We start from the raw sequence: 65989 nt of genomic DNA, 5'->3' as shown, positions 1-65989 counted from the left end.
AGGAGCGGACTCCTTTGAAATCCAACAACAGCCTCTCAAATATTCAAAATATACAATTCAAAAGATTAGAAAACACACAACAAAAACCATTACAACCTACATGTGCGTTACAGGGTTCTGTATAATAATACAAATTCAGGAATAACGTGTTCATTTCCTTTCTGTCAGGATGAGGTGATCAAGACGTTTGCGGATGTGCGGAGGAATATATTGGGCACTAAGGTCGGTCTGTCTGAAATTACAGGGTCCGCGTCACCACGAAGAGGGAGATTTTTATCTACTCCTTCAAAAAAAAAGAACAAGAAAGAAAAGAACGAAAGACAAAACAGGGCCAGGAAAGACAGAATAAGAAGGACAGAGATATGTGAAATTTTAAAGAAATATAACTGTACGTTGAGCTCAGCTCATGTTGCTAAAGCCTTTATGCAGAATATGTGTGAATTGTGTTGTTATTATTATTACCATTACAATTAATACGAATAATAATACAAATAAAAATAATAATAATAATCAAATAAAATGCTGCTGAAAAAAAGATGACGAAGACATGCCTGTAGCACCGAGTCCAACATTGCATGGAGATGGCCGACGTGGCAGCAACGGCTTCATCATCTAATGATAATGATTATGATTATTATTATAATAATCCAATAAACAACAGCTTAAAATATATGGGTAACCATGGTTATATCTCGCATATCGGACAATAGTCCACGAGAAATAACTTCCATCACTTGAATTATGAATGATGCAAATTGACAGTGTGTACCTTCATTCCACAGGCGTGTCTGTGTGCGTGTTGTTGTTGTTGTTGTTGTTGTTGATGATGTTGTTGTTGGCGTCGATGTCCTTTGTGAAACATCAAGGCGATGATGACCTGTAGCCAAATTTGTTCGACAGAGAGCAGCGGGACTGTTGGCGTTGCCCTCTGCCGGTCAGAGGAGGAACAGCGGAAGCGGTTGTTTTAGAAAAGATCCGGAGGAGGATTCAACGCACGGTCTCACTTTTGCAAGGACACAACTATCAACGACACATGAAAAGCACATGGAAAACGCACCATGGAAGTGAAAATACTCGTATTTTTCGTTAGATCATATTTGTTTGACTAAAATGAGTCCATATATACCTGCCACTCATGAAGTCATCCAGCCCCGGCTTAGCCTTTTTTTCTTCTCCCTTCTTCTATTTCCAGCACCTCTATCAGCATGGGGTCAATTACCTCCGCCTCACACTAATATCGGATTATCTCCCCACTAAGCAGTATTATGAGCTGAACCCTATCGATACGATAAAATCAATACATTTTTTTTTTCAAAAACACACATAGGCTACACAAAGCCTGTCCACCTCCAACACAACTCCCCCTCCCCCTCCCCCTCCGTTCATTCTGCAGTTATTGGCCGGGTCACGTGTGTGAATGAGGACATCAAACATTCATTCAATAAATCAATCCGCCAACTTTTGGCCCGCGGTGGTTTTAATGAGCCTCCCCGCGTGACGAGCCCTCCCTCGCCTCGTGTGTAGGGCCGGAAAAGGGCTGCAGCAGGTGTGCAGCTCCAACAACAGAGCTGCCCAAAGTTTCTTAAAGTGAAGTAAGCAGAACTGTTGCATCCATCGGTCAGGTAAGAGACATTAGCCCTTAGCAGCATTGCACACACACACACACACACACACACACACACACACACATAAACACACACACACACACACACACACACACACACACACTGGATCAGTGTCAGCTGGGATTTCGATTAGACTCTTCAACTGCTCACAGTCACTGCAGTGACTCTGAGTGTTGAGAAAGAAGTGATGGGGCTGAAGATGCGGAAGAAGAGCAATTGGATTTTTTTTTTTATTAAGCAAAAAACAAGCAGACATTATGACCCTGCACATGAATGTTTGAGCCTTGGTAAAGTTACAAACTGAGAAAAAGAAATATACAATTAACTAATTCGTTTTTTTATATAATTGCGTCTATCATGTTTCATTATGTATTCATGTTGAGTAGTAAACGATTAAAGCAGAAAAAGTATTTTTTAAGTCAATTAATAACTGGATTTAATAATGACTTCGTTAAATTTAAATTTCATCCAATCAAACGTCTCGATCGATCTAAAATTCTGATGTGACGTATCACATGTTTTCCTATTTTAATTACATTAACGTCGCGCCGTTGAAAGCCTCGCAGGGTCCATTTAATTTGTCGACCCACTACTCCAGCTGTGCCAGGCCTGCGCTTTCAAAACTAGACAAAACAACAACAAAAAACCCGGAGGCTGCAGCATGATCAATCTATCGAATAAAATAATGATAATAATCACATCAAAATAAAATAAGCATCAGGGGTGAAATCAGAACGTATTAACCTGAAAGGACTTTAGAAATGCTACATCAAAATCTTTTTTTTTGTTCTTTCTTTTTCGACAATAGCAGATTCGGTTTGCCCTGAGCTGACAAGTGAGCATTTTTCAGCGACGAACATTTCAAAATAAAATAGTTGAGTTAAAAAAACGCGAAGACAACATTTCGCATCAGAGGAGAAACTCAGGAGGGCAGACACACCATGGCTCCATGGCATTACAGGGCTACATCACTTTGATCTTTTAATGACTGTTTCTTAGCTCACTGTGATGTTTAGGGGGAAAGAAATCTAATGAAAAATAAAAAAAAGAGGGGAAATAATAATAATAATAATAATAATAACAACCAGACACGCTTTCATTTGTGTGCTGCATAGTTGGGCATGTTAAAAACAGATCAGGACTCTTGCAGCAGAAAAACATTTCTGGTCCCTGAGACATTTAACAAATTTGAAAATAATAATAATAATAATAATAATAATAATAATAATAATAATAATAATGATAATAGTGGTGGCTTGATATTCTTCTTTGAGCCCGCACACGCTTCCCTCCCGCGCGGACGTTTCTCTTAAATCACGGCCGATGCAGTGGAGGGGTTCCGGGGGCAGAGCGCGTCACCCGCCGCTGACAGTCGTGGATCAACAGTGCAGCTCACTGTACGTTCGCACGGCGGCTATTTGCGACAACTCAACTGTAATTCAATCCATCTCTGCTGAGTCCACGTGTTTTCTACTATTCTATTCACTTAGCTGCGTCCATAACCTTGGGGAAAAAAAAATATATATATATTGTAATTTGTAAACTAACAGGCAAACTGCACATGCCGTGATAACAAATCACCAATTTGATTAATGCCCAGGGCCCCACATGCATATATATGGCCACCTAAATACCAATATATAATTCCTTTGATTTAAACTTTTTTTGCTTCAAGTCACTAATCAGCTACATCTGAGACTGTAATTTAAAAAATGAACATTATACACACGGTTTAATGTAATGTGAGCTTACTTCAATTGACAGATGCAGGCATACAAGATAAACAGTGGAGATATGTATGTCACACGCCCTTTCCTTCTTCTTCTTCTTACTCACTCACTCGCATTTTTTTCTGTTTTTATTCCGCCTGAGCCACATGGCTCCTCTTACCTCAACACCGAGACAGCCAAAAAATATGATACTGCAGGATAATCCCAACTCCCCGAGGATTGAGCCCAAGTATAATGCAGCACTGTCAACCCATGGCTATAGATTTGTTTATGGTATGATTTATTGGATTCAGTCCCCCCCCCCTTCTTCTTTTTCTCCAACTGACAAATTTATTGAGTTTCTGACAGATGGCCTGACAGGGCCCTGCCCGACAGTGAGCTGACATTCAAGTTTGAAATGTGAGACTGGAAACTGTTTACCTGCATGGCTCAAGTTTGTTAACACATGGGGCTGTAATCTCATTAATCTGAGAAGATCTGATAACACAGCCATATTCCCGAGCAGAGATAGACTACGATACTAATAGAAACACAGATATATGCTGCTACTATACCGATATGATCATGCCTAACAAAAATATGACCGAACAATAATTTAAAGACAATCACAATGCATGTAACTGTTTAAAATGTATACCTCAATCTAAAATCCCTCTCTAAACTAATCATAAAATCATTTAATGCTTTTAAAGGTGAATATTGACGACGCAGTTGCAAAAACGCAGGGAAAAATACCCAAATAATACTAAATACCGCAACCACAGATGTAACACATGACTTTTTGAAGTCCGCCATTAACTCCACTACACTTCATGATAGTAAAAAAAATAAAATCAACCTATGTTGGACTTTTATCAGAACCCCCCCCCCCAAAAAAAGAAGAAACTACAGTAAATCCCATGTAATCAAAAGTAAGCTGGCGAAGTTCAAAAGGCATTTTTTGCTTGAATATTTTCAAATGTCTTGCCTCTTCGGTGGATAAATCACACGCAAATATCATCAGTCTTAATATCAACATTTCTTATTTGTGAAGGACGCGCTCATCCCATGACAGTGATCCATGATGCAGTCAGATTTATTCACCTGGGCCTCCCTGACTCAGATATGTTCTACTTCGCATGTCTATATACTGACGTTACACAAGAACCCACCAGCTGAACTACAACATCACCCCCTGCTGGACACAACCAGGCAGTACAAGCTGCGTTGCTCCACCACGGTGCAAGCTTCTGTCTCCCCTTCAAAAAACACATCTTTAACTGAGGAACACAAACATAAAATAACGTCAAATCAGGTTGATGATAAGTGCTGTGAACACAGTGTATCAATTGAACAGAATTGACATTGATATAGTCTTTCAAATAACAAGATGAAGATATTGTTATTTAAACCTTCATTGAAGTACACAAACTGTATGGTCCTTAACCCCCCCCCCCTACCCCCCCCAAAAATTCTTCATCTTACACTTTAGTTTTATCTGTATCATGCTTTTTACAAAATATCATAGGAATTACTGAACTGCCTTAAATACTTAGTAAAACATAAAACTTAGTGAGCATAGTTAAAATGTCCCTGTAATTGTTTTTGAGACTAAAAACAGATCAATAATAGAAACACCATGTCTTGTATTTCTACTGTTGATGTGTTTTTCCCTGGAAATTCTGAAAATTCTGAAGATGTGTCATCCTTTGTCTTATTCAAAAAAGCATGAAACACTTTCAATATCCATTAATCTTTTCCTACAACCCAATTTTAGCAATTTTAAGACAATGAGATGTCAGAATATGTTACTTCACCAGTGTGATATTATGTATATTACTAAAATATTTTTAAAATATATTCTGTGTTCCTCATTGTGGAATTTGCATGTTGACCTGTATTTTTTTTCCCTTTCAGTTTTGTCTTTTTTTCATTTGTCCTTGTGAAGTGTTTTTTTTGTTATTAGTCAACTGCTCTGTCCTGGTATTGTTCATGTGTTACACTGTTGTTTAAATAAAAGTTAGAAGTAATTGAAAACACAGCATAAAATATTGATCGAGGGAAAAGATGTGCACAAGTTATTTTTTTCTTGGTAAAAACTGTAGACGAAAAAAAAACCTGGATAGCACACACAATCAGTCTGATTTGTAACAAGCAAAAATAACTTCAAATAGTTGGTTCAATGATGTGCAGAATATTTGTTTGCTAAATCAGAAATGACAACTATCTTTGAAGAATTACATACTGAAACAGCAAAAAAAAGTATAAAATACAAAGTATCTTTAGATATACATACAAAAGTAATATTTATTTTTTAATTCATTCTTTTTTTAGGTCAAAATATGCACTGCACAAATTATAATACATGCTATATATATTGTAATATTAAAATATAGTTATTAAATCATTTGTATTTTATATTTCCATTTTAAAGGGCAAATGAGAAAAATAACATGTTTCCTCTTCTTATAACTTGCTAGTGTATTTCATTAAAGCTATTTGATCCACAGTGTTTTGCTGTAAAACACCAAAAACTAAAATGAGCTTCTCTTCTGCTTTGTGTCCCATGATGAAAACAATAATGAACAAAAAAAATTCAAATGCTTTGTAATAACCTAATGATTAATTTTCTTTTGATTGAATTATCTCCGAAACATTTTAAGGAGCTGTTCAAAGTTGGATCACGGATGCTAACAGATGATATATTATGAAACCAAGCAAAAACAAATGCTTTTTCCTCTGTGATGTGGGAATCTCCCTTTCTGTTCTCTGTTTCACTTTGCACACAGGCCATGGCCGAACTAGTCTTCACGTGGGCCTGAGCTCTTCAGACATGAGGAACAATTTACTGCGTTTAAACAAAATTAAACCATGGTCTCCAAATGTCTCCATGCGACACACGCCCACATGTGTATGTGGCTTTGTCGAACTGATAATCGCCTGAAGAATCTTATATCTTTCTCCAACAAGGCCGTTAAAATATCCCGCACAGAGGTGCTGAGTGGAGGAGTTCCAGTGAAATAAAACAACAGTTTGCCCTCTGAGACTCTGGCAAACTTTTTAAAACCTTGGCTTGTGTGCGTATGCGCAACCGATGTTGTATCGTCATGTCACAGTGGGATACATGTTATTTGTTGCCTCATGCCCGTTTTCATCATTAGCTTAAGTGTCACAGCTCAGGCAAGATTTGCAGCAGCTTTCATCAGAACAATCATGTTATTCAGCGGATTTGTCTCTGCAAAAAATAATGTTTCCTCTGACGAAGAAGTCAGAGCTGCGGGAGGCCAGGAGCATGATTTTAGGATGAGTGCCATTAACAACAAACATAGGCCTGCGTGACCCACTCCTCGTGTGGAATGTACGAGTGCTGTCTCTGCTGAATAAATTTCATGGGCTTGCAGACTTTGTGGCTGAAGTACAGAAAGACATTCTAAATAAGTCTACAAAGATACTGGCCGCGATACGCGCCTGGAAGTGAACGGCTTTGTTTTTCAGGGCTAGCACATATCTGGAGAATCAGTTGAACCTGGTATCAGCACTAAACCATGCGTTACATGTACTCCATAAACAACGCTAGAACAATACAAAAATGAATCACTGCAATGGAAAGGACACATGCAGTTAATCTGGCCTCCGAGGCAAGACGAAATAAAAAAAGGAATCCTTGTAATCAAACATCTGCATGTGTGATTTTTTTTCTTTCTTTCTGTGCCTCCATTGAACACACTGGATGTGTTTGGTGTGTGTACTGGACGGGAGTGTGTGCACATGTATGAGTGTGTCATTAATAGGCTGCACTTCAGAGAAAAAAAGAAAAAAAAGAAGAAAAAAAAAGGTAGAAATCCACCAGATGTTTTGCAGCTGGGTGGATCTGGTAGTGAGGATCTAGACAGCATCTGTCACAGGCGAACATTTCTAATCTGTCCTGAACATTAGGCAGAGAGCACTAAAAACCCATCACTGGCCGCATGTGCTGCTCCGTTCACAATGTGCTCGCCACAGGCTCCGCAGCTTGGCCCCCGAGAAAGGTTCAACGCTAAATGAGAACAAAAGAGAGTCAAAAAGTCATATTCACCACAGCAGAGATGCGATTGCAACTACGCTGTATTCCACAATCGGGTCTTCCAGACTGTTTCCCTTTTTTAAGAAGAGCATGGCCGATGGACGCTTCGAGGGGGAAACACGGGCCAACAGGCCAACTGAAGTTTTTTAGGGCAAGAGCGCCCGAGGCTAAAGACCGAGGCTTTGAACTAGAGGTCCAGCAGAGCTTAGTGAGGTCAAGATGTGTCGAACAGCAAGCAGAGCTAACATCACGATGCTCGAGACAAACATGTCTTCAAAGAGCTCCAACCGTGCATTAACTGGAGTGCCAAAGCCAAGTATCCAAATCTACAGTGTGCACTGCCATTTACATTTTAGCTTCACAACAATCAAACAAAGCGAAGACTTCTCAGAAGACTTTCATCTGAAAAACAAGATTGTTTTTGTTCTATCTGTGATCGTTGCTGCTGTGGCTTCCTCAAGATACTTTTTTTTCTGGAAATGTAGCCAATTGAATTCCTACTGTGGCTCCGGTGCTCTGTGTCGTCATGTGTTTAGCTCGTATGTTGACTTTGCCCGGCCATGCTCCGTGCGTCTGTGGGAATCACTCCAAGCTGACCTTGATGGTCTCGAGATATTTCCCCCCCCCCCCTGGGTTCATGTGCCTAGTTGCCAGTTGGTCAACCTCGTGCCCTGTGAACTGACCCTGTCCTCCCTCGGAGAGTTGAAGGAAAAGAAACTCAATCCTCCGGGGAGCGCGCCGGGCTAACAAGAAAACCGCTGGCCCGAATCCCTAAGAAGTGCCGTGTTTTCCCACCGGACCACTTTCAGCTTAATAAACATCTTAACTAGCCAGAGGTCCCACGGGAGCTGCTGGGAAATCCTCTGGGCAGCCAGAGCTCAGGAGCCGGGCCCTTATTGCATCCAGGTGGCTGTTAAAAAATGCTGGCCAGCCATAAATGTCCAATAAAATGCAAGTGGCACCTTCAGGGGTGGACAGGGTCAGTGCACCTGTCTGAGGACAAAGGCTCCACTCGCTCACCAGTGTCCCAACGGTTTGATGTCGCGCTCGTACGTTGCGCTGCCACCATGTCCATTGTGATTGGCTCAACTTGCCCTCTGTGGGCACAGGCCCAGGGGGCCCAAGGATTCAGGCAGCCGCAGCCAAATTGGCCAAAGAGGGACACAAAACAACCACATGACGTGATACATGACGTCAGCTGCAGAGGAGAGCGGACCAACTTCAGAGAGACGACAAAACACGACCCAGAAAGTACCACAAAGAGACGGGATCGGACACGTTTGTCTCTTTCACTCTTGCTCTCATAAAGGAGAAGTTAGGGGTATTTCACGCGTCTGCATCTTCGGGCTCATTTTCTTAAAAATATGTCCGCGGCCATGTCAGTCAAGTGCCAGCTCATTCCAGTCCATTGTCAATTTGTCACGATGTCCTCTTCAGATAAACGGAAAACCTTTCACTCCGTCGCATTAATGCGCAACTAACGGGTAAAATTAAGGGGGGATGGCCACCGCAAATTCTGTCCAATCGCTTCCCGTTGTTTACGACCGCTTCGCACGTACGGGAACAGTGGCAGCAGCCTCCCCTTCATCTGTCCGGCCTGGTCGCTGTCCAGAGGGAGAGTTGATTGTCCCGCGGGTCGTGCGGAGACCTGGATGGTGTATTGGGCCTTTGATCTGACTTGAAAGGAGTTAATTGATTTCTGTGTTACAGGCAGTGTGAGAGGGGGAAGGAAAAAAGAGAGAGAGAGAGAGAGAGAGAGATGCTTGCTGGTCATTTCACAACATGTGAGGGATATCTGAGAGAGAGAGAGAGAGAGAGAGAGGGAGGAAGGGGATGAAGAGAGAGATCACCTCACACCCGACTCCATCCCTTCTCAATTACAATAATTTGACTCACATGGGCTGGCTGTTGTGGCAGAGGCAGAGAGAGAGAGAGAGAGAGAGGGGAGGCGAGCCGCTGTGTGGGGGAGTGGGGGGGTGATCCCTGTTCTGGGAGATCACTCATCTTACCTCTAGCTGAGGTACAGAAAAGACAAATTTGACGTGCGGCTCCCCCCCCGGAGCGCGGCCCAGGGGCTTGTTAAGGTGGCGGTGTGGACGAGACCACACGTCTAACCCCTCGCGTCGAGCCTCCGAGGGGCACCCCAGCTCTCGAAGACGTCAGCGCGGAGCGAAGAGACGAGCGACTGCTGGAGGGGAGCGATAAAAAGTGGCAGAGCAGCGTTTTCACCGCCTGCAATCTGTTTGACAGAAGAACAGCGCTTATTCCTTCATCAATTCCAAATCCATCCCTGTTTCTGTCCCTGTCCCTGCGTGCGCCGCACGTCCCTGATGCCCTCTCACAATCGGAGAGGCTACAGTGTCCATGTTTGTTCTGCTCACGAAAAACAGGAATCCAGTGGACATGCGGTGCGGCGTCACATCTCCTGTCCGTGTGATTTGCTGCATCACCTGCCCCGGGAGGCTGTTCACCGTGGGTGCGGCTCGGGCCTGGACCTGCTTTGACAGGCCTTCACTCCTTCACCTCTGTCTCTGGTCACCCCAGCTCCGGGGGGAAACAGGGCTGTCAGAGGGAGAGTGGCTGGTTAAGGCCGTCTTAACGCAGCACCTCAAACCACCTCATAAATACAGGCTTCCTTTTCTAATTTCCAAGCAGCCCATCCACCTCTGTCTACATGCCTTACACACTGCTCCATGTCATGCGCCGGGGGTGTGAGTTTAAAAATGACCGCGGGACATCTGGTGGACTCGCACAGGGTGGGGCTTTGATGTGCTGCTCTGCAGTTCAGCCCTGCTTCGGCGCAGCCAAATCCTCGGAGCAATGCAGCAGCAGCAGCAGCGGCGGCGAACCGAGGAGCCTAAAGTGGGCCTGGTCAGTTGAGAGATAGCGGGGGAGTTTAAGACATGCCTCGAAACAGATTCACCATATGTGAACGGCTTAGAGGCAACAGCCCCTAGCTACTCCACAACCATTTAAACTAATGCAGATCCCCCCCCCCCAACAAAAAAAAGAGTCGTATCCATTTTAATTTCAAAATGTGCTCTTTGAAAATCATCATTTTCCATATGATAAAGTGCAGCGGAGGGAAAAGTGAAACCATGTGAGGCAGCTTTTTGATGGGCGATGTCGGGCTGGGCTCATGAGGGAACTCTAGTTCTGAGAGCAAAAGTTGCTCGGTGCCCATCTGGAGAACTCTGCTGCGCCGCTTCACTCACCATCGACACAACACTCCCAGCTAATGATCAGGTTCACTCTAAACACTTACATCTGACCCGTGGGGCTAAATGTCAGACTCAACCTGCCGCCCCGTCTCTTGACAACGGCAAAACACCTTGAATGTGGCTCACGTGCGACATAATACTCTGCATGGGCGATGTTTGCAGGCAAAAGGGCCGCACAACTCGTTTGCAAGGACAAAGGATAAGACTGCACATATTTGCAATTGTCAACACTTTCCATTGAAAGACCTAAATCGACAGACTACCCAAAGTAGTCTGGCATCATAATACCTTTCTGCTTCCCATGCTCGTCTGTGCCACTTGGCCACAAAAACACATTTGCTCTGGGTGAAGACGTGAATCTTTAAAAACAGCTCAGGAATAAAAACTTTGAATGGAAAAAAAAAAAGAAAGGGAAAAAAAGGCGAAACTATTTCCAGAAAAGCAGCGGAACTGCAGTTTTGGGCAAATGTTACTCAAACAAGAGTGGTTGGCACGGGTCTGGTTTCAGCCGAGGATTAATACTCATGTGGGGTTCCTTAGTGGGTATTTACAGCAGCAGGAGGTGTGTGTGTGTGTGTGTGTGTGGGATCAGTTCAAAATAAACTATTTTGATCGTAGTGAAGGGTGCATGTGGCTCATCCATGTGTTTTTTTTAAATACCTGTACAATACTTTGAATCCTCCATTGTTGTTGGATTCCATCTGTTCATCGGATTTGTGAATACAAACTTAAAGACCGTAACCGACTTTACCTGCGACAAAACAGTATTGAAAAACCATTGTCTCAGAACCTTGACATGGATAGAGTGATTCACAAAAAGATAGTGATACCATTAAATGTTTCAAGGTTCTTCTTACATACAGGATTCAGAAGAGTTACAAGTGGAGAATGGAAGATTAGCACAGCTCAGTCTGTTGCTCCCGCAAACTGCATATGAATGTGGATACATATGGAATTCTGTATGTATGCACTTAAAGCACAGCAGGGAGGAGGGCTGCTGGAGCCTGTCACACTGTGCTCCAGGGCATCACTGACATGAGTGTCACCTTCATGAAGGAGCATGAAAGCGGTTCCCTCTGCAGAGGATTCCTCAGACTGTCGCTGCGATTTCCGCAGCAGAACAGAGGAGTACACGCGAGCGCCCGTTGAGGGCTGTCATCTGCAGGACGCTTCATGAAACACCTGTGAATACCGCAAGCCGTTAAGGAATTTTGGTCAAGAAAAGGGAAAACAAGAAAAAAGAATACCTGCAATCTTAACAGAACCTATAAATTCCCAAACTTAGCAGGAGGAGCGTAATTAACAGGAGCGATTGTTAATCCATTAAGGAGTTTTTAATACTAATTCCACCTGTAACAATTTGCAAATGGACTCTGACAATTTAATTAGTTGCAAACGAGCAGGAGAAGATTGTGATGTTTCAGAATCCAAGTGTAGATTCTGCTTTTGAAGGAGATTGTCGGTTACAGGGAATTTAAAGTCTTGTGTTATGAATATACCGAGAAGAAATGTTGACTTTCAACACCCGCCCCCCCCCAAAAGTTACTTCCCTTAACGCCACAGACAAGGAATCAGGCATTTCAGAGCGGAAACTTACTGTTGTTCTATTCACAAGGATCTGACTCTGTAGAAGAGTCGCGGCTGACGTGGGTGGGCATCTGGGGTAAAGGGCTCCTGTGTCTCAAAGCTCTGCTCACTCTTGCTGCACGCTGCTCATGATGAACTTTGTGACGGAATGACGCTTCTGCTGGAAAATGAACATCAGACGGGCCTGTTTGTTTGTGCGTGTGTGTGTGTGTGTGTGTGTGTGTGTGATGAGGCTGCTCCTGTTCCCTGTTGTCGTCTCTCGCTGCCACTCAATGTCACCACGGCCCTGTTATTCTGAAGAGCAAAGTGTGAGTCACAGCTAGCTATGATCATTTAATCTGTACAGGGATATTAATGATTTTATTATTATTTTAAAGTGACACTCTTTTGAACAATTATTTTGAGACTATTTGTGTAAAAACCAAACACATACAGTAAAGGCACTTTTTTCACAATTTCTGAAATTTTATGTTCAAATATGTATATTATCAAAATACTGAATCATTTACATTTGCCGTTAAAACAAAAATACTTTTTTTCCACTGTCTAAAATTACATAATATACATAACATATTTGGTACATTTGGTATGTCCCAAATCTTTCAGATTTTCTCAATTTTTTCCTTAGCTTGTTATTAAAAAAAATGAATTGATATCATTTGTCCATGTAATATTCCAGTCCACGTGTCTCTGCCAACTTGAGGGCTGGGGGGAAAGTCACAGCGTGATGCTTCGCTCTGCGCTGAAGTTGTAGCAAAACTGTAGGAAGAGAAAGAAGAGGCAGAAAACACAGATGACTGAGAGCATCTTGTCCAAAACAGAACAAAAATCAAGCATTGATAAGATCAATTTCACACATTTATAGCAGCCGAACCCTGGATTTAGTTATTAGTTTAATGTTATCCACACTATTGGAAGCCACAAGCATACAATTTGCCCTACAGCAGAGTGATTAGAGGGTCAGCCAGACTGAAGATTGAGGTAATCTAAAGAAACACTGCCCCCCTCTGGGGTGTCAAGGACATGACACAACAGGGCTTCAAACCTTCTTGAAGGCGCATTGAAAGACAGAGACGCATAAGAAAAGATTATTGTGTAAACAACTCCCTTCTGTTGAAAAGACAAACTTTTGGAACCCTTTACTGCAGTAGCCGAGAGAGCTCAGCACGATGCAAATTTCGATAACGTATGTAACAGACAAAACACATTTGAAATAGAACGGCACTTAGAAAACAAAGAAGCCCCCCAAAAAACATGGATCTGCTCCTTTGTCCAAATCCTCGGCAATTTTGTGGGTTCTTTCTTGGCCCATGTACCATCCTTCCACAAAGTTTCCTGTCTGGAGTTTTTTTGCAATCCTACTGACAAACAGACAACAAACAGACTAACCAGCCATTCAACCAACCAACCGACAGACGGGCAGGCGTGACAACGTAACTTCTTGGTGACAACACGACGTGCTGCAAATAAATACAACACAACCAAACAGTTATACACTGCTGTTCAAATACACAAAACTAAATCCAGGAACATGCTGCAAGTGGCACAGACATCAGTAGCACATTAAAAGTGTATTTTTCCCACGCTAGGTGGAAGTAGATCCTACCTCTAAGTGGCTTACCAGGATTTCCTTCCCTAACCCTGAGCAATCATCATTCTTCATTCCTAAACTCGGCCCAGTCAGAGGTAAGGCTGGGGCAAGTGTTCTCTCCACCTAGGGTGGGGGAAAAAAATAAAGTGGATTACCCGGCCGGGTTAATCTCATTTTCCATCGCCACATGGTGACTTCAGTAAATTACAAATTGTCCAACGAGCGTGTCCAAAGCGGGGTTCAACACTTTGTGTCTGCTGGAAGAACTCTTGTTGTCTGTGCTACTTGCTGCATGTTTCTGAATGTGGATGTGTTGTGAGTGTTTGTATTTTTTCCCATTTTTATTGTTTAGTGTTTTGTCTATTTGCATGTGTTTTCTTCCCCAGTTGTTTGACCTCTCTAGGCCATCATCCTCACCCCCTGAGAACTTTAGAAATTTGGTGCCAAAAGTCTGTTTGTCCCATTATTCTAACAAAACCAAATAAAGGAAATTGAGGCTATACCATAAGGTACTTACAATTCAGTGCTACCGCTATCAGTTACATTAACTCAAGTCAGCTTTTAGGTCCACCTTGAATCTCTAACCTCAAGTTATCTATCATAAAATGTTGATTTAAATCATCCCCGACTTAAAAAATCTCCCTCGCAAGAAAAACGTTGGATCAAGCATCCCGAGAAACATTAGCAGTACTTTTCCAAATTGTTTTCTCTCAAACCAAACTATTTAGAAAATAATAAAACGAAAGGCAAAGCTCCTGGGGGAACTTGTGATTAAAAGTGATTAACACAGTTATACGTTCTACATAATCAAACGTAATGTTTGAGTTGATGGTCAAACTGTTTCAAAAACAGATTAATGTCGTGGGTGTGGCTCCAGTTGCGGACCAATGAAGTTTTGTGCCATAAAGTACTGCCCAACTCACCAAGTTGGACAGTTGTAATACCACAAAACAACACTAGGTGATGCTGTATGATCACTGAAATAAGTTTCCAAATCTCCAACAGAAGCCAAGGAGCCACAATGGCTGAAACCAGGTTTCTCTCCATCCAAATACTGAACCACCTTCCGCGATTGTCATCTACTTGAGGGGAAGCTTCAAGTTACCCCAAAACCTGTCACATATCACAAGCTGGTTAGTTGTGAAGAAATCCAGCCCCCCTCGCACTAAAATTCTGACTCAACATCTGGCACAGTAAATAAATAATCCTGTGTGTGCGTGTGTGTGTGTGTGTGTGTGTGTGTGTGTGTGTGCGTGTGCGTGTGTGTGCGTGTGTGTGTGTGTGCGTGCGTGTGGATGATGGATGGGGGAATGGGGTGTTTTCTGGGAGAGCATGTATCAATGTCTGCCACTTTTACACACAGGCTGACAGGACAGTGACACACTCGAACATGGGCGGCAGTCACCCAGACGAGCCGGGCTTCATTTCCTGTCCCTGCTCCACTGCCAAAAATATGTGACATGTTGTCTTCATTAATTCCACCTCTCCCTCTCACACCTCTCACATACCCCTGTACACTACTGTCCCTCCATACATTCACGAGGTAACACACACACACACACACATGCACACACACACAAACTCCCCACAAAAGACTGAAAAACAATCATACATAGGTGCTAATGAAATTCTTGTCATGTGTGCATACACACTTCTTTCCACCGTTGCATACTCCCTCTGAAAATCATTAGCCAGCCGCCAACAACAGTTTTCAGCAGAGCAAACTACATAAAGATGTCACTTTAAATCGCTTACTAATTAACACTTAAAAAGACACAAATTAGATATGCGTGGCTAAAAGCAATTATAATATCCGCAAGTTTTGCGAGTCATTTGGGAAATGAAAAGAATGCCTAATTGCTGGAACCAACATCATCCGAGACATGGCTTAAGTGATGCCTGTTAGGAAATGGTCTTATCTAGAACTGTGGCTGTGATTACAACAGTTTTCCCTCAATTACATGTGCATATGTATAATTCTGGAGAGTGTATCTCTTTCGTGAATCTATCTATCTATATATATATATGTGTGTTTTAATGGGCTTAGAAACTAAGCAATAAGCCTCTGCGCAGGAAGCGCCACTAGTTTCTGAGGAAGGGAAAAAAGGCCCCACAGTCGAGCATTGGACAGTGACCTCTTCTGGACAACAGAGGGAGAAATGTATACTTCACCATTCAGAAAAAAAAATCTTCAATATTGTGAACATTTTTTGGGGTACGTGCATACTCAAAAACACAATGGACATGACAATTACAGCCTAGGACTGAAAGAGGAAAAGTAGGCAAAGAAGAGATCTGAGCACTCCAGACACGCATCACTTTGTAACAGAAACACTTCTGATGTCCAGCAGGTTTGTGAGAATATTAAAAAACTATATTTCCAGCCCTTTGCTCTGCAGATATCACCGTGGGATAATAATAAGAGGAGAGGAGTAAAAATAACACAATGGTGAGGGATGTTTCCACTTGGAAACTAATTATCAAGCTAAGCTGTGACTTCATCCCCATCAGCCTGGCCCTACCATTAATCTTGTGCTGTCGTCCACTTCACTAAATCCTATGTGTTACACTATCTCACATTTACTTCATCAGCTCCAGCGCAGCTGTAATTAATGATTCCTCATGCCCTTCCCTTCCCTTCCCCAGCTCAGCTCACCATGTGTCCTCCTGCTAATCACGCTCTCTGAGAAGAAAGGAAGGAGGCGAGGGAGAGGAAGGAGGGGAAGAGACAAGAGCATATAGGATGAGCAGCCAGCGTGTCTCCACCCTGGACACACACACACACACACACACACCATTAATACCTGCGCTGACAATGAGCTTCATTCAGATGACCATATGACAAGATGGCGACTGTGTGATTTGGATAGTATGTGACAGAAGACAGAGGCAGAGTGCAGAACAGACACCCAGTTTGATGAGGGAGTGTTTGCTCTGTAACACATCTCAAACCCAACAGCACCTGTTCTTTTACAGTGGTCTGTCACTTCCTGGCAGTTCTGATACCGAGATACCGTGCTAATGAGAGAGAAGGGGGGGTTGTCACTCTCTTTAAAGCATGTGCACGCACACACTCGCACACACACACACTCCCCCCCCCCCCCCCCCCCCCCTTGCTCTCACAAACACGCAGGCTCTAAAGAAGGAGCAGCACATAGATGCTTTTCTTCCGACTAATGCCTGCAGGGCACAGTGTTTCATCTGAAATGGAGTCGTGCTTTTATTTGCCTCCGCACGATCTCAAAATTTTTTACTACTGGAGATGAGGCTGATTGGAAACTTAAAAAGTTAAACATGCAGAAACCGAGCTGAAAAGCGCCCCGAGATCTCCGGCACTGTGTGAGTTGCTAGATTGAGCTGTTTTGAGAGAAGAATTGGGGGATAAAAGTCAAGTGTTTTGGAACAGGAGATGAAGCTTTTAAGAGAGAATGGCTGCCTAGTCTGGCCATGCTTTTATTCAATTGGGGCTTAGTGGAGCCAACAGGGCCTCGCTGTCTCAGACACTTAATTACAACCCCAAGACCGTTTGCTTTGCATTCTGGGCCAGCGGCATCAGCGGCAGCCGAGCGTTGCAGCCTCTACTCACTTCCTCCTCGATCTCTGCCAGGGATTTGATCGTAATGCCCATTAAATTGACTTGCTGTATCTGAAATCAAAAGCAGGGAGCGGAGGAGGGAGAAGAAGGAGGAGGAAAAAAAACACACACAAGAAACATGGCGGTTAGGCTCATGGCTAAGTAAGCATGCTTAAAATCTTTAATCCTCTCCCTCTCGATGTCAGTACAAACGGGGTTATAGTGACAACTGCCGCCAGCCAGCCAAATGGACTGCATTGAGCCAGCTCTGGCTGACTGCACGCATTCATCACTCAGTCTGAGGGGAAGGGGAAGGAAAGGAAAGGAAAGGACAGGACAGGACAGGAAAGAAAAGGAAAAAAAAGGAAAGGAAAGGAAAGGAAAGGAAAAGAAAGGAAAGGAAAGAAAAGGAAAGGCTACAGGACAAGTAACTATAATTAGGATTCCCATATTGTGCATATTATAGAAGTTATTATGCATTTGTCACTGGTTCCTCAAATGATTCTTACCTCTTTGGGTTTGCCAGAAAACTTCTCGGAAATCACAAAGGGCACATCATCCAGAGCTGCAAAAATATGAGAAAATATAGTTTAATTTTGACTTTTAAACAAAAAAAAAAAATGCACCCTGAGTATTTCCACAAGATTAAATGTAGGATTATAAAACAGCAGAGATATCAGCATCCCCTGTCGACCCCCCCCCCCCCCCCTTCCATCTACGGAGAGAAGATGAAAGGCTTTTTTAAATTCTCCGCTGTATTTGAGCACCTCCACTCTCTCCCCCGAACCCAGCCCCTTCCAGTTTAATTACTCTTGATTATTCGCGATTCCGTCTTGTCTGAGAGATGTTCACCTCCGAAACAAAGACACACTCACACCAGGCACAGAAAAGTGGAAAGAAGACAGACAAAACATTCAACCAGATATCAAATTTGCATGAAAATAAGCCACACTGTTCAGCCGGCAAAAAGCGGATTGAAATGAAGACTTGCCAGGAGCGTGGTGGTATAATTAGCATTTGACCAAACAAACGAGCTTCAACAGAGCTATAATTAAGCAGGCCTGTAATTAAGTGTATGCCCTTTATCATAATGATCGTGGTTAAAATGGTGTGATGGCTGCCAGTTGATTATTAATGGTGTAACCCTGTACTGCATGCATCCTGCACTGGAATCAAGGTGTCATGACTGTCAGGCTAGAGAGCAGCCCTTTGTTTATAAAATACATTAGGGTCCAAATTAACACAGGGTGACAGGGGACACAAAGCCTCTCGTTTCCAGACTGAAGGGGAAACTGCAGCTGCTCGGCTCCATTATAAAACTCCCAAAACTGGAAGCACAAAACTTCTGCAGCCGGTGGCTTCGACAGGAGCCCCACATTTTAAAAAGGCCAAGGTTCCAACTGGTGTTCTTTTACCCACAGTCCATCAGACCGCTGGCACAGGAAAGGGAACTCATAAATGTAAGTTGAAGCTGTTCAAGAGTCATCGTTTTGGAGTTGACACTCCTTTTGGTCTTTCCTGTTCACAGCAATATTTTAAAGTATGAAATTCTAAGATATCCCTCACTTTGACACTTATGCGACTTTGCTTTCCTCTCTGGGTTATTGCACAGATCCATGGTTTGGCACTTTCCGCACAAGTGCAGTACAATGTGAGCTTTGTAATCAAAGCATGACCCTCACCCTCACGGACACAAGAAAGCTTATTTAGTCTCTTGGCGTTCAGACATCTCCCAGGGTAGCCATGCAGTAATAACAGGAGTCCACAGTTGCCCACGGTGCTTTGGACAGGATGATGTGAAGAAGCCTAAATGTTTACCATGGTTAAAAACTAGCTGAGCTAGTAGTATTTGGTCATAAACAAACCTAATGATTGTGCTGTGGAAAAAAAGATGAAGGAATCAAGAGATACTTGACTCGAAACCACAAATGTCAACCTCGTGATGGCACTTGAAAAATGTCAGGTAATCACCAAAGTCGTCACGACTCATCATCGAGCAACCCAGGATGTCTGAACCAAATTTCACGGCAAACCATCCTATGGCTTTAATAATTCAGACTGGGTCAATGTAGTTGTGGACCTACGGACCGATCGATGGATGGGCTTCAAGTCCAACAATGCAAGAGGGATATCTTCAGCCACAGCTCCTTTTCCATGCACCCAAAAACAGTGATACCCACATCACTGTAGCAGCTTTGGATGCTTGGCTATCAGGGGCAGCAAGGAAGCCAGGGGGGACTGGCTTAGCCCAATGGCTTGTTATAGTCATGAATACAAGTGAATAAACATGCACCACTGTGTCGCTGGGGGCACCAACACCAGGAGGAGGTAGGCAGGGAGAATACATTTTAATCCACAGCCCCGCCACGAGAAGCTGAGATTGTAGCGGCTGATGGATCTGCGTGGCACGGACAGATGAATGCACAGAGTTGAAGGCCAGCGAGTTTCTTTATTGCTCGAGGATTACATTTAAAACCAGATCTCACTTTGTATTCCTGCACCATCTATACTGGAGAGGCTATCTTACATCCAGACAAATGGAGAGGCGCAGGAGATGACTTTGTGGTAAGGAATGAAGGCTTTGCCACGGAGAAATCCAACAGTTCAAAGGGCAAAAATAATGTAAATCCAATCTTCTGACCAGGAATCCCACTCTGAAGCATGTTCTAGCCTCTCAAATGGCCAGGCTACAGTCCATTAACTCATGAGAGTACTACTGTACAGTGTGGGGGCAGTCGGGTAGTCGTTTGGCATTTGAAGTGTATGAGTGCAGTCAATATGGAAACATCTGGCAGGAATTTTGGTACAATGACTATGTTGATGATGATAGTGATGATGATGGCGGCGGTGTGCGCAGAGGTGGCGTTAAGTAAGGAGGACCCTGTGGCTTGAGTGATTGCAGTGTAAAGAACGGAGTCAGCACAGGACCCGTGTGGATCATTGCCTTATTAATGGCTCCGTCAGGTGCGATGAGCAATGGCTGCATTGTCATCTCCAGCCCCTGGGCACAGATGAATGGCTGTTTCAGGGCGGGAAGGGCTCCCTCGTACGCTGGGCTGAGCACTAATCCCTCACTTTTCCATTGTTGGATGCACTGTCACCCAGGACTTCAGCAGCACCATACATTGCATTTCCAGGACTCTAACAGACGTGGCCATGCGCACAGGCGCACCATACACACAAACACACACACACACATGCACACACACACACACACACACACACACACACACACACATCAACCACACCGAGTTGTGCGCCGACACTGACTGATGGAAAAATATGCGTGGCTGATCGAGCATAGCCCATATTACGTGAACCACAACTCAAGAGTAGCAGTTTAGGAATGTTGATGAACTTTTATTTTACACTTCACTAATTCAGCAGAATGGCATTGATCTCTGTCTGGTATGATTACCTAGGCGAATCTGTCTCGCACCTGAATTAAGTGAGGAAGTCACAGCGAGGGCAATAATCTGCAAGTGCAAGTGGACACCTATTACAAATTTGTACTCATGATTGAGCTGATTTCTATTGCTTAGTGCCATAGAATAATACAAAATAATAAGTAAAGCTGCTCAAAAACTGGTTAGATGAACCTGCTATATTTCATATTTGCCTTCTCTGTGTATCCGGGCTAGACATTGCAATGCCTTTCCTGTCGGTGCGACTCTCAATTTGAGGTGGATTCTTTATGCAGACCATGAAGATGCTATTCTAGTTGCAGACCCTGCTCTCTGTCACCTCTGCAGATAATGGTGAGTAGATGAACAGAGAGCTGGAGGAGGACCCCCTATGCCCACTCACAGCCCTTAGCCCCGCTCTGACATGAGAAATAGTGCCCAGGCCTGACAGCATCTCGGAGACATATTGTAGTTTATTTTGTCGCCCGGGCATGCCATCTGTGCCATTCCAATGGAGGGTGTGTGTTCAGGCTGCTGCAAGAGAGAGGGCGCGAGGCTCCGGGTCCCTCAGTAACTCTGCAGCCACGGCAGGTCATTAGTCAAATTGCCTAATGAGAGAGAATACAAATGGCCCCCTACCCTGACAGGAGGAATTTTGGAGGTGTCAGAGCCCCTGACCCGTGCTATGAGAACAGATGATAGCGAGTTGCTATTTTCAGATTCTTTTAATGACTATGAAACCCATTCTTTTACTTTTATATTTTTCCCGCTTTTTCAAACTCTCTAGACAGATGAGTGGGGAAAAAAAAACAACTTTCCAATATATTAAAAATTTCACTTGCAAAAGTGGAAGTGTAACTTTTGAATTATTTAAATGTTTACTGGGGAGTCAATTAACATTCTGAAAAGCGAATAACTTTGATACTAAAATAAATCATGCGCTGAAATGATGTTGAGTGTTTCTGATAATCTATTTTTATTTGTTTCTGTCAGCTGTGTGCAAACTTGTTTCCCCGGTCTCACTGTAGCGAATACAAGCTTCTGCTACAATTCTCCTGACAGAGTGAGTTATTTTATACTAAAATATTGATTAGACATCATCCAAATATGTAAACAAATTTAAATGATTCTAAGCTAAGAATAGTATGCAAGGCATCCAGTGGATGCATGTGCTTATGGTTACACACCACAGGCTGGGCGAAACAGAATGGCAGAAAAGGGATGGGTGAAATGAAGGTGAATCATTTTACAAAAGCTTGTCATTTGCCCAAAGTTCAAATTATTTCATTAAACTACTTAATGTATTACAATTCTGGCAAAAAAAAAGAAAGTATTTTCTCAATTTCTGTATGTGACATGTCTTAAATGTACCCAACATTTTTACTGCAATACATATCAAAGAAATAGCTACACTGAATGGCCTTTACAGTAACAATTTGAGTATAAAGATTGCATGGTTACATGGTGCTAAAATTTACATCTTCATCGGTAATTTCAAAAATGAACATATGCTGTTCAAAAAAATTCAAACCCAAAAGAAAAAAAGCAACACAAAGCAAACACAAAAGTGTTACCAGACGGATGCAAAATGGCAAGCTTATGTAGAATGACCCACTTACTTTTCCATCTGTGACAAGCAGTCCTTGAAATCTGGTTGTGGACAGGGAGCCAGGCGGCAGTCCCAGTCAGGCGCTGGTCCATCAGTCTTCCAGAAAGTGGGCAAAGCCAGCAGCACCTACAGTGAGTTGGCCACAAACACCACTGCATAACAAGAGTATTATTTGAGGAGGTGCGTAGATGTCTTATAACTTCTCCAAAATGCATGAATCAAAAGTTTGATTGTACTGAGCCTAAATGTAGAATGGGATATTTGATGCAAGGAACCAGAATTGCTCGACCATTTTGTATAATTATAAAGCCTGTTTTAGTTGTTTTACAAAGCGCTCAGCCTTTGGAGAAATACTGGGAGAGCTCTCTTTTACTGGATGGCTATTGAGTGATCTCATGAAATTAAATGGACATTCAGACTTTGATCAGCAGCTCAGTGTCTTTAAGACATTGCCATGGCACTGACATTGATCCCCAGCTGTGGCTACTGTTAGATGTGCAGCAGAATGTGTGTATAAATGGGGTACGCCTCTCTGGACAAGTGTAAACGCTGGCAGAGGGCTGACAGTAAATTGCATGTGCCGGATGGGACGCAGCAGAAGGCACAATTACACAAATCCCCTCTTAATTAGCAGTTCTGTGGGCAAACTAAACCGTAATGATGCGAGGGATGTGGCGAGCCCCGGAAATCCTAACAAGAAACACTCTCCAGCACAGGAGACTGGGTCACATTGGTCCCGGCTCCCCTGAAGTAGGGACTGACGCGTGATCTGTTTTGAGCAGTGCAGCAGCAGGAGATGATCCCCATGTTGCCCTGCTCCACACAACACCCGAGCCCTCGCTGAGCTCCTCGCCCTCTGGACTGTGGGTAAAGCAGCAGGCCCCCAGTGGTTGTGGGTGGTGTTATTAAGTTCTCCATGCTCACAGTACCAGGCAATGTAAAGTGGCATCTCACACGGTGAGTAATGAACTGTGCCAGAGTAGAAGCAGGAGGGATGACAGCCAAAGAGGCCTCCTTGGCAGCCACTAACCTGGGCATCCACCAATTTATCATCCCCTAGAACCAATCCACCAATGCTGCGCTGCCATTTGTCATTAATTATGCTAATAAGGACACCATTACTCTCCTGATGAAATGGGCAACTGTTATTAGTCTAATGCATTTACAGTTTCATACATATGCATTTGCTTATTAGTTGTATTGTTTGCGGAAAAGTGGATTTAAAAAAGAGACATTTTTCACCTGCTACAGGAGGAGCCCAGGACTTTCTGTACAATCTAATTGACTATTATGAGATGACAAAGCAACACCTTCATAATCATGCACTACTCCTTGCACCCTTACCATGAAAATGGCCCAATCTATGTGAAGGCGATGATGGGTTTGAACTTTTTCGCAGCAGACTTCATGGCTCCAAGCAAAGCAGTCTGAACTATTTAATATACAGTAGCTTCTGGGAGCCCCAGATGCCCTTTCCCAGAACGACTCCATTCCCAGAATCTCATTGTGCTTTCTAAATCACACCACAGTATGTATTAGAAGATCATTAATTACAAACTTAACAAGTCAGCAGAGCCATTAAAAGATCTTTAAGGCATATTTGACCATAAATCTCCTTAAACTATATTTAATGACTGGATTTTTGTGAAATATTTTTTATCAAGTTCTAATTAGATGTGTGATAACAAACCCTGCTGTACATGGGGCAAATGAGGGAGCCGTGACAGGCCCATCCATTGAGGCTGTCCACGTCTGGACACTGAAACTAATGGAGCACTGCTTCTATCTCAGGGATGGATAGAAAGCAATGAGGGATGAGACTCCAGAGTCCAGTCTGGCCTGTAAATGCAAAGCCTGGTAAAATCTCTTATTTGACTGTAATAAAGGTCCAAAAATGCCTGAGGGCCTCAAGGCTCCAATCAAAAAAAAAAATCCATTAGGATTCATACAGGATTGATCCTCAAATACTTGGCACATCACAATGGGATCGATCATGTTTTGCTACCGAACCTGAGTAGTCGGATATTATTTTTTTTGACATATCAACAGAATGAATTCCAACAGGATTTTTTGAGAGGTGTCTCACCTGTTGGAAGCAAAATAGTGCTTTTTAACTCAGAGGATACACATACAGACTAAAGAAAGAAACCAAAAAACAAAAAACAATATATATGTATTTCTACACATCAGAGGTTGATCAGTGTTTACCATTAGGATTAGCAATTCTACAATGAATAATTGAAGAATTGTTCCATATTAATATGAATAAAGAATCACAAAAACAAACATGTGGCAAATCTGAGAAAAACTTATTCAAAAACACACAATAACCAAGTATTTTGTTAAAAACAAAGCTTTAGTTGAGATATTGAGACATTGAAAATTGGTAGTGACTATTTATTTTTACATTACATTACATACAGTATAAACTTTATCCATTTTTCTGTATTTTACTGACACTGACATTAATTTTCCTGTTTCTCATAACCGCTTCCTTTTTCCCCACAGTTGCCTTTAACATAGATGTGCTGACATCATGCTGGTGTGGTTTTTGGCCCACGTTTGAATTCAGTTCTGCAGTATTCAGACCAAAAGTCAATATGGTAACTGCGCTAATAGCTAAAACCTAAATTATAATTAAAGTACATTTAAATAATATATAAGTAAGTTTGTGTGTGTGTGTTTGTGTGTGTTTATGCATTAGGTGTAAATACTTTTCTTCTGCTGAACCTCTCTCTCGCTCTCTGCTTCGCCTTTTGCTGACCAGGGGAATTAAGAAGCAAAATGTGGGTTTTAAGAGCACTACTTTCATGTCTTGATGTAAGCTTTGGCATTACTACAGACATCAAGATCGGTTTCATAGAAATCCCATTCCATCTAAAGTAAAAGCTCGGCAGTAAATCTGCCCATACCTCCCCCATAACACTTCCATAAATGATTCATTCAGCTCAGTTTAGCTGATGCAAAACAGAATGTTAGTGAGTTGTGGATGGAGGCCGAGCTGCAAGTGTAGGACCAACTCTGCTGCTTAGTAATTTCATCAATCTCTGGGAGAGAAAGCGAGCAGGAAAGAGGAATAAGAGAACGCCGTACACTAATAATAACTTTTGTGTCACTATCCAGAGGTTGTGTTTTTTAATCCCTCAGCCTAAAGAATTGTGTTATTCTAAAATATAACCCCAGCGGTGCAGAAGCAGTTGAGATCCATCATGATTTGAGATAAGCGCCGGTTGATCTCCTCCCTCTGTATAGCCTTGCCCAGAACTACACAGGGAGATAAGATGGAACTTTTGTTTGAAACCTGATGAGAACCCTCTTAATGAAAGTGCGGCGCCAAAAATAATCTTTTTTCTCCATGTTAGTCAATCAAGAAATAGTGTAGTTGGGGGGAAAAGAGGAGAAAGAAAGTAATTTTGCATAATCAGTGAGCACCATCTGGAACAATTAACCAAATTCCACAGAACTCAGAGGATCAGTCATATTGGCTTATTAAAGATCCAGAATTATACAAGTAATAAATCCTTGGAAAAACGAAGCGTACCCCTGCCTGTCACGACTATTTTAACTTCAAATACAGTGGAATACTTGATAAGGCTGAAAAGAGGAGATTAATATATGCAAATTATGTCGAGCATTTAAAAGCCCCCCAACAACTGTCTCTGGGTCTTTTTTTCTGTCTCTTATTACAGGGCTTTATGTTTTATTCATACACCAACTCACCTGTCATTTCATAAGCTATAATATTATGAGGGTATTATTAAACAGCATAAAGTACAGCTTTAATTGGAAAGCTCCATTGCATTTTCCAATTATGTGCAGCAAATTAAAAGCAGATGCACATACTTTAATAAGAATTCTAATATTGTTTCCTGAAAATCAAAAATCACTGTCATCCTGCCAAGATATTTTGCAAACCCAAGTTAATTTTGAGCCTCCTATTTTTCTCCCCTCCTCCTCCTGTGAAGGATGAACTGTCTGCTGTCTGTTAATTGAAGTTCCTCTAATGGATAGGGAAATAATTGCTCTCAATATTACGTTAGATCAGGGCCAATGTCAGGATGTATTTTTGATTAATGCGATAGATATGTAAATGTATTGCTTTTTATTACGTTTACCTTTTTAGCAGGTGGATGTCTGCTGAATTCTATATGCTGTTCTGTAGGTAATGGAGAGAGACTGCAATGCAACAGACCTAATCGCCACATAGGTTTATTTTGCAGTTTTAAACTTTTCTTTCTCTCCAGTGCTGTTACTTTTGATTTTTATCAAACATATGCTACATAAGACACATTTCATGAATGCAAATTTAATTACCTTTAAAACATCCCACTTTTCTGTCAATGTACTGTACGAATAAAATACCTAATTGGCAAAGGGACTTGGCATGGATCAAAGCAACGCTGGTGAAGAAAAGCAAAAGGTTGGAGCTGCTGTGAAAACTTGATAACTGTTCAAATGAGCTTGAACTGTCAAGTCAAAGGGGGGGGGTTGCAAAATAAAATGTGAATTAGTTTTTAATATTCTGGTAATATATGTCTAAGCGCCCGCACATCACATCTGTACATGATGTGACTGCCGATGACAGATTTCCCAGACATGTTACCTCTCCTCCCCTCGCTCTTTTTTTTTTTGTGTTGGGGTTTTTGTTTTGTTGGGAAGTGACGGAGGGTTTAATCAAGAAAGCAGGCAATTCATCAATCCTAAAGAAGGCGCCTGTACAACCCTGACAGAGCGCACATGGTTTTAGACCAACTTGAACCTGGCCAGCTGTCAGCCCACACACACGCACACGCACACTCACACACGCACACACATGCGCACACACACACACACGAGCTACCACCACGGTAACAATTAACACAAATAGGCTGTCGGCTGCGACCTCACACTTGGTCTGCAGGCTATCACATTGCTAATGAAGGGAAGTTGCGTTCTCTCACATTCACAGTGCGATGCTGCGAGGCTGACGAGTACACATTCGCAGGCAATAATGCAAGAAACATCTCAAGCCAACTCCATTAATCCTTTTTTTTTGTTGCTTTTTTAAAAAAAATCTCAACAACTGATGAGAAGACACACGGTAAAGGAAGGAGAAAGAGGGAGTGCATGCACCTGCAAAGGACAGTTTTCTGGGGATAAGTGATGACTGTTGGCAGCGTTCTGTACAGTATGTGCATGTTCTTCACTGTCACTCAAATCCTGTCCCAGTGGAGGAATCGCACACCAAATGCCACGAACCATTCAGCTGTGTGTTAATGTCTGCTCCTTCAGGGCTACACTTTGCACACGTGTCTTGACTAACTTATAACGACTGTCATAGCAACACAATGATGTATCAATCTTTTTTTGTGTCAATTATGCACTATTCTTTCTTGCAATTGAAGGAGTTTGTTTTAATTTCACTAAAGACTTAAAAATGAAAAAAAACAAACATTAATGTGCACTACAGAATCAAAAATAAAAGTTCGAAATCAATCTGTACATTTCAGCAATTGTCTAAAACTAGACTTGCATTGAAAAGGGGGTTGGGAGCAATGTTGCCTTAGCCTGGGCGTGCCACTGCTGAAGCAGCAGGAGGAATCCTCACCACATGGTGTCTCTCTCCAGCTGGATAAAAACCTGCCTGCCTCGCTCACCTCGTGTGAATCACACCCTCCTGAAGGCTGGAGCGTCTCCGCCGCCGGCTCCGACTCTGTGGCTTCGGAGCCTGCCTTAGCTAAGCTCTGCTTCCTAACGAATTAGCCTTTCTCCTGCTTCAGTCATGGGGCATTGTGCTGTAGTTGAGTTTGTCCTTGACAAAGAGAAGGGAATTCGTCCAGTGCATGCACGGTACATATGTGAGTATGGCATGTGATGGATCGTCTTCGACAGCTGTTAAATGTTCTCTTGGGTGTGAAACGGAGCTCCTCTGGGAAGTCACGCTCGCTCAGATAAGCGAAGCTCTACACAGTATCCATCAGTGAGGAGGATCTACACGTAGAGCGTTTGTAGATCAAGCACCAGAGGAGCTTCTTTTATGTACAGGTGGAGACGAGACTGTTTGTAGAGGCTTGCAGTGCGACATAGGCAACAGGACAGTATTTAACTCTTTCACCAAAATCACAGCTTTTTTCATTATGATCTTCAGATTAACAACGTAATGCATCTTGTCTTCCGATGGGTGTATAGTGACTTCCATGAATGCATAAAATTGCATGTAAAGTGTGAGACCTTTTACCTGTCATGGTGTAGTTCCCACTGCTCTGGTGCTCATAATCCGGCCTGCCCGTGGTCCTCCTGCTGACAGGCAAATAAGCAACATGCACAGTCAACTGATCTACACTATTTCATTCAGTCATTTTGACGATCATTTTAAAAACACACGAAATGCACGGGAGGGTTGTTTTTGACAAAAACACAACAGGCTTTCAGATCTGTCTTCAGTCAGAACAACACTGAAGTAAGAGGCTGAATCTGAAGCGGAGAAATGTGGTAAAAGTTAAACCGTGCCTCAGCCCGTGCCCAGAGGCTCAAACAGACCTTTTAACACGGGGTTTGGGGCAGGATCTGGTTAATTCTAGAGGAACAGAGAGATTCCATTATTCAAGGGAAGTCTGTTTATTTTTTCCTTTTTTTTTTTTGTTTTACCATTCATGGCCTTGTATTACAGAAAACAGCACAGAATGCACTTTGTGGGCAGTTGAAGTTAACAAACCATATAAGATTGAAATCCTCATCAATCAAGCTATCATGAATTACACCCTGTGACTCACCCCTACGGATCGATAAATCCACAGCAAGCAGGAAGAAAAAAAATTCACAGCTTGAAGAGGGCTGCATAACATGACATGCTCTGAAGGGAAAATGAGCTCCGAGATGGCATTATAAAACAAACGATCTCATAATGATAATGCGAAGCAGTTGGCGATATAAAAAAAAAAAGGAACAAAAAAAAGTGAACTGCTTTGAGTAGAGGACACACAGGCATGCAGTCAGAGTTTGCTGTGAAAGAAAGAGAACAAGGCAGACGAGGATAAGATGGAGGATGCAGGAAAATAGTGCTGCATTATAACAAACGCACGACAGATTTTAGAAATGAGCAGGTGTGAGGCTGCAAATAATGAAGTGTGCATCGCGTTCTCTATTTGGTCTGTTTATGGATAACATAATCAATCTTTGCATGCACGGGGTGTAAAATCAAAAAATTTCTAAATTTAAGACGGATCATATATTCGGATGGTGCCGCACGTGAGTTGTGGCTTATCTCTGCCGATGAGATAAATAAATGCAATAATTTCCATCAAGAGCAATAAAACAAGACTTCTGACAGGCTGTGGTATTTATGAGCTGAAGCCTGCAACTCAGATTTATTTGCAATGAAAGGGTCGACTTTTCTCCTCCTCATTTACATCCGCATTTGGCCATGTTAAATCCAGGCCAATGGTGAATTTTTAAAAGGTTGGCATCAATCTACTGGGAGCGATTGCCATATTCCACGCAGACTTCTTTTACCTTGCAAAGGTTGATTCCACGGCTGAGGCAGAAAGGTACACATCTCTCAAAGCACAGAGACTGATAACATGGAGGGGAATGGTTTAAATGTCCTATAAGGTGTCTTTGTTTGTGTCGTGAAATCAGTGCTCACAAGAGACCAAAAGAACAAAGAGAAAAAATATCAAGGCTGGCTCCTTTTTCTATTCAGGTATCTGAAAGAGTGAAAGTGGAACTTAAAATCCCAAAGACTCGGCGTGAAACCAGGGAAGTGTGCTCGAGAAACGCTTTTCTACTGGCATCCTCCAGGGTTGTTTTTCCCATCTGTCTCAAACACAAAACTGTCTTAATCCAAACTGGTGATTTCTAAATACAATTTTAGGTGCATTGGAGAGGGTAGCATATGGCAAATCAATTAGCCAACTAATTCTTAAAACAAAAACATGGCAAATGCATTTGCTAATCAACAGCAGTGTCGGGGCTCATATTATGTCGGCCACTGGAGTTTTGACAACAATTAATCCTCATTTCAGGCAAGGAGAGCCATATTGACACATATTCCTAATTTGAATATTCAATTATAGTGTAGTTCCTCATCAAATTATGGTAAAACTGGGAACGCGGCCTGAGCGATTTACGTAATTACAACGCAGACCAAGAGTCTTATGTTCCCTTGAAATCTGCCGGAGTTAAAATCATATTAGTGCCGTAAAGCAAACCACAGCACTGAGCATTACATGACAACATGAATTACGGCTCAACCGATTTATTCCATTTCTTTTTTCTTTTTTTTCCGCGTGGCGTTCTTCTACGTCGTTCCACATGGAATAAAGAAAAGAGAAGGAGTTGAGGAAAGTGGGAGAGACAGTGGGGAGAGACGAGTGGTAGTCAGCGGAGAGGTAGGATGAGGATGAGGGTAATATCACTGAGGAGCCAGAGCTGCGATACAGGGAGCTGGAAGCGCTTGTTTTGACACACATCCAGCCTTTCCCGTGACAACATCTCCACACCTTCCTCTGTGTGCCGACAGTGCTGCTTTGTGGGAGCCGCTTTCTCACCCATCATTATCCTCCTTTAAGTTCGGTGTCAGGTGTTGAAAAGGGGATCTCTCTGAATTCGGTGGCAAATCACCGAGCAGTCTGAGCCCATCAGATCTCGGCTGATCATTCGATCATCCCTGGCACCCGCTCCGCGGCGCCGCGCTTGATCTCCTCCACTTTTGGCAACTTTTCTGAACACAACAAAGTAATGAGCGAGATTGAGCCGGGAACGACGATTGTTCCTCGGCGCCTTGGACGGGAGATGTTTCGGGCGACACACTGACAGCCACAGTCTCTTTCGCTCACGAGTCGCGTGCAGTGGGAAGTCTTGGTTAACCAGCGTGCAATGAAAGCTGATACAGTACTCGTGCAGAGCCGCGGCAATGTGCGGCGTGTCACAGGTTAGAAGACAGAGCAATCCAAAGCGTATTGACATGCATGCCAATTCTGACATTGATGACTCTCTAGGCTTCACGTGTGGAAGAAACAGCCAAGCGATGCAATGGGGGGAAAAAAGATACTTGGCCTTGACATTTTTATCGCTGCACGGTTTGATTTAAAAAGTGTCCGTGTGTACAATGGCCTATTATTCTAAGAGAAATGTCAAAAACCTTGATTCTGAGTGAAGCGAAAGAAATTGCAATATTAGGACGAGGCTAATTTATGCTAGCAGTCACTGTAGAGGTCAGATATCAGCCTCAGCAATGACAGTTTTATCAGGAGAACAAATGGCAACGTTGGCCAGGAGAAGAAAGGAGGGGGATACTTTACTGGACACATTAAAAGGCTGACCGGATGGTGCAGGTTTTTCACATTATAAAGTCAGGGAGTGGCTGATACGGTCTGTCTTGACAGATAACAAGCCAAAGTGGCTGACATCAAGCTGCAGCCATGAATCAAAGCAGAACAGTGTTGCCGGTTGAAACGCTTGAGACAAACTTGATAAAGAGACATTAAAACACACAAGGTTCAAATGCATTTGCATGTCAGGCTGCTCCAAAGGGCCCCACCCTTACAGTTTTAGTGGCTCCGTATGGTGCAACAGCCCGGGCCAATAAGAAATAACTATTTTAGCTTTAGTGTTTATCCTTGATCTTACTTTACGAAACTCGTAAGACTCCTTTTTACAGGGTTTCTGCCGTTTTCCCCGAATTACATTGAAGACTTTTAAATGCCACACAAAATGCAATGTAATACCCCCTTTCACAATCGCACGACAGAAAACAGACAACATGACCTGGAATTCTTAATTTATATGTCATTCTTTTTAATACTTAAAAAGTATTTTATCAAATTCATTAGTTACTGCTGCCTGTACTTGGATTAGTGGAAGACATGGGATGGATCAACCAATAAAAAAAATTATTTATTGATCTATTCAGACTTGCTAATCAATTCATCCATTTAAGGAAAATCATCTATTTTGATACTCAATTGATAACTTCCGACCTAAAAGTAAAAATCAGGAGCTTAAATTTTGCTGGTTTAAGCTCCTGAAATGTGAGGATTTGCTGCTTTTCTTTGTTTGCCTGTATATGACAGTTAATTAAATATTGTTTGATATATTCAGACCGTTGGACAGAAAATTACAAGCAATTTGAAACCGTCACATTGGGCTGTGGGAAGTTTCGGTGGGCATGACAATACTGTTTGACTTTTCAAAAAATGAACAAAGAATTGGTTAATTAAAAAAATGGACGATTCGTCAATAAGAAGACGAATCGTCTTCTTATGAAAATGAAAATGAAAATTTTAATTAGTTAGCGCCATACTCTTCTAAGTTTATGCTTAAATCAACATCTGCCCATTACAGGACAATGAGCGTCCAAGCTACTATAGACAGTAGTAGTGACAATTGTTACACAGGTCTTATTGTGCTGACTAAAAGACAAACACAAAAAATTACAGAATAGCCTCCTATGTGTACAATCCCACTTTTAGTTTCTAAGTGTGCAAGATCTCCTACAACAATCAGAACCAAAAACATTTTATAACTAACATTACAGTTTACAGCAGGTAGGAGAAAGTGTTTAAGACTTTTGTAAATAGAATTTCAAACTCCTGAAAACAGTCTGAAACCTATTTTTTAGGTAGCGGAATGCAAAACTTTGTTAAAGCTGTCCAACACTTTGAGATACTCTGCTTTCAGCTGACAAAACAGCACAAAGGCAATTCAAACACAACACGCTAACCTTGATGCAATAACTATGTGCATCCCATAATGATGCAACACCCTGCAGTTACTGTGTACCGCAGCCCTGCGCTGTTCAAAAACCTGATTTGCAGTTTACATTTGTACACAACTCTAACAAGCTCGCGCTGCCTGAGGCGACGAAACATTTGAGAGGGATCACTGAAGCTTTCAAAATTATAAGGGTCATTAAAAATTTACACATTATTGACTGTATTTAAAACATCTTTTCCACTGACTGTAAAGAGCACTTAAATTTAAGAGGTGCTATTCTCCAAAGGCCATAAAGTTGTTATAGATAGCCCGAAGGAGGCATGGAGGAGAGAATTTTCTCTTGCTGAATATGAATAAAGTATAGTGGGGTGGTACTACACAGACAGTTACACTGTAGTGCTGTACTTAGGCAATCAGTGAGCTCGAGGAGCCGATTATGAATCACTGTGTCAAACCATCTAATCTGTGGCTTAAAAATAACTACAGAAATATTTATAGCTGTATGTATGGCTGTCTCAAGTACATGTAACTACACAGAAAGGATGCCAGATAAACAGTCAAAGGACTGCCACTGTCTAAATTGCCCACAGTGCCGTCCTTATGTGTCAGTGCATTATGGATGGAAATACTCTAAAAGGAAGACTCTCTGACTGTGGAATGAATTTTAATGCTAATACAAAAACAGCAGCCTGTGATCTCAGCAGGCATCAGGAGGGGGTGTGAGTCGCTTGGAGGTGCAATTTATTCCAACCTCTGAGGCCTCACCAACTTGAAAGTGGACTTCAAAAGAACTGAGGATTACCGGTAAGAGTTACGAGGGCGCACATATGGGCCTTGGCTCTCGCCATCACTTCAACACATCAAAGATCATTGACCATTGACTCCCGAAATATGGACGATTCACAAAACTACAGGCAGTTTGAACTTTAGTTTTTAAATTCACGGCTGTCCATTTAAATGTTCTCATCCCGTCGCGTGGCCATGTGAACAGAAGCCCTGTTTTGAATAGGCCTGCTGGCATCCGGCGCTCTGGCCTGTTGTGGGTTTTAAGTGGCTTTTACTCAGCCCAGCACAGGATGGCAAAGCGTAGCATTTCAAGCTGGCAAAGCCACTGGCGGCCCGTGCCAAACTTCCCTTGCCTCAGCACCGCCACACCAAAAGGAGTCTCAATTGTTTATTTACAATTTGCTGTGGAAATCCCCAAGTTCTTCATTGCGATAAATAATTGAGCTGTTTGATCTGGACACAGTACAAAGGGTTGCTCCATTCACTCTGAGGCCTGAGGCGGAGGAAGGCTGAGCAGCGTGAGCAGAGGCGGGGGGACACACACTCCAGCATGGCGGAGATCTTGGAGCTCTCCTCCCTTCCTCTGCAGCTGTCGCTCCCTCTCCGGGCTACATCTCCTCCTCTTTGTCTGCACAGAACAACACTCCTGTCAACGCACTCGGAGGAGCGACCTGCGTCTGCCTCCCGGGACACTCCACAAATAGCAGGAGTTTAGCCCTCATTGAACTCGTGTTCTTGTTCAGGGGATCCTGTCTAGTTAGCCTGTCTCTCCGGTTCACCCTCGCTACGTCGTTGTCCAGCCACAACCTTTACGGCAGATTGCCCGGGAGTGATCAATTGCCTGTGTCTTCATTGTCGCACATATGCTACGGAAGCGTAACAACGGCTCCAGAGTAGAGCGTGTGAAATGAAGAGGAAAGAAAGGAGGAAAGCCGAACATTTAAAGAGTCGCTGCAGAATTCTGTAATATTATATTACCTTGCTGTGTTGGGCAGGGTTTCCGGGATCGCTGTGATGGACGTTTCCTGGGACGTCTGATGATGGACGACATCTCCGGTTCGATACCATATGCCCATATTGTTAATCTCACTGTGTAAAAATTGAATGAGAAACAACATACAAGGAGTGTTTCATATTTTTGAAGAGCTAGGTTTGTAATTTAATTAAAAAAGTTTTATAGTGTACGAGTCACAAAGTACGGTAAGTAGCAAAGGATACAAAACCATCGTGACTGAGTTCAGTTCTGGTGCCAAACAACTCACCCCAAACATGTATAGTTAACAAGATGGGGTTTGGACTTTGCGACGATCTGGATGTCATACACAGCCGCCTCAGCAGCTGCACGAGGGATGATTTTCACACACAGCCTCCTCTTCCTCATGGCAGTTTCCTCTGATGAGCCAGGTACACACAAGGGTGTCAGACAGGAATACATGGTCGCATATTTAGTCCTGTCTTCCCTAAGTTTCTGGCTAAAAAAAAATTCCCAACATTTTCAACCTCTAGGAGACATATTCATAAATTCAACTTATTCTTTGCTATTTAGTCTTTGTCTGTCTCGGAATAAAAGATGAGCTAATATCAGTTTCCGCGTGACTTGCTATGCTCAAAGGGAAATGACCGGACAGCAAAAAGTCGCAAAATCCACAAGCATTATTATCATTTTTATCATTTTAGGAGGTAAAATGACAGAAGCGAGTGAATCCTCCATCAGCTTTAGTGCACAACGGGGATTTGAAGTGGATATGCTAGATAGAAGCTCATACATAATGCCACATGTATACATTAAACATGGATTCACATGAAGTAATAAAACATTAAATTACACCATAGCCAAACACAACATAATCTCTTTTCTTCATTCTGGCAAAAAAAAAAAGCATTGCCATGCTTTCCTATATTGCATCTGTGCGTCCCTCATTTATTTCCCCAGCAACACTAGAAAGTGCAGTGTAAATGCGATGATAATAAAAATAATAAACAAGCTGTCCTCACTCCCCACACCAAAATATTATTACATTTCCAAGGCATGGCTAGTGAGGGGGAAATACATAGCACTCAAAAAGCACTAAAGCATTGGGGAATGCATTTCATTAATATTAGATAACCCCCATCCACTCGTCCTCTCCCCAAATAAATACATAAATAAATAAGCCTCTCATAAAGAAAAGCACAGCTCCAGCTGAGATAAACAATGACTCATGATTCTCTTCTCTTGTACCTCCAGGGCAAAATGTTTATTTTATTCCCACAGTCTGCCATAAATTAAGCTAACCTGCACCCATAAAACATTCACTATCTCAAGCAAAGCTGCCCCTGAGGACCTCCTCGTAAGCTGGTCGGAGAGTGAAAAAAAAAAGCAGAGGAGGCGAGCAAGCCGGTGGTTGGTATTGACTGTTTACTTACTTGTGTCCATCGTTTCTTGCACAGGTGTGAAGCCCTCTGGCAACACGTCCTTAACGTCAGTCAGCTTCATGTCCGCAACAACGTCGGGCCCCTGGAAGACAGAGAGCACAGGCAGGAAATCTAACGTCATGTATGCAAATGCAACTTTTAAAAGGACAGAGTGCACGAAAGAAAAGAAAAAGGTTAGTCTTTCTTTTTTTTTTTTTTGCAGGGCTCAGTTAAGAAAATGTAGAGATAATAGAGTCAATGATTTACTAAAAGCTCAGGAAGTCTCTAAAGAGAGGGGTTGACAAAATAGCTGAAGTAATTACTCTCTAATAGCCTTTTTTTTTTCTTCTTTTTTTTGCAGTGACAGAATGCCTCTGTGAACTTGTAATCATTCTCAACCTTTTGGCGAGAAGCTGTGGGATGATGGGAGACAGAGCAGGGCGGTCTGATCAACAGAATGGGACTGGTTAAAAACAATCAGGCACTGTGTAGTTGACATTTTCAAGCATGACTCTTCCCTGCCTCCCATTACATTTTCATTTTTTGCCATAATAAATTGCAATAATACACAGCGGCCGTGGAGAGTGGGGCGAGCCAGGCGTGACGTGATGCGTCCGAAAAAGGCTGGATTCCACTGCTACTGTTGCCAGATAGTCATTACCATTAGAGACATTTTTTATTCATAGTTTTTATACTGACTTAAGGAGGAATATGGATGAATGTTATTACTATGCATGGAACCTTTTTTAGTGTTTTCCTCTTTTTACCGGAGAGATTTTTTCCATCAGGGCCTGACAAAAGGGGCTATCTACCTCTAACCTAGAGTGTGATAAATCACAAAGTATTTACTTCCCCCCCCATAATTCAGGGGCTAATTTTACAGAATCTGTTTTTGTCAAAGACAATTACAGTGGGAGCCCCATTGACTGGCAGACAAAATATCCTTTGTTGATGGCTCTGTCATGTTTTATTTGTGTCAAACTCTTTCAAACAATGTGGACACACATTTTAAGATAATGTACAGGAACTAGGGGGATGCTATTTGTATGCCAGATACTAAACTGAGGAGCAGATTGAGCTCAGGCATGAGGCAGCCGTTACCAAGATACCTGACTTTTAGAGGACATATTGTATAAAAAAAAATAATAATGAAAGACCTGATTAAGCCCTGAAATTGAGCTGATGCAAAATAATAACTAAAATGCAGGTTTTGTTTACAATTGTGTCTGCATTATCTATCTGCATCCCAGGGAAACAAATGAATAGACAGCCACTAGTAAGCTGTATGAGCTGAGGTTAGACAGGCTGATCATCCAGCAGGTGTATTTATGGCCACAGAGCTGCTGACAGCCATTCAACAACATTTCAGCTGTAGGCTGCATGCAGCAGACGAGGCCGAATGTGACTGGTGTTGCACTGTATACTGATACTACAAAGGTATTGTGATACCCTGCTGTTACAGTATGATATTACATTAGGTACTTTACTGGAATTCTAAGGAATTTTAACAATTATTTTATTTAATAAATTGCTACACCTGGGCCCAGTTGTTCAAAAGTTATCCAACTGGATTTTGGATAATGGATTGGATCTAACCCTATCTTGAAAATGGGCTGTTCAAAACTAGAAAATGGATTATGGATTTGGATTAGATGACGTAATCCAATCTTGGTTTTAATACAGATCAAACCTTCAGTTTGCGTTGTTCAAAACGTTTTGGAAGGATTGGTATACTTTGATCGACAAAATCTGAATTATTCTGATCCCAGCAGAAAGGTGGATTCAGAATGGATTTCAGGAACAAAATGCTATGTACAGTGATAAAGTAGATTGATTAGAAAGTGGGCTTTTGGTACAGTAAAGTTACACTAAAATACTTTGTTCCCCTGAAATTATCCTAACATAGCTGTCAATATCAAACAAAATCTATTCAATTTAAACTTCCATTTATCACTTTATATTCATTACAATCACTTATTGTTAAAAAATGGTTTCTAACAATTGCATCACTTATTGCATGTCCAGTCAGACCCACATTATGAGAAAAAATCAGGAGGTTTGTCTGAGTCTTCAGCAAGTAAATGAATAATACACTTTTTTATCTATTTGTTGTGGGTCAGACAATTTAAAAGATATTGTTTTCTGATTTCGTTAAATAAATCAACTTTCAGTGACTCCACTGGCTATTCTACCTGTTGTTGTTTATATACCTAGCAGCCTTCTGTGTGATATGCAGTTCCACTGAGATCACTGGTAATCCAGATTTGGTAATCCTGGAAGGGTTGGATCGGGATCAGGGTGATCCAATCCAATGTTGCTTTGATAAAACCGATACGAAAGTTATTTGGATTACGTGATCCTGGATAGCAAAAAATAGGATTGCCAAATCCGAATAATTTTAATCCAGATAAAAACATTTTGAACAACTGGTCCCAGGGCAGTTTTTTTTTAATTTATGTCATGGTGACACAACTATGGCTGCAAACTCAAGTGTCCTGTAGTATGCAGATCGAAAACACCAGTTATAAATGATCGATTTGTGCTCAACCAGAGCTGGGTAACGGTAATCATTACTTACAAAATGCCCTCAGAACGCAGACCTCCACCAAGACGTGTAGGTGTATTGAGTCTCATTTAAGTTAAGAGGTGATATCTGGTTGCAAATATAAAGTTACCTTTTAAAGAAATAACATTAACTCAAGTATATAGGGGACATGAGAATATTGCACACCATGCAAAACCCTACATAACAGTATGACCATGATCTAACAACACAAATAATAATTTATTGTTATAAATTCACCTTCCTTGGCACAGGCCTGCGCTACTTTGTATTTATTCAAATTAGATTTTTAAAAATGACAATATAGACAATGGGCTTGTAGTACTGTTTCAGTATCAGTGTTATCAGTCTCGAGATATTAACGTAAGTATTGTATAGAAGTCAAAATTATGGTGTCATGGCAAACTAAAAATGACAGGATTATGAGAAACATTCAGAAAAGATCACTTCCGCCACAGAGGAGTCGTTTTCACTGTTTTTCTCTACTGAGACACTGTTGATTGAATAAATTGGAATACTCAGCATACAGCTCATTGTTGTTTTCATGAATAAATATAATAATATCCTCAGAAAAGCCTACGACATGGAAAAAATCTCACTATAATTCGTCTGGAATATGTATTCAAATCAATTATATGTAAAAGTTCAAAACTGCACTGCCAACGATGGCCTTTTTAAATGGGACTTTCACTGCATCAAAGTGCAAAGTGCATTAAGATATTCGGTTGGCAGAAAACTGAGATAATAACTGCTGGCAGACAAAAAATAAAAAGCGCTGCAGATGATGTGCAAGATGCATAGGGAAAGGAAGAAGTTTACATTCACACTTACAGCTTCTCTGGTGAAACAGAGGTAGCGAGTGACCTTGGATTTGAATAAGGCGTCCTTCCACAGGTCGGCGTCAGAGCCATCTGTTGTTTGTGCAACCTACGTGGAAAAAAAGGGAGGGAAAAAAACAAGGAGTGAAAAAAAAAACATCCAGGAGGTGGGATAAAGTTAATGTATGTATGCCACAAGCGTGTTGCTTTTGCCTCTTCCCTTGCATACTAGCCTTAATTAACGCTTGCCTACACTAGCGCTCCATCTCATTAGTGCTCTGTGTGGGTAAAGGAGTCTTAGCCTCCAAAAAGGTGGCTAAAAATATCATCCCTTGGGACCAGGCTGATTAAAGATGCCCTGACAAGGATCTGCCCTATTAAGGAAACCAAACTTGAATGTGCTTCTGTGGGAAAGCGGGGATTATATTTGGGGTAAATGTGGAATGCATATTTTTTTAAAGACCTACTGTTGTATCCCAAGACACAAGTAAACTGAGAACACTGAACATGAATATGTTTATCCACACTATGTGGATTCATTCTATTATTAAATGAGACAATTTTTCGCAGAATAAATTACAGAGGATTTAAATAAAATCCATACATATGGCTAAATAAGTCTAAATTCTGAGATTGTAAGCAGCTTGTCATTCGTAGTTGGAAATGATCAGTGGAGGCAGTAAAAAAATAGATTGCATCATATTGTAAGCATGTGGGCACTACAAGTCAAGCTCAAGGTCGTTAACAACTTTGCTATGTAGATGTAGCAGTGGAGGGCAGAACAATAAAGCAAAATATAACCTGCCGACTGCATCGCCAACACTCTTCCACCGTCCGGGCAAATACGGTTGGCTGAAACGTCATGTTCCATTGGCTATCATGTGAGAATCACCTAAATAACTGCCAGAGATATTTTCTAAAGGGATCCTTTACAAAGAAGAGTCAATCTAATGAGGTTCATTCAAATGAAGAAGTCATAGATCTCTGCACCCACCCACACACATTACCCCCTTGACAATAATGATGAATGACCCTGGTGACGGGTGGGGGAAACATGGCATGGGGAGATTCATGCAAAACCACCACTGACTAGATGAGATGAGAGCAGAGACTAGAGTGGGGGAACAGAGATAGATAGTGGGATGAGAGAGAGAGAGAGAGAGAGAGAGAGCAGAAGATGAGCGGGGAGAGGGATTGCGGGGCATCTCCAACAGCAGTTCCATGAAAGGTCCCAGAAGGAGCCAATACATCACCAGCCTCCCTCTTCTTTACAAGACAACCCGTCTTGGCCACTTTTTCCAGGTCAGTAGCCAGCGCATCCTGTCAGCGTAAACAAAGGGCTCGCTTTGTGAAACCCAAAGTCAAGCTGAGGAGTAACGAGGGCACGGTCCTCCTAGGAGGCACCTCAGGCATCATCCTGCCACAGCCACCGGCAGCTAGGATGCTACGCAGCTTGAATTTGAAACGCAAACTGCTGAGCTACGGCAGGAAAGGCATGTGTAAAGTTGCCGTGGCTCTTCTCTAATACTTTCAGGCCTGCCACTGTCTGGCTCCATCATTACAGACTTCAAGAGGAACGTCACATGTCTAATAAGACACATCATGGCTATGATATTAAAATATGGCTGCATCATTTGATGTAAAATGCAGTGACAGATTCAACTACCACTTCCTAAAATCTTACACTCAGAGTGATCTAAAAGCCCACCTATGAAACAAGTCTTTAGGGGGAGCTGAATATTCCTGTGAAGCATCTCTAGAGACCGACACCACCACCAAGTTGCTGTGAAGCACTGAGAGGCACAGCTGTGAATACAAAGATACAAAAGCACACCATAAAAAAATCTCTACAGAGAGGAACCAGGTGGAGAGGACATAAGGAAGATAAATAGAAAAAAAAAAACAGAAAAAGAAAAGAAAAGAAGTTGAAATGGATGCTGACTTTTAAGAAATATACATTTGCAGCTACTTTGAAGAGTTATTTAATTTTCAGGGATAGTTTGATATTTTGGGAAGATTGAGCTGAAATTTGAATACTATAAGTCTGTGCATGAAAGCTACAGTGTGTAATATTTAGAAGAACGTATTCACAGAAATTGAATGTATAATCACCTGCAAAAAAGAACTGATGTTTTTTGTCAACTTTGAATGAATATAGCAACATTAGGGGGACCCGACCTCTGCGTAAATTGCCATGTTTGCTAAATCGTGTGTTGTGCTGCGTTCTGGTTCCACTGCGACTTGGGAGGTCGGAAAAAAATCACCACCCAGGGGTATAATGGAACGGAGCATTAAATATGGTTGCAGAAAACGGTCCAGAATACGTGCATTCGCTTTGAATTTCCAGCGCTGCGGGAAACCAGAAATGGAATTAGCAGTGCGCCACCACAAAGTGGCCTGACAAAGTGTCGGAATGCTTAGTTGGTTTCGGTTTGCAACTTTAAGCAAGGAGCTAACATTCGAGCCAGGGGGCAATTAACTTCGCTTAGCTAAAGACTGGAAGCAGAGGGAGCAGCTAGCTTGGCTTTAGTCAATGTGAAAAAGATGACCCAGTGGTAGCCCACTTCAAAGCTCACTTATCAGCACATTATACACTTTGTTAAAAAACTCAAAATTGTCATTTTGGATGGACCTCCAAGCTCCAGCTGTTATTTGACAAACAACCACTTCTGTGCATTGTCTCTGCTGACAACCACTCGGTGACTTAATAAACATTTTGACATTTCTGTTAGTGTACAAACAAAACGAGAACAACTTCACCAGGTTAGTTAGGAGTCCTAAGAGGTGCTGGCAGGTTTATTTTGAGTTTAAGACAGAGCTTCTTCCAGTTGTCATGCTAAGCTAAATGCCTTTCTGGCTACAGAGCTCACAGACATGAAAATAGTATCCATCTTCTCTCTTAAAGAAAACTAAATAGCCTCACCAATATGTCAACTTACACCGTTAAAGTACAGGTGCTTTCTTTTGAAAACAGGAACATGCAGTCATTGGGTCGGTAAACCCAGGCATTACAGCTTATCAGAAGCTAGCGCTATAGGCTTCTACAAATAAACGTCCATTTCGTTAACGAGTCTATGAGCAAAAGCATGTCAAATGCCCAGGTGAATCTGAAATGTACACGCACATCCCCTTTGCATGCTGTGCACAGAGCGTGAGTGTGCAGGAGTCTACTGGTGGCGTTTGATGTCGGGTGGCTGCTGGTGCTTCGGCAAAGCTCCTGATCCCAGTGGAGCAGTGTTTGATCTGGGCCTGCGCTCTCTTGTGTTGGAACAACTTGCTCGAGTTCAGAGATGTGAGCGCACCACGTACCAGAGAGCAAAAGAGTCAATCAGGCCTTTGATCTGCAGTACGGAAAAGTACGGCAAGTATTGGAAAGCAGCCAGCACTGAGGAGGAATTTTTTAAAAGGAGTCTAGCATAGGAACGGAAAAAACAAATCAATACAGCGTTAAATCCGGAGACGTTCCCCTCTCAGTGCTGCATTAGCAACACTGATACTGAGTGTTGGTATTTTGTTTGTATTTCAAGTCTGCAGATGAAAGACCACATAGTGATCATAGTAAAAACAGTGCTTCAGAGACTGGAAGGCCTTGAACTTTATCGTGCAAGATGACTTGAACTTTACTTTTTTTCATAGGTATACCATTGATATTTTATGACCTTAACGATAAGTTTTATATTTTACAAAGGAAAACATACACAACTGAAGTTTACCACTGAAATGATAATATTATGTATATAAGAATAAATATCATATAGTAAGAACGGGCTTTTAAAAGCTATTTGTAGTGTAACCCTGTTTCACACATTTTAGTGCCTTTGTTCATCATCTGGGTTCCTCTTCCAATGTTTCCAAAAAGTAACAGTCGGCATCTTGGTCAAACTGTAGACCAGTTATAAAATCATACCCCACTGCAGAGCATCTCTCCCACAAGGCTGCGGACAGCCACTGGTGAAAATGCCAGTGCTGTCCTCTTTTTTCCTTCACCCGACTCTACTTTCATCAGAAGTACATTTGTGGTTCGCTCAATGCAAGACAAGAGCCGGTTTGTAAAGTGTACAGCTCGCCACACTGTTGCTCCTGCATTGCCCTGTATTCTGTGAGGGAATTCACAAAACGCTAATTGATACCAGTTAGCGTTAGCTCACACTCTGCGCTTGTAATTTATTCATAGCATTGTGCATTCATAATCCAAATCATTAACCAAAAACATAAATAAGCAGTTGTATGTAGTGACATGAGGTGATTTTCTTCACTATTGAATGTAGTAAACGTTTCCTATATTCATCTATATGCAGGACCTTCCTATATTCATTTAGCATCTTCCAAATTTCCAACTGCTGTTGTACAACCTTTAGATTAAAATAGAAGACTTTACAATTCACAGAGTAGCCCTAAATAGAGCAAATCAGTGCCATATTCAGCTTTTAACCCCCTAGAACATGCACAGTATTTGCAAATCAGCTGAAATGTATTGGCGCACTGGAGCAGCAGAGGCGGATGTCTGATGGGGTTTCTCTTGTTTGTCACCACTGCGTGGTGTGTACACAGTTTCCCTGCCGGTGGCTCCATTCCTGCTGCCAACCCAACATCATCTGCCAGATATTAGAACAAGATGGGTGTGCAGGGTGGAGCAGGAAGAGATAAAAACTGGGGGGAAGAGGGAGGCAGCGGGTGAAAGCAAGAGAGAGAGAGAGAGAGGAAGAGAGATCTGCCCTTGAGCTTGTTTTGTGCTTTTTTTAAACTTAAACAAACTCTTAATTTTTAACTTCTCTAACTCTTTCTCAACAAGAGAATGCTCATGCAAACCAGACGACCCTGCTCTACTTTAAATCCCGACACATGCCTATTTACGGTGTAGTTGTTGTGTACGTGAGTAAGGGAAACAGGGGGGTTGAGTATAATAACTCTGGTGGGCATCAACCCAACATAATTAAACGCTTGCCTCTGGTGTGTCTGTAATACTGGTGGCAACCAGTAACAATGTCAGGAAGGGAATCCTCCTCATCATCAAAGTAAATGTAATGAATAAGTCATCTAACAGTTCTAAGTAAAGAAAAAACACCGTGGAAAGCTGCCACCATCGGCTGTACATCATTTCATAATATCAGTTACAACAATTACACTCATAAACAATAGAAGAGAGCAAAACATCTAATTGAAACTCAGATTTATAATGGAGATTGGAAAAAAAAACTTCTATGTTTATTACAAGCTTATTAAACCAACCAATATATTCAATACATTGAGTCTTTTTTTAGTAATTTGAAATGAGTACTCACAACATAGAAGCCATTAGGGGCCTTATTGAGTGATGTGATGACTCCAACTGCAGAGATGGGGTCAACAGGCTGCTGGCTACTCGTTTCAGACATGTTGGAAATCTGTTAGAAAACCAGACAAGTCTCATCAGACCAACGCTGGAATAACTTACCTGTCTGCATACCACTCAATTAAAAAAATTTAAAAAACTGATTCTAAACATGAAAATGCAAGCACACAAAAAAATACACTAAATGAGAGTATGAGTGAGAATAATGGGAATTGCATCCTTCTGGGTCAATACATGGAGAACAGACAAGGTTTTTCTTGGCTAAAATGACCACATTATTGACTTCTTGATGAGGCTAATTAGAATCCAGAAGAAAAAGTGGCCGCCTAATCCAGACTCAAATGACAAGTGAGACCAGTGACAAAACAGCATTTGGAGACCACGCAATGACTTCACCAAATCACAAATTAGGCAGAGTGATCACATATTTTCAAGGAAGTCCCAATCAATTGCTATCTATTCCTGTCTAAGGGAATTTTGGCCTAATGGGTATTCAAGCCTTTTACAGGGTGAGTGGCTTCGCAAAGGCTCCCTTATGCAACTTAATTAGATTAGGCTTAAAGCCTTCTTGTACTAACTGACAAAGTTGCTGCATTCAATCTTGATGTTTACGAAATCCAGTGCAATTACACAGATCAAATTAGGGGATTTGCTCCAGAAACAGCTGTCTCTTTAACAAATGTTAGAAAGCTGTACTTATTCAAATGAAACGGGATGGCAAATTGGCTAATAGGATGAGGGATCTCTTTGTAACATTCATTTATTCAAAATGAGCTTTGTTTTCCAGCACAACATCAAGTCTTAGAGACTTGTCCTGCAAGACCAAAGAAAAACTTATTCCGGTCTCCCATGGCTAACACCACTGTGTACTCCTCGTGGTATAGGAGTACACAGTGACAATAAAGACAAATATATACAAATATAAATATATATATCACCATATATAATAGTGTGTGTGATGTCTTTAGCACACCTACACTGTCGCCCATGAAGTTGGAATAAAATATTTCTTACCTCTTCTCATGAAATGATTGTGACAATGTCATTTATTCTTGATATATAAAGTGTATATCTTGTCAAAACTATATTGATCAATCTCTTTCAAACATATCACAGTGAAAATTAAACCACAATTAACCTTTGCAAACTGTTACTATTCCAAGGAAATCAGGAGAGGCGATTCTAAAGTATGTTGGGGCCCCAGGCGAAAACAAATCAAAGGGGGCCCCTCGAACCAGCGTTAATCACCCTTATGTAATAAATAATCGATTTATTCAAAAACTATTCATTGTTTAATATTTACATTTCAGGGACAAATGTCATTTAACATAATTCCAATACAGATGATGAAAGATGTGTGCTGGATCCTGCACCATGGCTACTAAGGTTTTTACCACGCAATGAAGATTTCAGTTTCATAAACCCACAGGCCTACTCCACAAACATCAAAGAAATGCATTTAAATACACTCACCAACACAGTAAACAAAAGAAATAATGTGACGCTAGTGGATGTTACATTATTCAAGTGTCTCTCCTCCACAGTTAAGGCTAGACTAGCAGCATTTAGTTATGTAGTATTATATTTAATCCTTATTATCTGTTCAATTTACCACTGTCTTGCTTTTTTATATCCTCTTCCTGTTTTTTCTTCTTTCGTTTTTCCCTTCCAGAAGGGTAACTCCTCTTAATTTTTTTGAGTGGCATTTGTTGGCATTAAGTTTGTTTTACATCAATTGCAACAGGAGTCATTAGAGTCAGGGTGGGCCCCCCTCAGGGGGGGTCTCCTACTGTCATTGCAAACTTTGCGCATTGTCACTGCTGTAGTTATTAAGTTTGTCAGCCCTCGGGGGGCCCCCTACTGACCTGGGGGCCCCAAGCAGTTGCCTGCCTCGCCTGCTGGCAAGCGGCGCCTCTGGAAATCAGCAATGTTGGCTTGTTTGTGTCCGTCCTGTCGGAGTGCAAGCACTCTTTGGCGTATTGCCAGTTGCGTCGGACGAGGCATAGCCTAGGGAACTTCTGTGTCAAACTTGGCTGAACATTTTACAGCCAATTCGGAAAACGTTGACGTGTGATGTCTTTAGCACACCTAAACACAAGGCGTTAAAGGCATATTACATATTAATTCTACATCAAAATGTAGAATTGTAGGTTAATATGTATGGCATTGTTCTATGATGCCAACTTTATGATTTAACATACAGTAATGTTGAGCAGGTCGACTTTCATTTCCTCATACAATCACGGGTGAGAAGCGAAAGAGAAATGTAACTTTTCCAGACAAAACACTTGAGTAAGCTAACATATGACTATGTGATTCACATAACCAGCCTCATATTCATATACGGAATTAATGCAATTAACTGAAAAAGACAAAACTATACATCCAACAGCACTATGTTGTATTTAGTGTCATGTTAGGGGACTTTATTTTGCCCCTCACTCTTTCAAACAACTCTGTTCACGGTTGTATTTAGCTTTTATTCTTTCCTGTTAACTGCGTAATAGACGTGTGCAAACTTTGCGGCAGAGCCCTTCGTAACGGCCCGCGACTTAGCGGCTGTTTCTCAGAGGTAAACGTGGGAACTCCTGACTGAAGTTAACCCTTTAAAAACAAACTGTCTACGCTGTCACTCAAATGAGTGACGCTAAACAAACGGAGTGGTTTTATTTCTAACCTGTGTCAACGTGTTCTTTATTCTTTTTAACCTGTTCCAACGTGTTGTTTGTCTTTACCTGAGGAACCGTGTCTTCCTGCTGAGCCCCACTCTGGACTTCACCCCCGCCAACCACGGGGAGGTAAATACTTCCGGGTGTCAGGGGGAATAAATAATTAACCAAAAATGCCTGCATGGTAATGCTCAGATGATGATGATGATGATGATGCCGTTGACAATGATGATAATGATAATGATGATGATGATGATTATAATAATAATAATAATTTGTATTATTATTATAATTAGTATTATTAGTATTAGTAGTAGTATCAGTAGTAATTGTAGTAGTAGGAATATCAGAATAATAAGAAGAAAAGAAAAAAAAACTTAAAATAATTTAATCAATGAAATATGTTCCCATGCACCTATTAATTAATTTAAATGTGGGTTTTTTTGTGAAAGCTGTCTTGAAAAATCATTTTTGGAGAAGTGATTTGAATGTATCTTAACTCAAGGGTCCATCCCCGCAGGCAAGCTCACTCACTGTAGTTCCCTTTTATAATTTCAATTATTTGTCGTTGCTCACGATAAATAGGCCGATCTTAAATTGGGAGTCAATGAGTGCGCTGCACAGATTTTTAATTAAAACCAATGAACATCTTAAGGGAGCACTATCAGAAAGCCATACGAATGGTAAACCTGTCCATTTACTTTGTCAGAGTGCACGTAGAACTTAAAGGCCTGGGCTGACAATGCCCTGTGGTAGTATTTCTTTGCAATAACTTGTGAGAGACATCTTGGCTGTGGCAGCAAAAGGAAGGTTGTGCTTCACTAAATGACCATCATTACATGGATCTATCTGCAGGTCAAGCCTTCTGACAGATGTTTGTCTGTCTGATCATCGCTTGTCATTACTGTAATCAGATCAAGTAAGATCAAAAGCATTTTATTAGCCTAGCTGTATTGTATGTACATCTCAGTTAAACACTTGAAAGCCACTTTTGTAGACTGTCCAAAATGCCAGCCAGCGGCAGATGCTTTCCAATTAAGTGTATTGTTTTTGCCCCCATCATACCAATCAAATAACTTCTTTCATTGTGCAGCTTTTTATTCAAATCCAAGACTTCCTTTAGTTTTGTGACATGGAGCAATGGGCCAGTAGGGGGTCTTCACCGCGACCGCACACAGTGGGTTATATTCACTGGCTTACATGATGTGATCGGTTTTCCCTTTTTAAAATTCATAATGCTCATATAATTAGAGGGGAGACTTTCTGCCACCTCACATGACCAGCAGCTCTCACCACCTCCACACTTACTGTTGATGTTAACTGAGGAGGCCAAAATGGTGCCTGTGTTTGGATGAGCTTTACTTTTAATTCTGGAAATTCTTAATGGACGAACACTGTTTTTTCAGCCTGTGTATCTATTCTGGTCGTAAATGTCTCATGCTACAGTATATTTAAAAACAATTTAACAAGTCGGCCTCCATAAAACAGGGTGCTCACTTGCTGTTGTGATGATGCTGGACTATGATAATCTTTGCAAAACCATCCTTCAACTCATTGCAGTGGAAGTAAGTGAACTAGTGCAGCAAAGGATAGTTATGAGACCAACAGGCTGAGCCCCCAAAGGACCAAGTAAAGCAGCAGGTCTCCGATAAGAATGGCAAACAGAACATAATGATATATTATAATCCAATTGCATTTTACTGATTTAAGTCAGTATGTAAGTTAATAATATTTGGTGGGAATACATTTTTTGTATGTATTATTGCCCAACAGAGAGTGTTCAGGTTTGTCTTCTAACATAATGTGCCACATGCAGCATATCATGGATGTCAGTATGAAAACATTCACATGGTGGAAAAAAATGTATTTTTTACATCGGTCTTCATGAGCTGTAATCCCCCCCCCCAACACACACACACACACACACACACACACACACGCACACACACCATCACCCCTATCCAAATCACACACATAATCCCACCAACACATGCTCTGACATCAAGGTGTTGACAATCGTCTGAAATAGGCATGCTCATTTTAGACGGAATTTGGCAATATGATAAAATCTCACGTGTCAGTAGGAGAGAAATACACAACACATGCTGGAGAAGAGCTACACCTGCTAAAGTAATGGTCTAATTATGGAATAGGTGATGAAACACTCGTTGAGAGTCTTGAGATATCAGCAACACATGCTAACTGTGAAAGCCATCAGCTATTACAGTGTTTTAATGTGCGGCACATCGCATGCTGAGGACTGTGGGGTAAGATGAATGATGGCTGTGGCAGATTTCTGTGGGGGAGCAGCCAGTGTAGGATGCATAGCATTACAGCTGGCATTTTGAAAAGGTTCATTAAGACTGTGATTTCTTTGTTCACGCTTTGTTTCGTGTGTACTTTATGACACATCTCAATTAAAGTCGATCCCATAAACACTGGATCATCCCCTCAGGTACAGAATATCATACAAATATCCTGGTACCTAATGCTTGCAGTTGCAGGTGGTAATCAGTGGATGACAGAAGAGCCCCTGGACCAAAATTATACCTCTGTGAATGACTTTGCACCCAAATGATAAAAAACAGCAAAGGTTTTCTTTTCCTTGTGTAAAGGTCATTCACTGTGTTTTGTAATTTGCTGACACTAGTCTGGGGACTGAAGACGGAGATTTCTGTGTTGCCACCCTGAGAGTTATAATATCCCTATCTCAACTTGGGAAATCTACTGCGCCCCAATGTCCCCGTCACCCGCATGAACCCATTACGGGCTTTGTAGAAATCTGCAGGTCTCATTTCATATATGACCCTCACACCCCTCCTCCTCTCCTTTTCTGTCTACACATAAAAAAAAAATCCCTGTGTCTCCTGAATAGCTTATAATAAGAAGCTTTAAGAAACCTACCCTTAGTGGCCCCATAGGATACAGCCTTGCAAGGCGCTATAATATCATGCTTTTTTATTCTAATTAAAGGTCAGATTGGTCTCGTCTCATTGTTGCCGTGGCTGAAAAATCTTCTCAAACATGATGGCTTTACCAAATGTGATATCATTTCCCATTTATGCCATCTGTGTTCTTGGCGTAAGCACTGAAATGCAAGTTGAAAGTGTAAAATGTAGTCTGAGTCATTTTGTAATTCCTCACATTTGCTGTTAGAAAGATTTCCTAAAGTCTCATATATGGCCTTACAAGAGGACTTGAGTGGGGAGCTCTTTTGCTCAGAGACGGTCAGTCTAGTACTTTCTTAGGTAGTTTCTGACATACAATCATCTCTACCAGCTTACACTTCATTGCTCAACGTATCCTCAAACACAACCGTACACTCACATCTGTACACGCACACACGCACACAGAAAATACATGCACACATATACTTTCCTCCGTCTGGTGGGGAGTCTGGACTGCTCCGACTGACTGCGCCTCACTGCCCTTGTGCAGTGGTGTGCCAGTTGTGCCTTCCCCCATCGCTGTGAATGCCACCATCTGGTGTGCCACGTGGACATCATAATCTCCCCTTAATTACATTAGCAGTGCAATCAGTTACTGCATTACAAGGCCGGGCGAAGAGCTTTTAAATCTTGGAGGAAATCATAAATAATTGCACTAAGTACCCAGCGCCAGATGTGCGTGCCAACTTGGCTGGCATGAGATAAATAGTAACCTCGACAACGGTGTTCAGGATCGACTCTGCAAACATTTTTTGGGCAGTATGATCCCCTCGTCCTCTGCTCCGGTCCCTGTCCTCGTCCTTTCCCTTCGGATTCGCTCACTCTGTGTGTTAAAGCACACTGAGAGGTTGGGCTCCACTGACTGCGTGCAGTCAGCTACCTGTTGCTGCGGCGTTTTCCCTGCTGCAGTGTGACTGATGGCATCCAGGAAACAGTTTGTACTGTATGTGTTTAACAGCGTCACCATTCAGTCCATTACTCCAGCCCTCAATCATTCTTCAGTCGTGTAATTAGATATTTCTCAGGTATCTTGTGAGGGATATTGAAATTCTTTATGGATTCTGAATAGTTGGGTTAAGTGTGTGAGTGTGTGTGTGTGTATGTGTGTGTGTGTGTGTGCAGGGTAACAAGACATTACACATTATGAGTCACCACCATGTCTTACTCCTCAGAGGGGATGTCGCCTTGTGTTGCGTGGCACTTTTCACTCATCTTCCTGTCATGTTCTCAGTTCCCAGGGCTGCTCACAGTGACACATACACATCTCTCCCAGTGAGCTCAGAGCTCTGCCTCTCACCCACTGGTTAAAGATAGGGCTACTATCCAGTTTCGTTGCACCAGTGGTCACCAAAGAGTTCAACAGTATCTCCTATGAATTTATGAGAAGGATGCATTAATGACCCCTTAAACTGCAGACAGTTCGACTTGTCATATTAGCACAACTACTGGTATTACTAATAACATAAATGGTGCGAGTGAACCAGCATACACACTGCAAACTAAACTGGATGCTGCACTTGTTCATATTATTGTTATTTACACCTGACATGACAAAGTGTCTGCTGGGAAAATTATGCAGTAGCTTCCACTGCAGGATTTAATGAAAGATTTAAAAGTGGGAGGCAACATTTTATGAAAGATTTCTCAAAGCTAATGTGCAGATAAGTTGAAAATCGTTTATTTAGGGAAAGGGTCGAAAATTAAGGTTGTACTCATGATGATATTTATGGCACACATGAAAATATAAAGCTTTCTAAAAGGACAGTGCAAGGCTGCACCACTGCAGTGCTCTTGCTTTTGGGACCCCTGCCAGGAGTCTAGAAACTCCAGTATATTCAGCACGGTGCTGCTATTATCCTAATGATGGTGTAGCGACACCATGTTACTCCCATTCTTTACTAACCTCACTGGCTACCGGTCTTCTTCCGCAGGGTTTAAAATTCTTCCCCTGGCCCACTGATGTATCTACGATCAACTAGTGCTCAGGATTTAATTTGCTCTATACACGCGAGCCTTTCTTTCTTTCCTCCTTTCTTTCTTCATGTTAAACCCTGAAATAAACTTGCAAAAGGTGTAATTAATAAAACTAATGATGGCGGAATTACATTATGCTGCTTTGGTTCCTATTTAGCATGCTGACTCAGTGTCACACTGCCAAGGCTAGAATAAAACAAAGCCATTGTTAAGGTTATTACTAGATCCTGCAACACCACAAGCCCTCCAACCCAAACGACCATGTAGGTCATCTGAACCTATACTTCTGATACAACCCATGGGAGTGTACTGAAATAGCTCTCCAACGGTGGCTTAGTCATCACGGACTGCGTTTTTGGTGTATATTGGTCATGTTTTGCACATGAAAAACACCCAATCCCGGTTACAGAAGCAAATATAAGACCTTATCCCGTTTTGAGTAGCGTAGATATACTGTACTGCCTGAAGTACTCAGACTAAAACCAGAATGTTGATATTGATACTCTCTTTTCACCTCACTTCCTCCTTTGCTTCTCTCATAATTTCGACAAATGCTTACAATAAAATGGAATTATCCACTACACTGACAATCTATTGTTATTTTTACATTTTTACATTTCCTTATAGCATACATGCTGAGTCAAAGTGATTTTCTTTTCAAATACAGTCTCCTTGTTTTTTGCATTTATTTGATAATAATGTTTCATGTCCATGCAAGTCTTGGAAGTGCTCCACGTCCTAGTTACCCAACCGGATCCCCGGATACTGAAGAAAAGCAACTTCCAAAAGACTACTGGAAAAGGGAAAACGCTGGGACACAGGATTTTCTTAAATCTCTTCCGAAATCCAATCATGGTGGGGTCTGAAATGATCATGTAAAAATGTAGACATATAATCTGATTCATAATGATTGAGTTATATAATTATTTAAATTTCTTTTACCCAACAACAACAATGTCAAAAGTGTGACCACAGATCCTGTTCATTATGCAAAGATTTGAATGAAAATGTTTCTGCACACTTTTATAATGGGTGGTCAAGGATGGTTTGGTGACTTCAAGCTGTTGTAATATCCCTTTTCTGAGCTCAACCTGATTAACAGATGTGTAATATAGGTTGTATTCTGATTTAACGCAATAGAAGGGATTTTGTCATTCTCACACTGTGCTCCTGTGGTCAAATAAGTGTATTTAGGCCAAAAACAGCCCGAGTATGCCAGTTATGTGTTTTCTGAGATAGCCGGTTAACGAATCACCTACAGTGCTGTTTGTGGCTTCCAGATTTGCTTCCCTCACAGGGTAAATAAGATATAAATTCTTCAAAAGGCACCCTGACAATCGCTCTCCTGGATGGAGATACTGATATTAACATGTACTATGCCCATTTCAATTTGATCACAATCTGGCCCTCAAAGTGCGATTTAAATGAGCGGCTGTCTTTTCAACTGAACAGCGAGAGACTAAAAACACAGCAGAGGGAAGAAAGAGAATTACAGATATTGACTAAATACGTCTTATCATTTATCATAATTTCTCCATCCACTTTGTCACGGCTTCAGCATTTAAGGAAGATAGATGATTCAAGATGTTCTCTCTTTCATACTTTCCGTGCTCTGGGAAGTGTGTCCAATATGAACCTACTATGCCTCTTTGCTATTCAGTTGGCATGCGTTTGTCACTATCGAGACATTCAGTGTATTTCTTGCATGCCTTTCCACACGCTGTGCAATGGGACATCTGGCATTTGGACCTTTAACCCATATGATAAAGGATGCGTTTCACGAGCAGCAATATATCTTAGTAATAACAAATATTTAGAGGGCAGTGTGTCAAATTACTACATGGGTGTTTTAGTTGACCAAGCGGATGATATATGTTTTTCAGGAAGTTTTTGAAGGCGCCACAATGTCAGTGTAGTGTCATTAAGAAGCGAGGATTTGAAAGGTGTGGCATTTTCTGCTCGGTGCTCCCAGTGGGCTTTATGCTGAGGTGGTCGGCTCAGCAAGGGCGACCATTAATATCAGAGAGGGAGTATTCCCATGGTGAGGTGACTGGTTGGAGAAGGTCCTGCTCCGGCGCAGACACCTGCAACATGAAAGTTTGAAACAAAAGGAAAGTGCTGACTTCTCATGAGCTTGGCTTGTAGCGGCCATCTGCTGCCCTGCTAAGTAATGCGAACAAATCTCCAGGAGGGATGTGATCCTCTGTCCAATTTTTCTTACAAGTAGGAGCTCCCTCCACCTAAAATGAATCAAATCACACATACCAGATACACGTTAACTGAAAGAAAAAAAAAGAAAGGCAGGGAAACCATTGAGTTATTAGTTTAATAAGATGTAGTGATAGGCTATCGCAACGGTATCTTTTTGTATTTCTTGTTTTTGATGCAGTGATCATCGCATCTATTACACCCTTTTTTTTTCTCTCCACTCGAATCTCTTATGTATTTGAATGTGTTGTTTGCCCGGTGTGGTGATTTAGAGGGAACATTTTATCAGAGCTAGCCAAGCAAGCCCGGTCCACCAGGGAGCCAGGCATTTTATAAGGGTATAAATAATCAATGACACTGCATCTGTAATGGCCTGTAATGCAGTTTGTTAACTCCTCCACTCCACCCCACCCCCACCCAGAAAGGCGTGTTCGTTGCTCAAACAATAGAAACGGATTGCCACGGCTAATTGACAAAGCGGGGGGATCTCTCTTTAGCTGTCTCTGTTGCTTGTGCTGTGTTTCTCTGGCTGCCCATGACGCCTCTTATATCATGCAACTACTGTAGGTGTCTTTTTGTTTTGTTGCCATCACCCTAAACTGCGAACGATGTGTGAATGCTTTTCCCGCATGTGCCAGTGTTGTCTCATCTCATGTACATGCAGTGGTCGAATTGAAAACAAAAATAATTAAGTCCATATTAAATAATAACTTATGCATGAATTGCAGTCTGATTGTGTTCTCCACCATTAATCTGTTTTCTCTTGTGTCATTTCAGCTGTTGCTTATTGTAAGAATCACTCACAAATGAACTTTTATTGACCAATTATACACTAAACCCACAAGGGCCTTAAAAAGTTCAATTGTGTGAACTGAAATACCATGAAACTAGTAGACAGTAAACTTTTGAATGGCAATGGTAGGTTCATGTTTCTAATAAGTTAAAAATCACAGGAGCATTGCTACATTTGAAAGATACATGCAAGGATATTTCCAAAGACACACTGATCCATCACTGTTACATCCATATCTCATATTTCATGGATTTCCAGAGAAGAAACACACCAAGTACTGTATGCCCACCCTCCACCCGCTCCCACGTGGACGCACACACCCACAGCTGAACATGATACATATTTTGAAATTCACCCCTCCCCCCGATCTCTCCCATGAGCCTCTGATTTCCATTATTATTAATATCTGCCTGTTTAATTTTCAGCTCTGTCATAATGTGTCGGCCTAAACTACAAGAGACAATCCCTTATTGATTACTTTCCCAGCAGCCCTGGCGCATGCCCCAGCTGATCATGCCTCTCATGCACAGACATCTCATGCATTTCAGATAATAAGCTGCTGCTCTGGAGTTGAAACAAATTGGATGTGCAGTCAGTCACTGTCCAAGTGAATCATGTTGCAGTCTGTCAGTGGACTAGGCTTGGATTATCATCTTACCCATGCGAGGAAAAAAAAAGGGAGGAAAAAAAATGCCATGAGCACCTGCCATTATAGCAGGGTGGTATATGTGAGCATGACTCCAAAATTGTTGCAGAGTTGTACATTGAGACTCTTGATCACCTTACATGGTGGTATATTTCTCACACTTTCATATTCGCAAAGTGATACTGAAAAATGAAAAGAGATCCTCTTAACTTTTTTCCCAAAAACGATCAAACTAGACAGTGTGACTCATAGAATCATATTTGACATCTATATCATTTGAGCAGTAGTCTTGGCAATAACAAATCAGACTGACTGTCTTGTTAAACAATTTTTGAGTGATTAAAAATGTAATGGAATCACTTTTTTTCTATATTCACTCTAACTGGTACAGTAGATCTATAGTTGAGGGTATTGTGAGAGCAAATACTGGCATTTAACATCAGAAAGGTTCACATGGTAGGGATGAAGCAGGTCATTGAATCAATGTGGATCAATGTAAATGCCTTATTAGAAACAAACTTTAGTTTCGATGACAATTGAATATAATGTTGGGAAAGGTTTCTTGTTCATTCACCAGACTTTCTGTCTATCACTTTAGCATAACAGAACTTGTGAACCTACAATAGCACAACACAATGCTCCTTGCACACGTTCTGCTGTACATGGACACGACACAGAGTGTGCCAAAGTGTGTGCCAGAAAGCAAACAATGCAGCCATTGTATTTACTTGCTTTGGATTCTGTAAAAGGAAGAAAATGAAGCATCCTGTCAACCCGGACCTGCATGGCTCTGTTGCAAATACAGTGCACTTTCAAATAAAAAAATATATATAAATAAATAAATCAAAATCAAAGAAGGGAAGTTTATTTTTTTGGAGTTGCATGGGAAGACATGATTAATAATACATCAGGATTATAGAGCACAGACTGTGCTGCACTGACTTTAATAAGTCCATGGAGGGAAAACAAACCCCGGCTATGAAAACAACCACACTTGCTGCCTGAAAAACATCTGCATTTAAACATCAATAAATCTGCATTTTCCCCTTCAGCATCAAACATTAGTTAGTGGCTCATGATTAAAATACACACATGGTAACTGCATATCATACTCGGCTGCTTGTCTCAGATTTTTCACAAACTGGATGAAATAATGGTTTTATGCGGAGAGTACACCTGAGCTACAGTGGTTCGCTGCAAAAACCCTGAGAAGTAGAATAATTGGCACCCTAGTGTAAGACTCCCTCTGTTTGGTGCCAGCTGTTTAAAATATGGATGATATTGTTTTCATTGCTGGGCTTTTATTGAGTTCTTCTTGGGCCGTGCAGTATAATCCTCTGACTCTGACCTTTTCTGGCATGTGGAAAAAGTAAATAAACAAGGCACTGATGTAATCCCTCTGTTACCAGAGGAACTGAGCTGCAGCTTTTCAGTTGATCATATTCAGGTGTCTGGATTCGGAAAGCTGTCCGTGGCTGCCTGAGCAAGAGAGGCGAGATGCCTTTTCCTGTGGAACAGGCAGAGAATAATGGATGACGGTGAGGAAGAGAAAAGATTTATTGACAACTGTGATCGCTGTATAGCATCTGCTTTCTATTGGCATATTTTCCCTGCTGGTAAGACCAGAGGTTGTTGACCATGAGATGTTTTGGTGTGAGCATTCTTTTTAAAACTGTAGCTCCTCGAGGAGGTCACCATGAAATACAGAAAAACCAGAACTCTGTGTAATTTGTAAACACATATTTGAATGATGCACGTACATTTGTGAAGTGAAAAAATAAATAAAAATGAACAAAACAAGATGTTCCAAGAGATGAGCCCGTCTCTGGCGCAAGTCGTCTGAAGCAATAAATTCTCCTCTGGTCTCAGATATGACGAGCGGTGCAAACTGTGACTGTACAGCACGTGGCTATCACACTAATCCCAGTCTCATTGCATTATTCCACTCATGGCCATCCATTGTTAACTCTTGCTTAAATACATAGATAAGAAAATGATTAAATTTAAGTCAAGTCTTTCTCGTTATACACTGTCGCCTTAAATCATGCGTAAATGTGATAATTACCCACAGTAGGCCAAAAGGGCCCATCACTGCCACTTTAAATCCAATAAACGCCACGACCTGATCACTATAATTGACCATCTATCAGGGTCATTGAGGAGTCCAATGTTGTTAACCGCCGCTTATAATTCCTCTTGATCATTGCTAATTACAGAAAGTGGGAGAAACCAATATTCCAGATACCCAGAGAGCAGCTGCCGGCCATTTCAGAGAGGTGGGAGTGTATGGTTTAATATCAGTTAGTTTAAAAATGATGATATGCCCCATAAACTTCAAACGCCCTGAAAACATTTTTGTTTTTGATCAGCTTCTTAATACTGGTGAAGCTCTGCAACATTAGAATAGTTTGGGTTATTTTAAAATGAGAGATTTCTGTTTTCTGTGGTTTTTCTTTAGCTGCTCTGGCTGGTTTGAAGTGGTATCACATATTTCCATACACCAATTATCATGATTTAACACTTTCAAACAAAGCCAATCATTCATCCCACCCACAAGGAGAGTTACTGACTCTTTGACATTTTAAACAAATAAAAAAAAATATCCAAGGATTTTAAATATTTTTACTCATTTTGCCCACCGGTTTAAAAGCTTGAAATATATTTGACTTTTTTATCTTCTTTTTTTCTGAGGTAAATTAGATAATTTACGGTACAGATTTGTTATATTGTAACTTAGTTAACATGGTGCTACACTTACAAGCATAACAAATAAAAAAGGCCCTTGTATTGCTCAGGGGAGAATGGCCGTCTGGTCATGAATTTCATTTAGCCCTGTAATGTTCTGTGAATATGAGGTGCACTTAGCAGGCAATTTTTACACAGATGTCACGTATGTATACGACCTCTGCTTAAATAAGCCTAAATATGCAGATACTATAAAAGCACATTACTACCTTTTCAACAGTTTAAATTTCAAAATTACATTGCCGCTGCCAGGATTTGCACCCCATTTCTTTCAGGCAGGAACTCTTACTGTGCCGTTCACCGGGGCAACAAGTCAATGAGAAAATGCACAATTTATTGAAATTTTATGGAAATACCCTTACCCCCTTTCACCACCACACAATTACATAAAAGCCATCGAGCCCTTGAGTAACCCTTTTTATAGTAATTCATTTATGACTCTGGTCACAGAGGGGATGCCTCTCCTGCCACAAACACCCTAAAACATGTGTGGATGGCATGAGGATGAAATCCACAATGCACCGAAGGGCACAGCTTTCATCAAGGCTTTCTCCTTTTCAGCATAAGCACACCATAAAATATTTCATTTGGCTTTTACAATCGACTTGTTTCATTACAAAGCTGTACAGTTTATTTCCCCCGAATGGGGATGACATAACCGAGGCTCATTTGGGTATTTGAAAATGTTTCTCCTCGCATAGAAAACAAGCCGCTCAGATGGCTCGCTCAAGTGAGGGAGGGCATTAAGAGATGGACAAAGTGAAAAGAAGCACGGCAATGATGCTGCAGACGGATAAATAAAAGGAGAGTGAGACAAAAAGATTGAGTGAGTGGTCGAGAGCCCGCCATAGTCTCTCCTGAGATGGGTATGATGATTGCACCCACATTCCTCTGCAGCGCTTAAACCCTTGGAGGCTTTTGGAATGTGAAAACCTACTTCTTCTCTCTTTATAGTACAACACTTATACCACATCTTTTTTCTTTTTTTTCTCACCCTGAACATTGCTCACATCGCTGCTCCCTGAAGCTTGAAAGCACAACATTTCTCAGCCAGCAACTCCCACTGGGACTAAAGCCCAGAGATGGAAATGCAAAGGATATGTTTTATTGGACAGTTGGAGACAAATAAATCTAAATATGTATTTTGGTCATGTTTGTTTGCCGACTGCATCCTGAGGGAGTTGAAATGATTATATGACATAAATAACAATGTTGTAGCATGAGATCAGGTCACATGTTTACATACATGGACCTAAGGTCAGGCAGGAAAATAATTCAAACACTATTTCTTTCCTTTTGAAGCGGACATTGTTTTGGCTGCATACATACATACACAGCGCTAGGAGCCATACTTCCCAGTGTGCACAGATTATTAATGAGAGATGGAACCATGCAGTCAGGTAAAATATACATACTCAAGTGGATAAAAGTCATAGCTATGTTGAAGCCTACCAGTGAGGGACAAATCAACCTGTCCAGTGTGCGGAGGGGGGGTTGGTGGGCTCACTGATCTGGGTGAAGGAAAGTCAATGGAAGGTGTCAATGAGAGGGCAGGCGGGGACTCCTGCAATCACATGTCCTGTGATTGACGTGGCCTAACCTGGGGGGGGGGTGGGGTCAACATCTAGTGCAGCACCCAAATATGGCCTGAACTGAAGTCCCCTCACAGGGTCACAGTGAATTATAGACGAGGACCACGTCGGCCAATCTCTTTAGTTTAATATATCAGTCATAGGCTTTCATTTCAATTTTGTGTGCTTGTTTTAATATGTTGTGAAAATGTAATTTCTAATTTTGGGACACAGAATGTATCGTATAAAAGAAGGTGCCTTTTTTTTGCGTTATAGTGGAAGAATAAATGGTAACATGGCCTGTTTTAGATCACTGATATGTCAGCTGTATGGCTAGCATCAATGCCTATTAGTGCTGTTACATCCGTTCTGATTGATGGTTCACTCCCTCCCTGATTTTGGTGGATTTGTTGGAAATGGTTATCTCTATACAGCAACAGAGTTTATGAGAAATGCTCTTCTATGATCATATTTTGTAACAGGAACATGAGTTCATTATAATTAACATAACTATTATTATTATAACCATGTCAAACTAGGTGTTTTTGTGCCCTTAAAATAGCTAACACCAATCATAAGGAACAGGTTTGGTTTACACTGATATGATAAGCAATCTACTAAATAATATTTCCCGTGTTGTAATTTCACTTTAGTCTTTTGCAAATAAAATACATGATATAAAAATCTTCTCCTCCTTCCTGCTTAAGACTCAACCACGATAACAAAGATGAAAAAGCGCTCCAACTTCCCAATCCTGTGCTGTCTCTGAAGATAGAGCAAACTTGGGAAATAAAGTGGCGGCCTGTGGCAACCTGCACTTCAGAGAATTCAGCCCCTTTTTCTTCCTGCCACATGTGACAAGTGAGCCATGCAGCTTTGCACAATTATATATCTGTGTGTCTAATTATTTCTTTTCAAGTCCATACAATAAAAAGACTGCATGCTTTTCTCTTACCGGGGCGAGGACAGCAGGAGGAGTGCCCTCCAAAATATTCCCTCTCATGCCTCTGACATGCACATCTGTCTGCACGTCAGCGTGGCAACTTTCTAGACGTCTTTGGTTTCAATGAAAGAGATCTGCGAACTACAAATACAGTGGGTGCTCTGGTGACACACTTCAGTTTCTATTGTGCAAATGTAATCTCGCAGACTTTCTTTTAATCTTTATTATTCACTGCTTCAGTCCAAACTGCACTGACGATGTCTGACAATTGCCCTTCAAAGCGAAGCGTGTACCACACAGACCTACTGTATATAGGTGCATAGACACACTTGTGCAGAATAATGGACATTGTTGTATTAGCAACAATGATTACATGATCTATGTTACACATGCCCAAATTTGATGAATCAAAAAAGCAGAAGTATGAAGTAAATTGCATTTTATGTTATTGAAGTGGACCATTTCCTCTGCACCTCTTGCACTGAGAGACGGCTGTTAGGGAATGCTCCTGCTGCAGTGCGGTCACAAGGGGGTAGCATTGACACAGTTGTTTAAGCACTTTCAGCAGGCAGCCCAGCAGCAGGACAAACTGCCTTTGATGTAATTGAGGTCTCAGACCTCTTAGAAAAGCATATATTGGTTTGTATGTGGAAATGTTCAAGGAACAATGGATTTCCATAAGTGGATGTAAAATCGTATTTGGAGCATCCTCGGCATGCTAACCACTCTCTAAACAATGAGAAAAAGGACTCCTGGAGGATGGCTCGGGTAATTCCAAGGCACTTACAGCCTGGAAATGTAAGGGGATGCAGCATTAGGATTAAATGTGTGACTAAAAGATACAGACTTGTGACTAGTTTTGGGCTCTTTCCTGGGTGATTCATTCAAATAAATGTGTAGATATTCTCTGCTCTGTCCAGCAGTGCTATACATCCTAATAGAAGTCAGCAAGCAAAATAAAAGCACATCTTTTGGTCTCTGTTTCAGGGGAATGATTAAAGGTTGAATGTTTTTGTCACTGTTTGGAATCATAAATAATATCTTTTTTTTTCTCTCAGTCTTGGAAAAAAAAGTGTCACATGAAAGAAGGTAAATTATGACCTGCAACCTGATTAAGCTGTTAATTATCAATCATTCCACAGCCAAGTATTCCCCGAACTAACATGTTTGTCTATCCATCTTAACATCCAAACTAATACTTAAGAGTACGAGTCTGGCAGGGACTCATAAATAAAGGTTTCCTATTTACATATTCAGTTTTTCATAAATATTGCATACTCTGTACATAAAAATTCAAATGCAGTGTTTATGAAATATGATCATGCAGCAAATGTGAGAGGACACAGAGCACAGCCCAATCATACACAGAGGGGATTTAGAGCAGCCCTCTGTGATTAATAAAGAATGAAACAGACATTAGACCAGCAGAAATTAACTCCTGACTTTTTGTCTTTCTTTCAGTGTAAGCGTCCTTTTCATAAAATGTCTTTAAAAGCTAAGACCAAAATTGACATTTGACTGTCTTTGCACCTGGGTTATAGATGGATTAATGTCCCATTATGTCTGTGACATATTCAAACCCTTCCCTATCTGTAACTCACCCACCCAATAATTCAGTAGAAAATAATGACAGCTATAAAACGCTGTGCTTTACTGACTTGTCCCTCAGTGGTCATCTTTTCCACTGTGTGTGATTTAACATGGACACTAGTATAAGTAAAACAGATATCATGCATTTCTGCAGTCAAAGTCTCTGAACATCAAGGGCAATGTTTTGATATTTTTCAAGTCAACACATTTAAAGTATGTCGCTCAACAGTAATTTTTTCTTTCCGTTCTGGAGATACAGCATTTGGAAAAGTTGTTGCACATGTTCAAGGAGTGATCAGCTTTGTGCTGATGCACCTGAGTATGAAATGTTTGTATGCAAAGTAGAAATGTCTGTTAAAATTCAGTTTCAACTGCCAAAGAACCTGCATATATTAATTTTGCAAGATACACACACACACACACACACACACACACACACACACACACGGGTATGAAAGGGGGTTTGGTTTGTACTTAAAACAGCTGAGAAGAATAATGGCATAAAGAAGCAAACACTGCGCAGCAAGTGTCTCCTCTCTTCTCATGAACTAGTTAACCTGAAAGAATACGTTCTACAAATGTGTTTCAGCAAAAGCAAATTACCTGGGTTTTGTGGAGGGGAACTAATCTCTCCAAGCATGACACTGGACAGGAAAGGCCTCTTACTGTTATTATGATGTGTCGGCTTGTGTTAGATGGAGGGCCTTGATGGCCGCATCAGGAAGGAGCATCGAAGCCCCTGTACCATGACAGCACTCTGATGGATGCACGGGTGGTGGCGGGGCAGGGGAGATGGAGGTTAGAAAGTGGGAGCTGAGGAGAAGAAGGAGGGCGATATGAGGTGCCGTGGCAGTTATATACAACAGTAAATACCTACAAAATGCGGCACATTAGCAGTAGGTGCAGAACCTGGGATAGCATTAGCATGCATGATAAAGCCTTCGATTGGACAGGCCATCACCGAAACAAAATAAAGGTCCTGTGTGGTGAATTTTCAAAGCTTATTTCGTGTGACCTGCGATGATTTGCTCCCTATATGAAACAGACTGATGATAACAGCCCATTTGAAAGTAATTTAGGAAATCAAAATAACTGTACGTCAAAGACTGACACATTATTCAATGCCGTACACACTCAGAGGGAATAGGTACACCTGTACAATACATTGTAGTCAATATACTATAAAGACCACCATTATTGCGTGTTCATTATTGAAGTCATAGGTAAAGATGGGGTAACACACTACGCTGGATTAAAAGTTTACATACATGGCGGAATAACAGAATAGTATAAACTGCCCTCAATGTAATGCAGTATACAACACCTCAGTGCAGGAAGTCATGTGATAAATGACTGTGTCAATCATGTTTTCTTGAGACAGAACAGCAGATGCACAGGCTTTAGTACGTATTAACATTTATTTACAGGTTTATTACAAATACTGGGTATAGGTTAAATGGCTGTGTCAAATAATGTTTTAAGCCAATGCAATGGATTTTTAGAATAATGTTTTCAGAGGCTTGAGAGTCTTCTCCACACATGGTGCAATATTTAATTGGTCAATTTTTCTTAACTAATTCAACAGAACCACATTTTGAAAAGAGTTTTCACAGGGCAACAACATTATGTTGTTGTGTTATGTTAGTCAGTTGTTTTATTATTATTATTTTTTATTCCCAAGCCGCTACAGCACATGTAACCTGGTGTCATTAGTCTACATATCTTTTGCTATGAAGACATTGTGGGGGATGTTCAGCGGACAGCCAATTGTTGGTGTATCACAATCATTTGTTTCCCCTTCTGAGAGGTGTCACAGCTGGGGGTGTCTTGCACCCAGTATCCATATTAAAATATTAACAGCCAGTTTCCCTGCATGTCAGCAGCTTGTAATTTCATTTCTGGTCACAAAATGGGATTTGGGGCAGCAGATCTCCCAGTGAACACCAGTCCCTAAAGGTTCTCCCACGTCTTGCTCCTTTGGCGTCCCGAGGGACAGTGGGTTGGGGAAAGTGTTATGACGGTGCTCCTCCTTGGCCTGGTAAAGATTGGGGGTGCCAGTGCACAGCGGGACAGGTGTTCTGAGCAGCACACAGGGGAGTCTCACCAGGCTGCAGTGCCTGGCCTACATCCATCTCTGTACCTGGGGAGATAAATGGGAAACTGTGACCCAAACAGTCCAACATCATAGCAATGGCAGCAGCCTGTTGTAACAATGGGGAGTGGGGAGGGTTCGCCATATCATTACTAAAAATGAGGCACACACTGCAATTAATTCCGGCCCTAAATGAATGTCTACTGCTCGCAGCCTACCTCTCTGTGGCAATAGAAACAGATTAATAGTGCAGAATAAAGAAAATAATCTTATTCTCGACCATGCTGCACTGATATGAAATGGCTTCAACGCTGAGCTCATTTCTTGATCAACAATTTTTGTCATCTTGCAAACCCGACTTTTTTCAGCCCTTATTGTATAAAATGGTGTGATCTTTCGACTGCCCTTTGTCTTGGAAGAAAAATTTATTCTCATTTGCATTACCACGTCTAAATGTCAGCCACCGATATTTTGTTAGACATTAGTAAAGCTGGCAGCGAGGGGCGCAGGATAATTGCACTCAGCCTAGCAGAGGGATTTACATAATTTCAGATAGCAATTAAAGAATCCTTGGGAATTTTTCTTCTTGGCCTCTCTCTCCAGCTCACTTCTACAACAGTACAAAAGAAGCGTTTACATTAAGCTCCATGCTCTTTGCTGTTCATTTGCATGAAATTAAAGGTTTTCATGATCTTGAACAGCGGGGTAACATTTAAAATGCTGTTTTAAAGCTCTCACCTTGGAATAATGAAACGCTTCTATTTTTCCTTTTTTAGATTGCAGTGGGAGTTCATTGACTGCCTGTCTACAGCAAAAAAATCTCATTTCCATTCACTCAT

At 41.5% G+C, this 65989-nt stretch overlaps 1 protein-coding gene across 10 annotated transcripts; it reads right to left on the bottom strand.

Moving 5' to 3' along the window:
- Window positions 1–12533: 12533 nt before the first annotated feature.
- On the bottom strand, window positions 12534–47829 carry mvb12bb (multivesicular body subunit 12Bb). Of its 10 annotated transcripts, none has more exons than XM_035640536.2 (12): window positions 47707–47829; window positions 44922–45023; window positions 39653–39748; window positions 36271–36361; window positions 35127–35256; window positions 34843–34953; window positions 28601–28662; window positions 17880–17935; window positions 17383–17442; window positions 13812–13919; window positions 13595–13665; window positions 12534–12964 (listed from the first exon to the last, which is right to left on the bottom strand). In XM_035640536.2, the coding sequence occupies exons 1-12, from the start codon at window positions 47821–47823 to the stop codon at window positions 12841–12843; spliced, it is 1128 nt and encodes a 375-aa protein (XP_035496429.2). In that variant the 5' UTR covers window positions 47824–47829; the 3' UTR covers window positions 12534–12840. The 10 variants fall into 10 exon arrangements, with proteins under 10 accessions (XP_035496429.2, XP_035496430.2, XP_035496436.2 ...); XM_035640537.2 differs by having other exon boundaries at window positions 28601–28659; XM_035640543.2 differs by having other exon boundaries at window positions 47649–47741.
- Window positions 47830–65989: the final 18160 nt, after the last annotated feature.

This window comes from Scophthalmus maximus, chromosome 19 (genome assembly GCF_022379125.1).
Source record: "Scophthalmus maximus strain ysfricsl-2021 chromosome 19, ASM2237912v1, whole genome shotgun sequence".
In the NCBI taxonomy this organism is placed as follows: domain Eukaryota; kingdom Metazoa; phylum Chordata; class Actinopteri; order Pleuronectiformes; family Scophthalmidae; genus Scophthalmus; species Scophthalmus maximus.
This window is presented reverse-complemented; position numbering and strand designations above follow the sequence as displayed.

Excerpts from the sequence above, each read along its gene's own strand:
- mvb12bb (XM_035640536.2), bottom strand. The coding sequence starts at position 47,823 with ATGCAGGCATTTTTGGTTAATTATTTATTCCCCCTGACACCCGGAAGT. Across the intron at positions 17,443-17,879 it reads TTTCTGGCAAACCCAAAGAG|ATACAGCAAGTCAATTTAAT; the intron begins GTAAGAATCATT and ends TTTTGATTTCAG. Across the intron at positions 12,965-13,594 it reads GTTGGTTGGTTGAATGGCTG|TTTTGCTACAACTTCAGCGC; the intron begins GTTAGTCTGTTT and ends CTCTTCCTACAG.